The 72089-nt window shown below is 35.5% G+C and overlaps 5 protein-coding genes and 1 pseudogene across 5 annotated transcripts in view; 5 read left to right on the top strand and 1 right to left on the bottom strand.

Moving 5' to 3' along the window:
* LOC110645652 (histone H2A variant 1) overlaps positions 1 to 772 on the bottom strand; it is a 2946-nt gene extending 2174 nt beyond the window's left edge. The window contains exons 1-2 of the mRNA XM_021798877.2: positions 670 to 772; positions 232 to 358 (exon numbers count right to left, since the gene is read on the bottom strand). Coding sequence (XP_021654569.1) covers positions 232 to 351 — 120 coding nt within the window. The 5' untranslated portion in view covers positions 352 to 358; positions 670 to 772. The remainder of the gene's footprint in view (positions 1 to 231; positions 359 to 669) is intronic.
* A 24612-nt stretch (positions 773 to 25384) lies between these two features.
* Positions 25385 to 28044, top strand: LOC110645642 (uncharacterized). Its single transcript, XM_021798863.2, has 3 exons — positions 25385 to 26540; positions 26656 to 26848; positions 27280 to 28044. The coding sequence occupies exons 1-3, from the start codon at positions 26124 to 26126 to the stop codon at positions 27846 to 27848; spliced, it is 1179 nt and encodes a 392-aa protein (XP_021654555.1). The 5' UTR covers positions 25385 to 26123; the 3' UTR covers positions 27849 to 28044.
* Positions 28045 to 47602: 19558 nt separating this feature from the next.
* On the top strand, positions 47603 to 48895 carry LOC110645641 (protein ELC-like). Its single transcript, XM_021798862.2, has one exon. The coding sequence runs from the start codon at positions 47647 to 47649 to the stop codon at positions 48655 to 48657; it is 1011 nt and encodes a 336-aa protein (XP_021654554.2). The 5' UTR covers positions 47603 to 47646; the 3' UTR covers positions 48658 to 48895.
* A 332-nt stretch (positions 48896 to 49227) lies between these two features.
* Positions 49228 to 60717, top strand: LOC131174561 (uncharacterized; annotated as a pseudogene).
* A 238-nt stretch (positions 60718 to 60955) lies between these two features.
* LOC131177969 (DJ-1 protein homolog F-like) lies at positions 60956 to 61397 on the top strand. Its single transcript, XM_058143155.1, has 2 exons — positions 60956 to 61135; positions 61221 to 61397. Exons 1-2 carry the CDS (start codon positions 60956 to 60958, stop codon positions 61395 to 61397), a joined length of 357 nt encoding a protein of 118 aa, XP_057999138.1.
* Positions 61242 to 62409, top strand: LOC131174558 (DJ-1 protein homolog E-like). The gene is made up of 3 exons (XM_058138260.1): positions 61242 to 61683; positions 61761 to 62123; positions 62210 to 62409. Exons 1-3 carry the CDS (start codon positions 61558 to 61560, stop codon positions 62270 to 62272), a joined length of 552 nt encoding a protein of 183 aa, XP_057994243.1. The 5' UTR covers positions 61242 to 61557; the 3' UTR covers positions 62273 to 62409.
* The last annotated feature ends 9680 nt before the right edge of the window (positions 62410 to 72089 follow it).

The following is a 72089-nucleotide window of genomic DNA, read 5'->3' as shown; positions in this document are numbered from 1 at the left end:
AACTTCCCAAGCATACACTAAAAAATTGATACACCTTGGTTACAAAGCGAAATTTATCAATTACCAAAATAGTAGATTCATCAAAGATCAACCAACACAATCTATATCACCAGGGTACAAGAAAATTGAAACTATACGATGGGTATTCCTCTACAACTGTACAACAATCTTCAAACGAAAAGGGTACAAGAAAATTTTCCAAAGCAATAGAAAATTGCTGGTCAAATTTACCTGAATACCGGCGCGAGAAGACCGGGAAATTGGCCTCTTCTTATCCTTATCTTTGTCCTTGTCCTTGTTAGCTGCGGTGGTTTTAGCTGCCAAAAGCCCTTTCCCTCCTTTTCCAGCCATCTTTCACCTATTATTATTATTTTTTTTTTCAAATTTGAAACGTTAAAAGCAATATCAATCTGGGAAGAACAAGAAAATTTTCAAGAATTAAAATTCTTTAAAAAACCAAGAGCAAAATGTAGTTGGAAATTATATACAAAATGAGGCCAGCCAAAAACGAAAGCCCCATTTATATTTCAAAATCAAAAACAAAACTTTTCTTCTAGTTTTCACAGATAAAAGATTCAACCGCAAGAAAAATCTTAGATCTGATTGGAATTATAGAAAATTTCACAGGCACAGAAAAAATCATAGTGAGAGAGAGAGAGAGAGAGAGACCTGATAAATGGGAAGAAAGGATAGTGGAGATTGAAAGTGAGAGGTGAATTTTTGGATTTTATATTTTATTGCGAATTTATGGAGGCAGGAATTTGAATCTTGGAAAGCAAAAAGAGCGGTTTAATTTGGGTGGGAAATTTGCAAATTTTGGATTTCGAAATTCTTTTCTTTTTGCTTATCCGTCCCTTGTCTTCTTATTATTTCCGTTCATATCCATAGACTTGAATTAATTTCCCAACTGGACCTTTGTGGATAATTGGACCCACTAGGGTGAATCTACCAAAACCATCGAATATTGCATCGTATAATTTAGAAAAATTAAAAAAAATTAAAATTAAGAGGACATTTGGTTAAGGATACGTAATTAAGTATTATATTTATTAAAATGAAGATAATGCTGATCATTTTAAAATTTTTTAAAATAATATAATTTTTTATTTAATGAAATAATAATTTTAGAATAGGAAAATAAATTATGAATAAAAATACCTTTGTGACTTTTAACTGTTTTTTTAATTTATAAATTAAATTAAACATTAATTTTAGTAGGCTTACCTAATTTATAAATTAAATTAAATACTCTATAAATCAAACTAATTTAATAATATATTTATAAATTTTTAATTAATTGATTTAATTCATTTAAAATATTAAAAAATTAAATTAATCAAACTTATCAAAATTTTAAAGAAAAATTATTATTTAATTTCTATATTTTAATAAAATTAATTATTTAGTCTCTGTATTTTAAAAAATATACTATTTAATCCTTATAAAAACTTTCATTAAATTATTCAGTCTCTACGTCAAATTTTTTGTTAGTTAATATTGATCAATCTACTATTTAATCCATTTATTTTAGTAAAACTAATTAGTTACTTTCTATATTTTAGAAAAACATATTAGTTAGTCCCTATAATTTGACTCTATTATTTATGTAGTTTCATAATTTTTTTTATACTTCAATTATTTTAATTCTATTACTTTTATTTATTTCTTATCTTTTATTATTTTTCTCTCCATGTTTCTTTCCTCTACACCCACACTCTTCTCTTTCTTATTCTCTCTTTGTTTTCATCTGTCAAATAAAAATGGTGTAAGTTGTCTATACAAAAAAGTTAATTAGTTTCTTGAAATTTTCAAATAATTAAGAAAAATTATTTTTAAGTAGAGAAAATATAAAAATAGTGTCCAAAGAATTGATATTTAAAAAAAATATAAATTAAGATTTAGTATTTATATAGTAAAATTTTTATTTTTATCTATTAATATATTTTTTAAAATATATAAACTAATTAATTAGTTTTTTTAAAATAAATAAATTAAATAATAGTATAAATAGTTTAAGTAATGAAAAATTTGATGAAGAGATTAAATAATTTAATGAAAATTTTTATATATACTAAATAGTATATTTTTAGTTTCATTTAACATACAATAATTAAATAATAATTTTTTAAATTTTAAAATCCATATAACGTTTGGCCTATATCCTACTATGTTTTATGGTCGTTAAGGGCTAAAAGTCTAGTGGATCAAAAAGTCAAAACCAAGAGTTAAATATCAAACTCCCCTCTTCTGATTGAAATTTGTTGTTGAAAATTTTGTATGGTTGATAATTGGCTTTTTCATGAGATTTGATTGTTGGACGTTGATTTGAAAATTGAAGCTATTTGTTGTTTTTTTTTATATAATTTGAAGATTAAAGTGGTGATTTTTTTTATAAAAAAAAAAAAGTAATTTTGTTGTGCTAATCATGTTGTTCTAATGAATATGAGAAGGCAACCAATAATTTATGAAAACTGAATATAGTTGAAAAAAAAAAAAACAAAAACTTTAATGAAGATGAGAAGGCAACCAATAATTTATGAAAACTGAATATAGTGGCTCAGGCGTTGATCAGGTAGCAGTCCCGTCCTATATAAAACATGATGTGGGCTTGGTCCAAGACATTGTTCTCTTTGGATTGGATTGTGTTGGACAAGGATTTCTTCAATACGCACAGTGAAGTCAGGCCTGAATTTGAGTGATAATAATTATATACATCAGCAACACTAAAAAATAATAATTTTCTTTTATTTTAAAAAATGTGAGATTATGTATTTAGAGAGAGTGTAAATATACATAAGGTGCAAGGAATAATATTTTTTTATTCAATAAAGCAAAGTTTGGCCAATTGACTTTTCTTTCTTTTTTTTTTTTTAATTTTTCTTTCATTTGAATCATAATAAAGAGATAAGATTAAGATGAGGGGATTATGTTTTCCTTTATCTTATCCCTTTTTTTGTCAAAAGTTTGCAATCTAAAAGTGTTAAAATTTGGAAGAACTGTTTAATTTAATTATTAAATATTATCGATGATTGATTATTATAGTTGATAATTACTAATTAATTATAATTAAATTATGTTAAGTGTTTAATAAAATTATATTTAATTATTATTATTAATAAGTATATATTATAAATTTTAAATTTATTAAAATAAATATATAAATATTAAATTATTATATTATATTATTTATTTTATTATTAAAATAGGTAAATAAATAGCAAATATTATAAAAATATTTTATAATTAAAATATATCAAATTTAATTTTAAATTAATTTAAAATTCTCTTTAATTAATATATTCAACAATATTTTAATAATAAATCAAGTAAGTCATTTTAACTTAATTATAAATTTTTTGCAAAAAATTAAAAAATAAAAATATAATTATATATTATTTTTTTATTTAAATTATTACATGGAACTTATGACTGTTTTACACAATGCATAAACACTGATTTTTAATTTAATTTAATTAAATTAATGCTTCTCAATAAACTGATTATACTGATGTGAAAATTATATTAATAAAAGGGAAAAAGCATTGTGCGCCTTTTATTGATAAAGCTACAAATAAAAAACCTTTTCTCACATGCTTTTCGTATTATAATTATTTTTATTAAATAATAAAAAATAATACAACGATTTATAAAGAATTTTATTTGTAAAACTAATAAAAATAATAATTAATTTTATTATTTAAATATTTATCGATTATAATTATATTTAACAGCTAAATTAAACACCGTCAAATGTACTACTGCTAGCTCCTTTTTCAACACTGTCATAGGATGGGCACACATCACTTGTTGAAAGACACATCAAATTTTCTCATCAAGCCAACAGAAATTCAAAACCAGGGGCCTAAAATTTGATGCACAGTGGGTTGATGATGTATAAGCAAGTGCCTGACTGTGACTTATCACCTAACGTCACAAACAAAAATAATGAAACAACTCGGCTTAAAAAGGGGATTAAAAAGAGTAAATAGTAGTAAAGCACCATAAATATCATGTTTAATATAAATTTTCATTAAAAGGGTGACCTTAGCATATTATTTTTTACCCTTCCCCTGTTAGTTTCACCCTTCAATAGAATATGGTAGAAATAGACATGCAGCACAAAGATAATAATTGGCAATTTGACAGTGAAAGGAAGAGATGCATACCATAGAAATGCACTAAAGACTAAAGTCTAGAGTGGATCCCATGGTAGATTTGACATGTTATCTACCACCACAAATTTGCATCAATTGAATTGAAAGAGGACCCATATTAGGTCTCATATTCATATGCAAACCTGATTTTCACCCCCTATTTTTGATCTTTTCTTTCTTGTTTTTTTTTTTGGGATGGATGCATGGTCTTTGTCAGGCAATGATCCAAATGAATTCATGGGCTAAGGTAACTTCATGCTCAACAACTGAGAAAGGAGCCCAACTTTATTTTCCTTAGTAAACTCATACGACAAATCAATCAATAGATTCGTCCTTTCTTCTGTTAGGGCCACCATGAATCCCCCACGCATGCCCCTGCTGTTCTTTCCTTCTTTAACTACTCGGCCCAATGGGTATCGAAATCAGTGGCTATCGATGCTTACATCATCTTTCCTTTTCGCTGCCCTTGGAAAATTTTCACCGTTGGGTTTGCACATTCAAATCGAAATCAGTACTTGAATTGAAATTAAACAGAATAAAAAAATAAAATTATGAATTTTCAATTTTATTTGATTCATTGTGAAATTAAAATTATATTCCTTTTCAAAAGTGTTCTCACATATATAGATTATAAAATTGAAATTAAATTTATTTTATATTTTATAAAAATTAATTTAAAATTATTATATATATATTTTATTTTTAATTTTAATTAATTATAAAGAAATATTAAAAATATTTTTGCTTTTTAATTTTAATCAATTATAAAATTTCAATTTTATTTAATTAAAACAAAATAATATTTTTTTTTGCATTTTATAATTTAAATAATTAAAATTAATTTTCATTGTAATTTTTTTAATTTTAATTATTTATATAAAATATAAAAATAATATTTTATACTTTTAATTATTACTATTTTTTTTAAACGTGCATTACGCTTTTTTTGTATTTATTGTCTCTATTCATAATTTAATATTTTTTACATATTATTATTTATTAATTTTTTACATTATATAATATTATTATAATATATTAATTATTATTATTATGATAACATAATAATTTTTCATTTTTAGTAATATTTATGTTGTATATGAACCTATGTTTTCATATTAAATTAATAAAAATAAAAGTATATCAATAGAAATAAAAAATTATAAAGATAAAATTTATAATAAAAAATTTGTAATTTTTATAATTATAAGTACTTTGTAAATATATAAATTAATTAATTTTTATCATTTTATAATTTTTATAAAATATATATAATTAACATTAAAAACCTAAATTCAATTTAACATAATTTTGTATAATATTGATTTTTTTATTTTTTTATTTTTAATTTATTTTTTAATTTTATTTAATAAAATTAATTGTGCACATCTATATCAATAAGTATTTATATTATTAATTTTTATTTGATATATAATATTTTACATAATTTTATATTTTTTTTATGATACGAAGAAAAACTTTAAAATTAAAATTGAAAAATATATTAATACTAATAAATTATTTATAAATAATAAATTAACAACTAAAATATTCTTTTTGTATAAAAAAAATTAATGTTAATAGAATAAAAAATACTTAAGTTAATATATTATTATTTTTAATTGAAATAATTATAATAAAAATCGTATACACAACTAATTTATAACTTATTTTTAAATTAAAATTTTTATAATTATTTTTTTTTAGAAAATATCAAATTTTAATAAAAAAGTCATTAAATTCATATAAATAAAAATTTTATTAAATAATATGGTGCTTGTATTAATATAAAAAATATTTATTTTTTAATCAAATCATTAATTTATGTTTATATTTAAATATAATTTTATTAAATTGAAATAAAAATTCTACATTCAAAAGTATGATATCTAATTTTTTTTATATATATTCACTATTTATTAAGTTAGGATAACATTATAATATTAAAAAATTAAAAATATTATTACTTTTTTTATATGTACAAATATTAATATTTTTAAATTTTTTATAACATATCATCTAAAAAAAATAGTATAATCAACTTATTAATCATATTAAGTTTCTAACTAAAATTTTTAAATAATATATATTTATCTATTTAAATATTTTTTCTTATATATATATATATATATATATATATATATATTTTATGCTTTGCACATAGCTATATATTATTTAAATTTTTTTAGATTCATAGAATTTTAATATATATTACATATTAATTAAATATTTATTTTTAAATCAATGAATAAGAATTTTTTAATTCGTTATATATATATATATAACGAATTAGTAGTATTTAATTAAAATTTATAAATTTAAATTTAATTATGACTAATTTATATATTAATGTAATAATTAAAATTTTTTAAAATATATATAATTAAGAGAAATATAAAATTATTTTATATGAAATATTTTTTAATGAACTTATAAGAAATTTAATTAAATAAAAATTTAAAAAATATTAATAAAAGAATTCATATATTTGGTTAATAAAAATTAATATATTTTTTGTTCTTTTATGTGAATTCAAATATAATTATATTAAAATAATTTTACATAAATAATTATAAGATATAAATAAAAATTTATTAGGATTCATTAAGAAAGTTAGATAAATAAAATATCTTACTATTTTTGTAAATAATAAATTAGGTTATCAATTCGGATTAATGGGTCATGATCGTGTCGTGTTAATACGCGATACGAATACGATTAAGGTCAACATAAACACGACACGATTAACAAATCATATCAAAAATTTAACACAATAACACGGCCCTTCTATTATACGGGTTACATGATACGACACGATTAATATTAAATTATATTAGGTATATTCAACACGGCACGACCTATTTTACACAAAATAATCCATTTAACACTGTTTGACACGACTTAACTCATTTAACACGCTATATAAGTCGGTTCATAGGTCACAGTGGGTTAAATGGGTTAGTGGATCATGGATCAACACGTGATACGAATATTAAATCGTGCCATAAACGTGTCAAGTCGGGTTAGCGGGTTAACTCGTGACACGACATAATTATAACCGTGTCATAAATGGGCAGACACGATTCAACACGAACACGAATAAGTCTAACCCAAATCCTATATTTTTGTGTCGTATTCACGGATCGTGTCCAAAATTACCACCTCTATAATAAATCATGAAAGTATTTTTATAAAAATTTATTTAAAATTATATTATAATAAAAATTTAATTAAGTAGACTTTAAATATAAGTAGGACTAAAATTTTTATATTTATATAAAATTTAAAATTATATAGATAATTAAATTTTTAGTCATAAAAATTTTAAATTTATATAAACTCTAAAATTAAATTAAATATTAAAAAATATAAACTAACGTTATTTCTTTACACATTTATATATTATATAAATAGATATATAGATAATTATTTTCCATTTTAAACTTTACTTTTAATTAATTATATGACAATTTAAAATATTATTTTATATTTTATTCTATTATTTTAATTTAAAATTTTAATTAATTATATGAAAATATAAAAATAATATTTTTTATTATTATATTTTTAATTTATATTTTAATTAATTATATAAAAATACAAAATATTATTTTAAAATCTTATTTTAATTAACAACATGACAATAAGTTAATTCATAAAAACTTGAAATTTCTTAGTGAGGATATCCATATTGAAACAGTACCTGAAAAAAAAATGCATATTTTAAAATGGGAATGGAATTTATTCTTTTTGGGGATACAATTAAAAAGACAAACAGTATATGGGAAATGAACATTCATGAAAATTTGCCCTCAGAGCTGTTCTATGTTATCATGCATGCACGGGAAAGTGAAAGCCGATGTGAAGGAATGCACCGACATGTCAAGGAGAGTCTACAGTTTTTGATTGACGTGTGAAATCTGCAGGCTGCAGCCCAATTATGGAACATTTTACAAATTAGGTTGTCGACAGACCAAATTCACAATCGTATCTCTCAATTTTTGATTCTGGCTATATATTCTACTCTTCTTGGATTTCTTCTCCCTGGACCACCCCCAGCTTCATCTCTTCTGAAGCTGACAAGCCTCTGGTGAATGTGCTTTTGCCTTTTGGCTTCAGCTGTGAACATTTATTTTACTTTATTGGTTAAACGAACGAAACTGGGTAAAGGAAAGCAATTCGTTCAGAACAAAATCCATTGAACCGATTACAAAATACGATTGCTTGCTCTTTTTACAAAGTAAATAAAGAATATTACTTCTCTTGTCATGCATTACAAGTACATTTTAATAATAATAAATTTAAATAGAATTAATTACTTAATTCAATGACAGTGAAATAACTATATATGTGAAAAGGACTTTGACATCCTCTTTAAAAATTATAAAATGAAATTTGACTTAATTAATAAGCAAGTTATATTATATAATATTTTCTTCAGTGTTTTCAATTAAAGTTTTTATTGAAATGAAACGTTAGAAATTAGATTAATTATTTTTTTTAAAGTTAAAGACGTAAGCATTACATATAATATAATTTAAGTATTTAAAAAATAAATTTATCTGAATTATAATTAGTTTTGCATTATTTATATTTCAAGCCTAAGGTGTGAGATCCTATTGATAGTAAAATTAATTCATGGTTTAAAAATTTTAAAAATGAAAATTTTAATTAAATTGAATTTTATTTGATGAGTTCAAATATTTAGTGTCGACACCATATTTTGGCCGATCCCCGAAATCAATAAACTTTGAAACCGATCCCCAGCACGAGTCTCCCTTTGCCAGCCAATCACATTTCCGATCTATCCTCAAAAGGAATCGAATCAATACTAAGTCCCCATATCATTTAAAGCCTCACCGATCTCTCAAACCAATTGTCAAGTCTCCTGACCAATCAATTACATTTTCAATCTCTTGTCTAGCGAAACCAAACCAACGTCAGGTCTTCATGCCACCAGTCTTATTGCCGATCTCCCTTTTAAAAGTTTGGGGATAATTGTCTGATAAAGTTAAGGTTCTAATCCGGTTTAAGGATGATTCCAATATTAAGTGTTCAAATCAAGTTTTTAATTTTAATCAAGTCCCATTTGGCGTTTGCCGATCTCTTGCTTACAATGTTTTCCGACCTCTTACACTTAGATTAATAATCACTTTTAGCTGTTGTTCTAATATGTTCAGACAATCAAGTGCTTATGCAACTTAGATACTTTCCGATCTCATCCAAGCATTGAACAAAAAAAAAGGAATTTCATTTCATTTCAAATATATACAAGTCATTCGACTGGAGGATCACCTCCAGCCTGTTCTACTTTTTGTTCACCCCCTCTATCACCTTCGGCCTCCTCCTCGCTATCCTCTTCGTCCTGGGGAGCCAGATCCACCATCCAGGAGAAGTCCTCCTCGGGATACCGCTTCCTGAGCTCGGCCAAGAGATCCCCATGAGCGTTCACATAAGTACCGCCCTCCCTGGTTGTCACGACCCAACCTATGGGCCGGATCGGCACTAGGACCTGGGCCAGCCTAAAGCCCCCGAGGCCCGTAGTAAGCCTAACTGTTCATTTACCCAATTCTAAGGCCCATTTGAGCCCAATTTCAAGAAAACAAACGGACAGAGTCCGGCCATAAAATGGACTTTCCAACGGGTAGTTTTTGACTCACCCGACCTGTAAACACAATATATAGTCATTTGGAGAGCTCAGCTCACCCTCCACATACTCATCAACATAAAAATAAATGGGAGCTCAGCTCCTTCATCCAATCCATCAAACATGCATAGCATATTAAGTTTACAGGTCCCAAAATAATAATTTAGTTTACAGACCCAAATCAAATAAACATTTCTAACACATGCGGAAATTCTAGGAGTAAATAAAATTACAAAACTATTGATAAACAACCTGCAAAGGAGAAAAGAATGTAAACAACAATAAAATCCTCTCAGCCTTGAAAAAAATATTGAACAGGAGTGAGCGTTCGACTCAGAGAGTAAAATATCAATTTTAACCATAATCTCTATAACTATCTAGTACTAATGCAACCTGTGGAGTGAAATGCAACAGCAACAATATTTTCACATCATAATATCAAGAAGGTAATTTGGAGCACTCACACACCCTGTAGTATCAATCATAACATATGGGAGCTGATCCCCTATACAGCTCTCTTAAATCCAACCTGGTGCCAGCGAATTACTCAAGCTCGGACTTCCACTTAATAACCAAATCGAGGGTCCCAGCGAATTACTCAAGCCGTGACTACCCCTCGAAGGATCGGGTCCCAGCGAATTACTCAAGCCGTGACTACCCCGTCCTGTCCATAGTCCACACCACATCACACACACGCCAACGCACGCACACTGCTCCAAATTACCACAACAACATCCATGGCACATCAACAGTTATGAATGCAACATAAATCGTGCCTAGAGTTTAACTACATAAATATATGCATATAAGTGATGCATGGGCATGCTTGAACATATAATAATAGTGAAATTACAATTAAAATTAATATTTTACTCACAGACTTGACGATGGTCACTGAGGCGGCTGGGCGGAGGAAGAAGGCATCGCTCACGACAATTTTATTACAATCATTGAATAAATTTGACTCAATACAAACAAAGAAAAGACCAATACGTCCTAAGTCGTGCGAAAATCGGAAGAGTCTCCCTATACCTAGGACCTACCCAACTGCAAAAGGGCTTAAAACACACTTCTATACTCACAATCCATATATCCACAACTCAATCACATCACACAGCCCCTCTGGGCCCATCAAATCAATCATCCATCACAATATGTAAAATTTCAATTTAGTCCTTATAATTGACCATTTTTGCAAAAGCGCCCAAATAAGCTCTAAAAATTCTAAAACTTTGCCCAGATGTACTTAGCAATATTACTAAGCTATTGCAAAAAGAATCATAATTTTCTAAGCTACCACGAATATTTTACGGATTTTTAATCATATTTAAGCACTAGAAAATTACGTAAAAACAAGGTTCGGGTTTACCTTTGCGATTCCGACTTGGAACGCGCTTGGGACGTCGACAATGGGGCTAGCCAAAACCTCGGTCCAATTCGAGACTTTTCCAGAACAGATGCATCAGTCGAATTTCACGCACCGGTCCAATCGCCGAATTTCCGCGAATTGAGGATACTTACACGAAGCCCAATAATAATATATAAAATCAGGGGTGTTACATTCTTCCCCCCTTACAGAAAATTCGTCCTCGAATTTTTACACAAGGCAGAATAAAGCACATGATTATACATTGAACAGATAGGGGTACTTGCTACGCATGTCCCATTCTGACTCCCAGGTGCACTCTTTCACTGACTGACTCCTCCACAAAACCTTAACCATAGGGATCTGTTTTGATCTCAGCTGTCTCACTTGGTAGTCCACTATGGCTACAGGCTGCTCCTCAAATGTCAAATTCTCTTTTAGCTCTATCACATCCGGCTGCAGTACATAAGAAGGATCGGGAATGTATTTCCTGAGCATGGAGATGTGAAATACAGGATGAACGTGAGAAAGGTTGGGTGGTAGCTCCAACCGGTAGGCAACTACTCCAACTCTATCAGTAACCTCAAAAGGTCCAATATACCGAGGATCCAACTTGCCCTTCTTTCCAAATCTCATGACTCCCTTCATTGGAGAAACCTTCAGGACTACATAGTCGCCCACTGCAAACTCCACATCCCTCCGTCAGGGTGCATAACTCTTACGCCACTTGAAAGTTTTGATCGTTCCTCGATTAAAGGAACTATCTCTCAAGTGTACTGCACTAGGTCTACATCATGCACCTTCTCTTCCCCCATTTTCATCCAACACAGAGGAGACCTACACTTTCTTCCATATAGTGCCTCATAGGGTGGCATCCCTATGCTGGAGTGATAACTGTTGTTGTAGACAAACTCCACCAAAGCTAGCTGCTCATCCCATTGACCTCCAAAATCCAAAACACTCATGCGAAGCATGTCTTCCAGTGTTTGGATTGTCCTTTCGGATTGTCCGCATGCGAGGGTGGAAAGCCGCATCGAAGTTCAGCGTGTGCCAAGTGCCTCTGCAACTTTCTCCAAAACCGAGAAGTGAATCGGGGCCCTCTGTCGGATATTATGGGCGGAACTCCATGCAATCGACTATTTCTCGAATGTAGAGTCGGGCGTCTTGTGCCACGAATATGTAGTCTTCACAGGCAAGAAGTGAGCTGATTTGGTTAGGCGGTCTATAATTACCCATATCGAATCATATCCTCGCGTGGTACGAGGCGACCCAGTCACAAAATCCATAGAAATCATTTCCCACTTCCATTCTGGGATAGGGAGCTCTTGCAACTTCCCTGACGGTCTCTGGTGTTCAAACTTCACCTTCTGACAAGTCAAGCACTTGGACACAAAGTCTGCTATGCCTCTCTTCATGCCATTCCACCAATAGCTATCTCTCACATCATGGTACATCTTGGTGGAACCTGGGTGGACACTGTACAGTGTATAGTGTGCCTCTCGCATGATTTCATTTCTGAGGTTGTCCACATTGGGCACACATATCCTAGAACCTTGCACTAGGGCGCCATCATTGGCAAATCCAAACTCACCACCTTTACCTTGCTATACTCTTTCTATGATCTTCATTAATTATTGGTCTCTGCGTTGGGAAACTCTAACTCTATCTCGCAAGTCTGGCCTCACTGAAAAATGAGCCAACAAAACCCCCTCATCTAAAAGATCTAGGATTAAACCTTGATCCATCAACTCATGTACTTCCTGAATCAACGGTCTCTTCTCTGCTGAAATGTGCGCCAAACTGCCAGAAGATTTTCTGCTTAAAGCATCTGCTACTACATTGGCCTTCCCAGGGTGGTACTGGATGGTGCAATCATAGTCTTCCAGAAGCTCCATCCATCTCCTATGTCTCAAGTTTAAATCCCTCTGTTGGAAGATGTACTTCAAACTCTTATAGTCGGTGTATATCTCGCACACTTCACCATACAGGTAGTGTCTCTAGATTTTTAGTGCAAAGACTACAGCCGCCATTTCCAAATCATGGGTGGAATAGTTACGCTCATGCCTCTTGGTGCCTTGAAGCATAAGCCACTACTTTTCCATTCCTCATCAAAACACACCTTAGGCCAACTCTGAGGCGTCCACGATTACAGTGTATCCTTCACCGCTCATAGGTAGTGTTAACACAAAGGGATGGTTAGACACTCCTTATCCTCATTATTATAACCGACTCTATCGAGCTCTCTTCTGTCCTTTGCATCTTATCCACTTCCCTTTTCCTATTTTTGGTATTGTTGGTATCTTTTCAACTCTTTGTATTTATTCCTTAATTTTAGTCCTATCTCATCCTTACACCTTTTCCTTCGAAGATGTCTATCCCATCATCAACTTTAACTTTCTATTTATTTCTTAGTCTTATCTTGATTACTAGTTCCGTTACTTCGGGAATTCTAACCTTACGATTTTCTCCTACCAAAGACATTCTTCACCTTTTGTAACACTTATAATTAACCATAGAAAATTCGTTTTTGTAACCCCTTTCCCAACTTAACTATCAGAACATTATCATTCCCTACCAGCCTTAGTAGGAAATTGCTCATCCTGGATGGATAGGAGCTTCAGAAACTATAAGTTCCATCTGAACTAACACGGCTGTGGGAAATGTGTGTCATGCCTTAATTCTAAATAAGATACTTCACGTGTTTATTCTCCTTAATATAATCACATATACTGCCCATAACTTTCCAAACTTCAACCTCAAATTACCCATTAGCAATAATTTCATCTATTGAAACTCATCCACAATTAGTATTTCCTCCAGCTCATAGTTTAAAACAGTTGCAAGCCTTAGTAGCTAACTCAATTTAACTCATGTCATTACTCTGTTCGTCCTTTCATACTTAATACTAGGTATGCACTTACTGTCATTCTCATATCAGGAAATTATGTATGAATTTGTGCCTACCAAACTCTCAATAACTAGGTCTCCTTGACCTTGACTCGCCATTCCTTATATAACCTTCTAAAACCAAAAGCACAAGCTAAACTTGAAAAGAAAGAAAAATATCCTCTTATATTCAACTTCGACAATTTTACATATAATTACGTTTAACCTTTGTTTCTTGGTATTTATCTTCAAATTTCATCATCTCTTAGCAAAATTGTTCTCTACATATAAGATATCATCTGCATGAACACTTTACTGCGTACAATTGTCCTTCCTGACATAATATTTTATAATTTATTAACTTTACTTATACTCGACCAATGATTCATATCTATCATCGTTTATATTGTGCCATTAACTTTTGTTGATTCCTGAAAGATTTCTCTCACTAATAAATTCTTCCAACACCAATTCCACCCTTATCTATGGTCATTAATTTGATCCTTGAACTTTCTAGTGATTTATAACCACGGACTTGTCACTTTTCGCTCTACTCCTACTGTTGTTCTGTCGTTATTGCTTCACTGCAAAGTGATTCGGTTGATCACACTAAAAATGTTTGCCTAACATTCATAACGAACCTCTAACTACCTTCTCACTATCTCAAAAGTCTAACCTAAAGCTTATGTGTCATTATCTATAATTCTTTCCACTCATCATACCTATTTGATCCCTTAGATTGACCTTTATTCAACTTACTACTTACTAACCGTTTTCTCTACCTAATTAGGTAGTCCGCAATACCATCGCACACCTTCTAGCATTTACTCATTATTATGTTATTCCATACCTCCATCACTATTCTCACTAATGTGGTCCCATTTTGGGTTTTCCATCCTTGTCATTCACCTTGCCAAGAATAACACTTAGCCTACCCTATATCTTAACTTTGTTCCTTTTATTATGCGCTCTTGAGTTGTCCTTCCGTTTATCTCCTTTGTCTTACCCAAAATAGAACTTAACTATTCTATCCTGGTTCCATTCTTCTTCCTAACATGACAATTGCACTGCAAACTATATCTTTCGGAGTTTCTACCACGTTATCACATGTCTATGCTACTCGATTTGGTCCTTTGACCACTCTAGCTAGTACTTCCACTAGCATTTAGATTATATTGCATCTGCAACCAATTGTCCAAACTTTCATTCTGCACTTTCTCTATCCATTGGCCTTCTATAATTTATCTTTGCTAATTTATTACTCTTGACACTATTATAATTAGATTATACTATTGTTTTGACGATATGAAGTTAGAAAGGAACTCAGAAATTACTGATCATACTTTTTTGTATGATTTATATTCTTAGCTTACATAATACCCTTACTACCTCGAGAACCGATTCTCATAGTAATTTTATTTATTTGTTATTATTATTATTATTTTCCATGTTTACTCAACTAGCCAAAACTTAAGATTCCGGGTACCCAAACCCGTCATCCAATTCAAAGGATTTACATCCATCATGATCTGATTATATATGATTCCTATAATGGAACTTGTATCATCTGCAGGATACTGACCAACTACTCTCTACCACACTCTACAAATCCCATCCTGCACTATTTGGTTGGTCACCATTATTAGTAATAACTTTCGATCCCTTCTGAAAAGATAGGACTACACCCTAACTTGCTGCATCAAAGGTACTACATTTACCACCTTGCCCAAACCATGTCAAATTAATGACTCTCCTATCATATCATATCTCTGTGAATCATCAATTAAAATTATCGACCTTCCCTAGGTAGTAGGGTTGCACTTTACACCTTGCTAATACACACAAGGTATTCTATTCTCACTAAGTTCTAAGCAAAACGCGTCTATCGCTCGCAAAAACCATCCAAAATTCCATACCAAGACTAGATGGTCTCACTCTATAGGTATCAACTTTACTTTGCAACTAGTCCAAACCTGCAGTGCGATGGCAACTCTTACTGTAACTCTAGCTCATGCTAGGGTAACTGAGTCACTAACTCTAGTTACCACCCAACTGTGACCTTTCGATATTCTAGCTCTAGACTCTTAACCAGGAGTTCCCAACTCCTCTGCAGATATAGAACTCTGTTCTGGCATAATTGTACCAAAACAGAAGCCACCCGCAAACACCCTCATTATGGAGCACCACGGGGATGCACGCGACTCTATACAATAATCTCATGTCGGCATCGTAATCTGCGACTACAGGCGGACATCGAGAACATTGTATAGTTACTACGATACGTCCGGACCGACTAGGCCTCTTAATTTCTTATCTCTCTCGAATCTTCTATTATCATAAACTTATTCTGACGGGGTCATCCACTGATGACTGCCTGCAGTGGTATCCTCATCCTTATCTAGGGCAACTGTACTTTCAAGACTCACGTTTATGTACTCGTGCCTTGCACGAAATGGGCACACCATTTAAACCCATACAGACAGAAACATAGCATTTCTTGGAGTACGTATCCTCATGATGGACCTCACATGTCTACTAACTCTATTTCACATTTACGTACTCCACGAAAATCAAGACACTAACTGAGGTAATCTTATACTTCCCGAGGTATAACGTAGAATCTAGAAACAAAGAATTACAGGAAAAGACGAAACAGAATCCTATACTCCGCATGTGACTCCTAGTAGACTCTTCCCAACACTTAGATAATTTTTCCCTATGAATCTGGAGCCTAAGCTCTGATACCACATCTGTCACGACCCAACCTATGGGCCGGACCGGCACTAGGACCTGGGCCAGCCTAAAGCCCCCGAGGCCCGTAGTAAGCCTAACTGTTCATTTACCCAATTCTAAGGCCCATTTGGGCCCAATTTCAAGAAAACAAACGGACAGAGTCCGGCCATAAAATGGACTTTCCAACGGGGAGTTTTTGACTCACCCGACCTGTAAACACAATATATAGTCATTTGGGGAGCTCAGCTCACCCTCCACATACTCATCAACATAAAAATAAATGGGAGCTCAGCTCCTTCATCCAATCCATCAAACATGCATAGCATATTAAGTTTACAGGTCCCAAAATAATAATTTAGTTTACAGACCCAAATCAAATAAACATTTCTAACACATGCGGAAATTCTAGGAGTAAATAAAATTACAAAACTATTGATAAACAACCTGCAAAGGAGAAAAGCAGGTTAACCACAATAAAATCCTCCTGTAGCCTGAAAAAAAATATTGAACAGGAGTGAGCGTTCGACTCAGAGAGTAAAATATCAATTTTAACCATAATCTCTATAACTATCTAGTACTAATGCAACCTGTGGAGTGAAATGCAACAGCAACAATATTTTCACATCATAATATCAAGAAGGTAATTTGGAGCACTCACACCCTGTAGTATCAATCATAACATATGGGAGCTGATCCTATCTGACTCTCTTAAATCCAACTGGTGCCGGTAATTACTCAAGCTCGGACTTCCACTTAATAACCAAATCGAGGGTCCCAGCGAATTACTCAAGCCGTGACTACCCTCGAAGGATCGGGTCCCAGCGAATTACTCAAGCCGTGACTACCCCGTCCTGTCCATAGTCCACACCACATCACACACACGCCAACGCACGCACACTGCTCCAAATTACCACAACAACATCCATGGCACATCAACAGTTATGAATGCAACATAAATCGTGCCTAGAGTTTAACTACATAAATATATGCATATAAGTGATGCATGGGCATGCTTGAACATATAATAATAGTGAAATTACAATTAAAATTAATATTTTACTCACAGACTTGACGATGGTCACTGAGGCGGCTGGGCGGAGGAAGAAGGCTGTCCCGGCTCACCTGACAATTTTATTACAATCATTGAATAAATTTGACTCAATACAAACAAAGAAAAAGACCAATACGTCCTAAGTCGTGCCGAAAATCCGGAAGAGTCTCCCCTATACCTAGGACCTACCCAACCTGCAAAAGGGCTTAAAACACACTTCTATACTCACAATCCATATATCCACAACTCAATCACATCACACAGCCCCTCCTGGGCCCATCAAATCAATCATCCATCACAATATGTAAAATTTCAATTTAGTCCTTATAATTGACCATTTTTGCAAAAACTGCCCAAATAAGCTCTAAAAATTCTAAAACTTTGCCCCGCGGTCCTTAGCAATATTACTAAGCTATTGCAAAAAGAATCATAATTTTCTAAGCTACCACGAATATTTTACGGATTTTTAATCCTATTTAAGCACTAGAAAATTACGTAAAAACAAGGTTCGGGTTTACCTTTGCCGATTCCGACTTCGGGAACGCGCTTGGGACGTCTGACAATGGGGGCTAGCCAAAACCTCGGTCCAATTCGGAGACTTTTTCTGAACAGATGCCGGGCCGAATTTCATGCACTGTCAAGCCGAATTTCCGCGAATTGAGGACACCTACACGAAGCCCAATAATAATATATAAAATCAGGGGTGTTACACTGGTCACTGCCTCTTCTTCTTTGGCTTTGAGCTCCTCAGTGAGGCGAGCGACTTCAGCAGCTTGGAGCCCCCGAACCTCTTTAAGAACATGAGCCTGCTCGGCCAACTTATCCTCGTAGAATTTCATCCGCCCCTCAATTTCAGATATGTAGTTTTGAGCAGACGAAAGTTGATATTGGAGGGAAGCAGCTTCCTGACCCACCTTCTCGACCTCCTGCCTCAAGCAGTGAGCCTTCTCCAGGACAATGTGTTGGTTCACCAAACTCTCCACGCTCAGGCTCATAGTTTGGGTCAGGATATCATCGAGGTTGTTCAGGGTTAGCCTATCCCGATCCTCCCGAAGGCAGAAGGAGGACCCCAAGACCTTAGTAAAGTTCGGATTCTCTTGAACCGTGCGGTTCTTCTCCAGCGAGTGAATCAGGATTTGAGCGCCGCGGGAAAGGGTCCTCACAAGTGGTTGGGAAGGACCCCCTTCCGCGCTTGAAGCAACCGGAGGAGGTGGTGGCGGCTCTTTTTGACGAGGAGGGGACCGGACCACTTCTATGTCAAGGATCGGCGGTCTCGAGGGTTGAGACGAGCCTCCTTGCATTTTCCCGGGATCATGCCTGGGCGTCTGAAGGGCCTCAGCCCGCTTCATCTCTCGCACTTTCCGGGAGACCTCTCTTTTCCGCTTTCGGCTCTCCTTGGAAGCCTCGCCGCTCGCCATACCTGCACAAAGAAAAGGTCAGTAAGATCGCTAAGGCCCAAAGATCAGAGATATAGAAAGTATCAAGGCCGAGGTTAGGGAGCTAAAGCCCGCGTTCTTCGCCAGTAATCAACTCCATTGTCCAATGATGCAGTTCGGCCGTCACTGCATCTAAACAAGAGAACTTCTGTCGGGCCGCCTGATCTTTTAATTCCATCACCATTAGACCTTCTTCCCTATTCAGGGTGATGCGCTTTGGAATTAACGGACCCTGATGCAGCCAGCTGTGTGGGAAACCCTCAAAGCCGTTCGAAATTTTGCTCCTCAGAATAAAGAAGCGATTCTTCCAATTCTTCAGGGAGGAGGGCAGATCGGTAAAAAGCCCACAATGTGGCTTCGCCTGGAAGAACCAATACTCGTCGTCCTTTCGACGAGTTAGCCTATGCAGTTCGGCGAACACCTTAGCTGTAGGACCGAGTCCTTTGGCTCGGCAAAGGCCTCTGAAGGCTACTAGGATCCGCCATGAGTTTGGGTGAACTTGGGCTATGCACACTTGGTGAAATTTTAGAACTTTCTTGAAGAAGTCGTCAAGAGGGAACCGCAGCCCGGCTTTTAATTACTCTTCATATACCATGATCATATCATTCTCTTCGAAGAAATGATCGGCTCAAAGATCGCCGTGACACTTAATGAGTTCGTATGAATCGGACTGAATGTTATACTCTTGGCTGAACGACTGCAGATCGGTTTCTTGAAGAATTGATGGCAGGTCGTCCATGGGGAGGTTTTCTCTCCCTGAAGAATGTGTTTGCCTCGAGGGTGCTGCTTGACTGCGGGCTGGAATAGAGGTCCTAGGAGGTTCAGATCGCCTGCTTGTTCCGACTACTTCTACCTCATCTGACGACCACGAGATCTAAACGGAAGGGGGGCTTGCCGCTCTCTGACCCTCGACGCCGCTCATTTTCAAAGAAAAGAGAAAATTTAAACTGAAAGAAAGATCAAAATCCTTACTAGAGTGTGATCGGTGTCGGAAGAACTTGAAAAAATGAGAGGATTTTGGAATCGCTCGCGAAAGGCTGAAAATGACATAAGGGGACAACTGGCGGACTCATCCCCTATTTATACTAGTCTGAGCATTTAATGCTCACAGTGTCCCAAGCGGCGCATCGGTTAGCGGGATTTGCCAGCTTTTTCTGACACGTCTCACGAATGTTCTAGAAATTTCATAAGAAGGAGAGATCGGCTAGTTAGAGATCGGTGAATTAAGGCGGATGTTTGGAAGTGCGGATCGGTTAAGGGCTGTTCAGTTAGGAATCGGATCGGATAAACACATCAGAGATCGGAAAATAATCAATGCAATAATAATAAAATAATAGTTGTCAAAATAAAATTTTATTTCCGAAAAGTCAGATTACATCATTTGGGCAATCTCTAGAGATCAGATTACATTAAAAGTCGGATTACATCATTTGGGCGATCTCTAGAGATCGAATTACATTAAAGGTCTGATTACATCATAGGGGCGATCTTTAGAGATCGGTGGAACATCCTATCTAATAACGGCCTATGTCAAAACCTAGTCTCATGGTTGAATCAAAAGATTTGTCCGACCATAGACAACGGATAGACTTACAGCTCAGATGGGGTGATTATGACTCTCATGAGGACGGAGAGTCATCTCCACTGTCATCGACCAGAACCGAGCTGTAGTCGGGAAGCCCAATGTGGTGAGAAGCCAAATGAACTTCAAGGGGCAGTCACCGATGTTAAGAGGAATATTAGCAGTCTTCTCGCCTGAAATCAGTTCGCCGATTATATCGGTCGAACGATTCGAGATCGACACGATTGAGGTCCTCGATCCAGGTCAGAAAATTAGTCCGGTTCTCTCATTGTCATCAAATGAGGTTATCATAATTCTCTGATTACCGGGATCATAAATTTTCAGTCGAGGAATAAAGAGGACAATCGAAAAAAGATCAAAAGTAACTATCATGGCCGGGATTATTGCCGGAGCGATTAGAACGGGAAATGTGAGAAGGAAATAGGAGAAAATCAAATGCGGAGGGGTTTCCCGTTGAAGGTATATATATAGGGAAGGTCTGAGCATTTATTGCGAGCAGAAAATGAAGCGGATGCCTCGGAAATCGAAGGAATAAATGCTTTGACTGAATCGGACAGGATAAAGGAGAAGACCGAAGTAGGAGAGGTTGGAAGAGGGGAGCCCGGCATGAGAGATCGGAAAAGGATCGTGTTAGAAAGATCGAAAGGGAGGGGAGGTCGGAAAACAAAGGGAATAAGACAACTTCCACTAACTGTCGTAATAATAAGAGCCGAGGTAGTTAAAGCGTTGCAGACGAAAGCTCCACCGCACGCCTCAGAATCGCCCACATTACTGACAGGTGCCAGAGTATGTCATGACAGTGCTGTACATCCCAATCTCCACCGTTGATCTTGCTTGTAAAGACAAGTCCAAAGCCCTTGGATCAAAGAACAAGACGACAAGACCGGCGCTCTTTATTCTCAGCCTTCGGATCGCCCTTGACAAGAAAATTCTGAGCCGTCAGATTAGAAAGGAGAAAGGACAAATATGCAGAAAATGATCTCGGTTGTTCATTTTGATTCTCTTTAATTCCCAACCATCAGATCATGTCCTTTAAAATCCAAACCTTCCATTCCCTCAAAGGGAATCCTGACCCTTCATTGGGAGCACATGTTCCCTATAAATACTTGCATGAAAACTGTTGAGGGGAGGATGAAAAAAAGGATGGTGATTATAGTGGAGAGGCTCTGAAAATTGATTCAGTTTTTGCTACTCTGCTTTTTTTAAGCTAGAAAGACTTTAGAAACCAGTTTTCTAAAGTATTTTCTTTGAAGAAATATTGGACATTGAAACTCTTGATTTTCAGTTTGTTCATTGCTTTGCGATACCCTTTCTTAAGTTTCAATTCTGTTTTCACCACCTTTGTATCAACTTTTATTTTCTGAAGCTCAATCTCATTCATTATCATTCTAGTTTGATTACATGCTAACTAGGCATTCGTCATTTCAAGGCAAGCATTAGTCTCCAGACTATTAGCCCGAAACTCTGCAACATTCATGACTCCATAGTTAGTTCAATAGGTTCAACTTCCTGCAGGTGAGTGTCTGAACCGTTGTCTTATCCAGTGTTTGTTTTTATTTTCTTTTTACGCTCGTAATTTTCGTTAAAGTTTATTGTTAGAAGGTCCCACGTGGGTGGTTATTCTCGAGTTTATCTTTGATATCAGTTCATGTTATTTATTTGTTCTTGGACTTTTAGTATTATCTTCTAATGTAAGTGTTCTGTTTATGGGTAACGTACAGGTAGTTTGATAAAACGTTGGTAACAGAGTCTTAACATAAGAGTTTTTTTAAATAAACGTTCGAATAATAAATCAGAGTGTCATGGAGGCGAACCACTAGACTAGCTCGAGGATATGACTGGGTAAGGTGGGGGAAGGTCGAAATAAAATTGAGTTTCGGAATAGCAAATGAAATAGAGCAAATGTTGCCTGTCGAAAGGTATTGGTAAGGCGATCACATAGGAGGTTGGTAAAATTCAGTCTGGTATCCGCTATCTAGTCTCGAGATACCAATGAGTTAAAAGAAGCCTTATTCAGGTCCTCGACATCTTTAAATGTCGGAACCTTTAGTCTTAGACTCTTATGATGTGTAGATGTAATCAGATTTCAAGAGGTCGGAAAAGTCCTTATCCGACTCCCATTCAAGTAAAAGAGATCGGAGGAGAGTTATTATCCGATTCTCAATCCAAAGAACTTCAATAAATATCTAAAAGAGATCGAAGGAGAGTTCTTATTCGATTCTCAATCCAAAGAACTTCAATAAATATCTAAAAGAGATCGGAGGAGAGTTCTTATTCGATTCTCAATCCAAAGAACTTCAATAAATATTTAAAAGAGATCGGAGAATAGTTCTTATTCGATTCTTAATCCAAAAATTCTAATAAATATCTAAAAGAGATCGGAGGAGAGTTCTTATCCGATTCTCAAATTGAGTTTTAACACATACGCAAAACAACCCCGTAAATGAAAAACCGCTATGCGACATCAATTCACTAAGGTCGTCTGATTTACTTGTGTATCTGGGTAATCCGAATTAGTGAAAAATCAAATATTCTCTTTTATCAGAAGGATTAACATCTCCGTTCGAACCTCCTAACTATTGATTTTAATTTATAAAGGACTTAAAATTAAATCTGCTCACCCTCATTGAGAGATGAGGTGGAGTGCCTAACACCTTCTCCACCCGTTTACGGACTCCGAACCTAGAATCTCTGTTTTTGAAGTGATTTTATTTTAACTTATTTTCACAAATGGTTTTTTTTAATTTCTCTCAAAATTAAAGTGGCGACTCCTCATTCTTTTCCACTTCGATGAGTGTTCGTCCAGGCGACCACAAAGTACCTTGCGACATTTAGGATGTTTAAAATTAATAAATTTATTTTTTTGAATTAAAAAATAACTCACTTTCAAATAGTCAGAAGTGATATGGTTTGATTATTAGCTAATTCATTGATAAAGTTTCTTTTTTATTAAAAATCTAATAAAGAAAAAGAAAATAAGAATATTTATTTCATTATTTAATTATTTACTGAATAATATAATTTAAAATTTAAAATTTTATTAATTTTAAAATAGATAAATTAAAATATAATAAATCAATATAATTTTAATGTCACTTTTTTTTAATTTTTTTTATTACACGTGTGAGGTGAGAAGTGATAATTAAAATATCGTAATATCAATAATATTTTATTAATATATTATTGTTTCCACAAATGAAAAATTTTTTGCACCGCCTTTTCAGAGCAAGGAAAATCAGTTCCGCATCCGATCTCTTACACTCTGGTTGATAAATTTTTTAGGGGGGCAAAGGAAAATAAAGAGTGAAAAATAAAAAAAAAATATATATATATTTTTTTTCTTGTTTGGATAGAAAGAGAGAAAAATAAAGAAAAAAAAATAATAAATTTATAATTTTATTTAATATATTAAAAAAAATTTTAGAAAAGAGTAATTTTATAATTTTAGTTTATAATTTCACACTTTTATTATTTTCTCTTCAAATTGTAGAGAAAATAACAAGAAAAAAATAAAAATTATTTTCTCCTCTCTTTATTTTTTCTTTATTTTTAAATAAAAAAAAATCAATTTCAATTTATTTTTCCTTATTTATTTTCTTTCCCTCCCTTTCCCTACTATCCAAACAGTGTGTTAGAGTCCTGGACTAGAAGTGGCATCATTCGTCAACAACGTATCATCCAAATCATTCGTCCGTCTCGACGGGGAAGTATTAGTGTTTGACCACCGGATGGTGCGGGTGGTGGCAGCCCAAGCACGGGCGCCTTCCCTCTTGGGTCAAAATGGACAAGCACCGATCAACGGCTGCCACATTGATCACCGACACGTGCCCTCATCACTTCACCCCAAAGGTATAACGTCCTTCTCTAACTAGCGACGTGTGCCTCCGCTAAACGACATCTCCCTGAGAGGCCCTGCTTGGCTCCTCCCTCAAACCCCACCCCACCCCACCCCACCCCACGCCAAGCTTTCTCTCTCCTGCTCCAATCAAGTAAATGTAACAGTCATATACAGTGGACCCCACCTCCATTCAACTTACAAGTTACAACCTTCACTTTTCTCTAAATTACCATCATATTCGTTTGTCGGTTCCCTTATAGCTTCCTATACACTTCGATGTTTAATCTTGATCCATTGTGCTTTGGAGGGGCATTTTAGTCAACCCATCGGTCTTATCCACCGCTTATACTCCAGACATGGCATTTTCCATTTTCCATAATCCACACAAAACAACGAGCATTTAGCTTGGAAGTTGGTTTCTCAAAGTTACCCAACGCCAATATGATGAGCGATTCCCAAAGCCTTCCTGGGCGCACCACGTCATTTCAAGAAAACTACAAGGATATATTGGGAAAATAACGTGGGGCCCATATCGTCACTATATCATAACGTGGCATCGAGTGACAACCACAGGAAACACCAAACGGGTTCCTTCCTCGATAAGTAACCACACCGTACATATTACCCACCAGTGCCACGTCGGATTAACACGTGGCTATTCGCTCCCAGTCAGCAAGCTGTCGCCTTCGGTCCTCTTTTTTTATGCCCACGCCTCATCTTCTTCTTTTTATCGTCCTCACTCCTCTCATGCCCAAAAGCCAAATTGCCATCTCTCACTGGTTTTCACTTTTCTTACCCGTTACCGGCCACAACGTCGCCGGAAAATTGAAGCAAGCAGCCAGAAAAATGGAGCTCCCGGTGACAGATTGTGGTTTAAATTACGGAAATGAAAGCGTGACGTTATCGTGCCGTCGCGTATATCGGAACTTTAACCGTTTGTAGAAACCCTAAGCAAAAGCGACGTTACTTAGCAGAGTTTAGAAGTTATTCCAAGCTTTGTCTTGTATATCGGAGGCAAAATAGTATATAATATCGGAGGTATAGGGTAGCTGTTTCAGCTTAGAGTCTCGAATTTTGTTAAACGAACTTTATCCTTGGTGAAATTCTGGATTTCCGTGTCGATTCGATCTGGTGCATCATTGGTGGTCATTTCGATCGATGTGTAGAGTTTAAACTTGTAACTAAACTTTTGGATTTTCTTTTACGTAATTACATTTCTTCCTCCTCAATTTGTGTGCTGAAGGCGAAGAGTTGAGAAAATTAATTAGTAGAAGGGCTGTTGAGGTGGTAGTTTAGCTACTAATGATCGTGATCAAGTTTTTTTTTTTTTTTTTTGAAAATGAAGGAGAAAATTTGATAATACCCTGTTGATATTGTTGGTGGGGCGAAGGCTGAAGCGTTTGTCGTGTTGTTGAATCTTGATCAAGCTGATCATGCCTTTTCAAATGAAGATCCAGCCAATCGATTCATACCCATCTGAAGAGCTAACTAGGTTGGAGCCGGTAAAGCCAGTGGTGAAATCGCGTCTCAAGCGACTCTTTGAGCTTCAATTCCTGAGAAATTCCGCCGCTGAAAAAGTCGGCGTTGTTGATGAGTCGCATTTCCACAAGGATGGCGCTAATGGCTCCACTGAGTTTGAGCCGAGCTCATTGTGCTTGGCGAAGATGGTACAAAACTTCATAGAGGAGAGCAACGATAAGCAATCATCCGCCGCGGTGAGGTGTGGCCGCAATCGCTGCAACTGCTTCAACGGGAATTGTAATGACAGCTTGGAAGACGAATTCGATGGCTTTGTTGATTTTGGCGACTCTAATTTTGTTTCATCTGGCGAAGGAATTGAAATTCTAAAGGTAGATAAATTTTGTGTCGTCAGAAAGTATTGTCAACTTGTTATTGTTTCTTCTTTTTTTCTTTTTTCCCTTTTCGATGGGGCGTTTTTGGTAATATTTTTCCGTTGATGGACAGAGTTTGGTCCCCTGTGCAAGTGTTACTGAGAGAAATTTGCTAGCAGACACTGCGAGGATCGTTGACAAGAACAAGATCTGCAAGCGCAAAGACGATTTTTGCAGGAGGATCGTTACTGATGGATTGTTGGCTATTGGATACGACGCTTCAATCTGCAAATCTCGTTGGGAAAAATCCCCCACCCATCCTGCCGGTACTTTCTCTCACTCACTTAAGCCGCGTCTATCTCTCTCTCTCTCAAATTACAAAAGTATCTGTTCTGTTTGGTCGCCGGAAGTAAGCAAGAACTATGAATTCAATCAAAGACCCAAAAAAGAAATTTTGAACATAGGAATTGGGGGAAAAAAAGCCACCTCCCTCTTATTCAAGTGGCAACTGTCTATTCAGTGTAGGAATAATTTTTATTTATTTATTTATTTATCCTGGATAACATGGCAATAAGAGAGAACTCTTTGGAAACCTTCCCTTGGATAATTACTTTATAGTAGTTATAATTTTGACAAATATCATTTTCCCTTGTTTGTTTCCTTTGAGAATTTGAGGGAATTGCATATCAATCTGTAGCCTAACACAAACTATACATTAACAAATCCTGAGAATTGGTAGATTTTGTTGCGAATGCAGGTGAATATGAATACATAGACGTGATCGTCTCAGGCGAGAGACTGCTAATTGACATTGATTTCAGATCAGAATTTGAAATTGCTCGATCAACCAAGGCCTACAAATCTCTCCTCCAATCTCTACCCCACATCTTTGTGGGCAAAGCCGATCGCCTCCAGAAGATCGTATCTGTCGTATCAAATGCAGCGAGGCAGAGCCTCAAGAAGAAGGGCATGCATATTCCACCGTGGAGAAAAGCCGAGTATGTCAAAGCTAAGTGGCTTTCTCCTTATACGCGAGCCATACCGACTGTTTCCTCACACCAACCTGAACCCAGGCCTCAAAAGGAGCAAACTTTGGTTCCAAAAGGGATGAACAATTTTTCACCGGGGAGCGGCGAAGAGAAGGACTCCGTGGAGGATACTGAGTTGGGTGAGCCTGTCTTTTCCTTGTCATCTGAAAGTTCCGTGGAAGAAAAGAACGAGACGGTTGTGAGAGAATGGAAACCACCTGAGATTAAGCCCAAGAGTTTTCAGAAGGGGGTCAAGATCGTGACCGGTTTGGCTTCTGTTATTGAAGACGAGCCATGAAATTTTGGTCTTTTGCTTTTCTTCTTTACATCTTCTCTTCTTCTTCTTCTTCTTCTTCTTCTCCTCCTCTTCTAAATTTTGGAGATCGGATATCATATGTGATATAAACCAATCAAAATCCCCTTCTGCTTTTTGTGTAAGGGTCTGATTTACTAATATCAATAAAACTCTTGCTGTAACAATAGTATACAGATAACGTAATTTGTTCTTTTTTTTATTATATTTTTAACTCTCTGTCACCGTTTACATTTTATGGATCGAAGAACAGCTTTTGAATGGATGAGCTCAATTGATTCTGTATTTTGTTCTAGTCCATCCCTGTTTTTCCTTTTTCTTCTATATCCACAACCCCACCACCAAACTAAAAAGAGAGAGAAAAGAAAAATCAAGTATTACCGTCTGGTTACATAGGATGATCTAGGGTCGGGGAATGAAGAAAGTAAACGCGGAAATGGTAATTCGTTTTGTAGGACTTAATTTTTTTCATTCTCTTTTTTATTGAATCCTGGTCGTATTTCATATACGTTTGGTGATTTTCTAACCTTTCTCAGGTTGGAGAAGAACGGAATTTGATGATGAAGAGAGGACAGATTTACTCGTGCAGTCCCGAGCTTCGTGAGGGTGAGGTCTGGAACTCGGGGATAAAATGATTTTCGGTTATAGGCTATGACTCCTCCATACACGTCCTTATTTTCTCTGATCCCCCTTAGGTTGATAATAATGTCAACGAATTCTTTGTTGCTCTTCTAATGGTCTCTAATGGATCTTATTTATTTGCAATTGTTTTGGGGACCCTCGTAATCAATGCCAAGATCTGGGCTTTGAGTCACCTTGGCGATGATGACAGCCATTTTTTGATATGAATTAGAATTTGGTTATTTGGTTCATCATCTAGATTCTGTTGGGGCCTGGGGATTTGCCAATGAACACCCTCTTCTGCTCTCAGTGCTATGAATGTTCATGTTCTAGATGATGCCAAAGAATCGTTTTAAAAATTTTTGTTTCGGTTAACACAAGCTTAATATTTTCATGGATTTATTATTATAATGCTTGATGTCCCTATTACGATTATGCAGATTCCAGACGCGTATTAGGACTTTGGATCACCGATCTCCATCATAGGTATGCACACTTGTTCCTATTATTTTCATAAAATAAAACCACAAATATTTCAAAGATAATTTTTGTCGCTTGAAATTAATCAACACGCTTCGGATCGCTGCATTTCTTTTCCAACCAGCCGCTGCTGCCCGCATTGCAAGTAAATCAACTTCAATTGCATTTGTTGCGGGAAGCTTTCATTTTCACACACTGCATAATTTTCTCATATCAATCTCCACCGCTTTCACCCTCTTCCAAATTAAAATTTTGGAAGTTTTTATATATATTTTTTAATAGTAATTTAAATAATAATATCACACAAACTCGAATCTCTGTACTCTTAGCGCTTTTTAAGCTAGAGCGTTAAATAGATACAAGGGCCGAAAAATAGATCAGATGCGTTGATGGGTGAATTTTTCTTATTCTTAACCACTGGCGCAGACTCGGCTTTTGCAATACTTACTGCGAAAATGCTTCAAAATTGTCGTTTCTGTGCCTGGAGGATCCACACAGTATCTGGGAAATTGCACCAACAGGAGCTGTCTGTAATTAATTTCCTTTCTTGTATGAAAGTGAAATCTTTAATTTGTCCTATTTCTTCAAATTTCAACCGAGTTTTGTAAATTTTTGTGGTCCAACGCGTGGCAGTAGAATATTGAAGGCCAGTTGATGTTGATGAAAAAGTGAGTCGGAAACTTTGTTAGGGAAAAAAGGAAATAAAAATAATAATAATAATAATGTATAAATTATTTTTTTATTTAGATATTAAGAAAAAAATGTGGTGAAAAAATAAAATTGTAAATAATAAAATATTTATTTTATTTTTTTATTTAAAATTAAAATAAATAATTATATAAATAAAAAATAATTTATTTATTTTCTATTCACTTTATTTCTAGAATTAAGAAAAAATAAATAATAATATTTTTTTTACCCTTTTCATTTTTTTTATTTTTAAATAAAATATATTTTTATTTTCTTTCATAATTTTTCTTTTCCTCTTATTTTTCTCCTTGATGATCAAGCATAGCCTAAGGCTCTATCGCCATTAATTGATTTGTTTTTATAGATAGCAACATCTGAACTACTCGTTTTGAGTAATCGGGTCCTCTTCTCTGTTAATCCATCGTCATCGTTATCATCAACTCTTGTCGAGGCAGAGATATATATATATATATATATATATATATATATATATATATATATATATATATATATATATATATATATATATATGAAATAGACAAAAACACTTTGCTAAGTTTTGTAAGGTAACATTTTTAACTTAAATTATGGCCATTAGATTCGTTTTGTCTTTTTCCTTGATGCCTGTTTCCTATTTAAGAATTGTATTGTTACTTGTCTACTTGCCCTGTGCATGGTCCATTTCTCGGTCTCTCATTACCATTCAATTTACATTTTCAATCATTTTTCATGTACATGCACTTATCTCGAGTAAAATATATTAAAAAATTTTAAATCCTCTTGACCTTATTCGCAATTATTTTTATGATAATATTTAATATTTTAATTAAAATAAAAAATAATAATATTATTTTTATATTTAATTATTAATTTAATAATTAATTTTATTAAATATTTTTATTTTAAATTAATTAATAGTTACTGAAATAGTTACTTTTAAATTTATATATATTACATTGAACTCAAACTTTTTTTTAGGGTTTTACATTAAAAATATTATTTTTGAAAAATATCTTTTATGCATAATTTTTTATTATTTATTTGTAATATTAAAATAATGATATATATTTATTTTTTATATATATAAAATATGTTTTTATTTTAATAAAATTATTAAAATTTAAAAAATAAAAAATAACTTATTCTTTTAAAGAATGAAAGCCATTTTTTTTAAAAATAATTTAATTTTTTCTTTGATTATGAATATATATTTTGTTAATTAATTTTTTAAGTATTTTAAATACTAAAAAAATATAAAAAATATTTTTTTAAAAAATATTTTCTATAAAATAAATATAGCATAAATTTTAAAACTTTTACATAATAGTGGACTGCTCCATGGCCTTTTGTAAGAGAAACTGAAATAGTTATTGTACTCTTTCCAGTAAGTCAATCATTTTGTATCATGCCATTGCCATACATCCACATCCTGCTTAATTACCACAGTAAAACCAATAATCCCCCATAAAATCCAATCAATCCAAATTAATTCCATCGAATTATTAATAAAATTCTTATGGTAATCATTTAATTATCAATTTACTCAGTGCATAATATATATATATATATATATATATATATATATATATATATATATATATATATATATATATATATATATATATATATATATATATATATTTTACATTTAAAAAAAATGGAAAGAGAGGAAAGGAATATTTATAAATGTAACACCCCAAAATTTTATTATTTATGAGTATTTTGGTATTTTAATTTTATTTGAATTTTAGGAATTTTTGAGATTTTTGGATTTTAAAAAATCGGGTTCGATTTTGAAAATATAAACTTTGATGATTTTTAAAAATTAATTTAAAGACCACGTGGCAAAACTAAAAATATATTTGGAGTCTACGTATTTTTCTCGAGTTTTACGAATTTTTCAGAATTTTTGGACCTCGTTTTGGTCCGGCGAGTAAAAATTCAAAATTTTGTATTTGAATCGAACCGGTCGAATCGAACCGGACGGATCGGACCGGTCGAATCGGACCGCCCTTTTCCTTCTTCCTTTTTCTTTCCCGCGCGCGTCCCTCTCCCCGTCTCTCTCTCTCTTTTCTCTATCCTCCTCTCCCCTGCCGCCACGGCCGCCTCCCTGCGTCCTCCTCGCCGTGCCTCCAGTTGTCCCAGCCGGTAGCCAGCAACGGGAAACGCCGCGGAAGTCCCCTGCCGCCGCCGCCTTCCTCGGCCAAATCCGGCCGATCCGGTCACCGATTGGACCGGTCTTGTGTCCAAAACCATCTACTCGAGAGCTTTCCATAGACACCAAGAACGCCGAAATCCATAGAGCGGATTGTCCGATTTTTGCTCGGAAGATTTTAGCCCATTTCGACTTTTGGGCTAAATTTCTCGCAAACCGTGAATCCACGAGGAAACCGAGGCCACCACGCTCCATTCGTCGAGAGCTTCGCAACAACATAAATTTGAATTTTTCGACACCGTTTTCGGTGGGTCCCACGAACTTCACGGTGTATTTTCGAGCATTAAATGAGCTTAGAAAATTCTGAAAAATTTATGTACTAACCCCGTGTTATGGGCTTCGTGTAGGTATCCTCGATTCGCGGAAATTCGGCGATTGGCCAAGGTGCAAATTTCGGGCGAACGGACCGCTGGAAAAGTCTCCGAATTGGACCGAGTTTTGGCTACCCCCCATTGTCAGACGTCCGTAGCGTTCGAAGTCTGAATCGGCAAAGGTAAACCCGAACCTTGCTTTTTCGTAATTTTCTAGTGCTTAAATAGGATTAAAAATCCATAAAATATTCGTGGTTGCTTGGAAAATTACGATTGTTTTTGCAATAGCTTAGTCATATTGCGAAGGACATGAGGCAAAGTTTTATAATTTTTAGAGCTTGTTTGGGCGGTTTTGCAAAATGATCAATAATAAGGACTAAATTGAAATTTTGCGTATTGTGATGGATGACTGATTTGATGGGCCCAGGAGGGGCTGTGTGATATGATTGAACTGTGGATATATGGATTGTGAGTATAGAAGTGTGTTTTGAACCCTTTTTCAGGTTGGGTAGGTCCTAAGTATAGGGGAGACTCTGCCGGATTTTCGGCACGACTTAGGACGTAATTGATCTTTTCTTTGCTTGTATTGAGTCAGATTGTATTAAATAAATGTAATATAATTGTCAGGTGAGCCGGGACAGCCTTCTTCCTCCGCCCAGCCGCCTCAGTGACCACCGTCAAGTCTGTGAGTAGAATATTAATTTTAATTGTAATTTCGATATTATTATATGTTCAGCATGCCCATGCATCACTTATATGCATATATTTATGTAGTTAAACTCTAGGCACGATTTTTGATGCATTGATAAATGTTAAAGTGCCATGTATGTTGTTGTGGTAATTTGGAGCAGTGTGCGTGCGTTGGCGTGCGTGTGATGTGGTGTGGACTATGGATAGGACGGGTAGACACGGCTTGAGTTCTTATTGGGACCCAGGTCCTTGGGGTAGACACGGCTTGAGTTCTTGGCGGGACCCCGATTTGGTATTTAAGTGGAAGTCCGATTTGAGTTCTTCACGGCACCGAGTTGGATTTAAGAGAGTCAGTATAGGGATCAGCTCCCATATATTATGATTGATGTAACAGGTTGCGTGAGTGCTACAAATTACCTTTGTGATGTTATGATGTGAAAATGATGTGGATGTTGCATTTCACTCTACAGGGTGCATTATATTTAGATAGTTATAGAGATTATGGTTAAAATTGATATTTTACTCTCTGAGTCGAACGCTCACTCCTGTTCAAAAATTTTTACAGGCCACAGGAGGATATTTATTCTTGGTTAACCTGCTTTTATACTTCGCAGGTTGTTTATCGATATTTGTGTAATTTTATTTACTCCTAGAATTTCCGCATGTGTTAGCAGTAATTATTTGAATTTGGTCTGTAATATTATTATCATGTTGGACCTGTAAACTTAATATTTTTAAGTCTGTTTGATGGATTGGATGAGGGAGCTGAGCTCCCATTTATTATTATGTTGATGAGTATGTGGAGGGTGGTGAGCTCCCAATGGATTGTTTATTGTGTTTACAGTCGGGTGAGTCGAAAACTCCCGTTGGAAAGTCCATTTTATGGCGGACTGTCCGGTTGTTTTCTTGAATTTGGGCCCAATGGGCCTTAGAGTTGGGTTAATGAATAGTTAAGGCTTACTACGGGCCTCGGGGGCTTTAGGCTGGCCCAGGTCCTAGTGCTGGTCCGGCCCATAGGTTGGGTCGTGACAAATGTGGTATCAGAGCTTAGGCTCCAGATTCTTAGGGAATGTTTGTCTAAAGTGTTGGGAAGAGTCTACTAGGAGTCACATGCGGAAATATAGGGTCCACATTCGTCTTGCATTGTCATCTTTGCTTCTAGTTTCTGCTCCATATGTTATGTATAAATATGAGTCTATAGAGTGTAATGGCGATTTGAATTTTTGTGGGCTAATGTCTTGAATTTCAGAAAATGCGTAGAAGCGGGAGAGCTGCCATCGCACGTAACTGGATGTGCCCGACGAGGTGTCGGCACAGGATGAGGCGCCTGCCCCGAGGAGGCGGGGTAGGAGGCCTAGAGCTGCTCAAGTAGAGGAGCAGCCACCCCCGATCTGAGATCGATCCTTTATGGCACAGGTCCCATGGACCCCATGGCGACTACTCTGTCTGCAGAGAACCATCGACATGATGGCTCAAGATATAGTCCATCCTCCACAAGCAGCGATCCACCGCACCAAGAGAGGAATCTTACAAGCAGATCATAAATTTCAAGAAGTTGGTGCACAGTACCTATGATGTGTCGACGATGCATATCGGTTTTGGATTCTGCGCACAGGCAGAATCTGATTGGTGATAGAAGATTGATAGAGTGTATGTAGCACGTCATGGGACCCATGCCTAGACAATGGATGAATGACTACGTGTTACCCCGGATGGAGGGTTTGACATGGGCTCAGTTTGTGGAACTGTTCACCATTCTGTCGGTTTGTGCGAAAGCTTGAGATCGAAAGCAGGGCCTTTGAGGCCCTAAGGCGAATGGCAGTGCAGAGATGAATATGCTCTGAAATTTACGAATTGAGCAGATATGCCCCTACAGCAGTAGCTACAGAAACTATGAAGGTGAAGAGGTTCCTAAAGGGGCTTGACAGGAGATATGCAAACCTGGTCATGATGTCTGATCAGTCTTTTGATGTGGTGGTTGATCGAGCTAGGCAGTTGAGATCGATTATCTTTGTAGATGACAAATGGAAGAGCAAAGAAAACAGAGCGAGGGTTCTTGGTGTTCCCCACATGGGGATTACGGATAGTGGTGGCCAAACTACTTACAGAGGAAGAAGCAGAAATAAGAGGAGTGTTTTTAGACACAAATCCCGAGGGTTCACTGTGCGGATCCAAGCGGGTAATGATTTGGCACGCAGCGATTCGCTCTGTTCAGATCCTCTTTGGAACCGTGTGCACAGTGTGGAAGAGGACATTCGGGACCTTGTTTGATGGGATCGAGTATGCTTCAGTGTGTGGCCAACCGGGTCACTTTTCTAGAGACTGCCCAGTTTTCAGTGAGCAACAGATGTGGTCACAATGATCTGTTTCAAATGTTCCTCGCAAGTTGTATCATGGTGCTTCCAACATGGCAGCGATCGATTCGATGGCCAAGGCCGAGGACAAGGGGACGTGGATTTGGAGGTAGATCGAGAGGTAGAAGTCGATGTCGTGGTTACGCCACTCGGGGTAGGGTCAAGCTCGAGTTTTCACCACGACCCACCGGGATGCTCAAGCTTCAAATGCGGTTGTGGCGGTATTCTTAGTACATTCTTATGAGGCTCGTGTTTTGATAGATCCGGTGCTACGCACTCATTTGTCTCCCTGTGTTTGCCATGAGGTTGGGTAGAAACCCTACAACTTTAGAGTGCCCTTTGTCGTTAGCTACCCCACTTAGTGACAACATAGATGTAGACATGGTTTTTCTGGGTAGCCCTGTGGTAGTGGATGGACAGAGCCTCCCAGCAGACTTAGGTCCTCGACCAGTAATGGATGTCGATGTAATCCGGGGGATGGATTGGTTGGCAACTCATTATGCCACCTTAGACTGCAGAAACAAAAGGTATACTTCCACATACCGTGTGGAAGAGTTTAGCTTTGATGGTGACGGAGCGTGGCTCCATATAATTTGGTGTCGCAATTAGTGCGGAAAAATGTTGAGGCGTGGATGCCAAGGGTATTTGGCATTGGTGAGAGATACATCTGTAGAAGGTGTCGGCATGGAAAATGTTCTGTTGTCGGAGAATTTATGGATGTCTTCCCAGGAGCTTCGGGGTTGCCACCGAGAAGGGAATAGAGTTACGCATTGATGTTATTAGGGTACAAACCCCATATCCATGCCACCTTACAGGATGGCACCCAGAATTGAAAGAGCTGAAGGAGCAATTACTGGAGCTTTTGGACAAGGGTTTCATACGTCCGAGCACTTCACCCTGGGGTGCTCCTGTTCTATTTGTAAGAAAGAAGGATGGGTCATTGAGGTTGTGTATCGACTACGCACGGTGAACAAGGTGGTGTGAAGAACAAGTATCCACTTCCTCGGATCGATGATCTGTTTGATCGGCTCAGGAGCTAGATTCTTTTCAAGATAGACTGCGTCGAGCTACCATCAATTGAGAATCAGGAATGAGGACGTGTCCAAAACGGCTTTCAGAATCAGATATGGTCATAATGAGTTCTTGGTGATGTCTTTTGGACTCACTAATGCACCAGCAGCCTTCATGGACTTGATGAACAGGGTGTTCAAGCCATTTTGGACCGTTTGTCATCGTATTCATAGATGACATTCGTATACTCTCGGACCGAGGAAGAACACGTGTGGCACTTGAGGATGGTGTTGCGGACCTTGAGGAGCACGGTATACGCCAAATTTTAGAAATTTGAATTTTGGCTAGAAAGCATCTCATTCTTGGTACTCGTTGTTTCTAGTGACGGTATTCAAGTGGATCCCAAGAAAATTGAAGCTGTAATTGATTGGCTTAGGCCTACAACAGTCACCGAGGTGCGAAGTTTTCTGGGTTTAGCTGGCTAATATAGGCGTTTTGTGCAAGATTTCTCCAGCATAGCGTCTCCCTAACTAAGTTGACCAGAAGAATGTTCCATTCATTTGGACAGATGACCGTGAGGCGAGTTTCAGGAAGCTTAAGGAGTGTCTAACCACCGCCTGTGTTGACACTACAGTGAGTGGTGAAGGATACACCGTATTGTGACGCCTCGAGTTGGCCTAGGGTGTGTTTTGATGCGAATGGAAAGGTAGTGGCTTATGCTTCAAGGCACTAAAGAGGCATGAGCGAACTACCCCACCCATGATTTGAAAATGGCGTGTAGTCTTTGCACTAAAAACTGGAGACACTACTGTATGGTGAAGTGTGCGAGATATACACCAACCACAAGAGTTTAAAGTACATCTTCCAACAGAGGACTTGAACTTGAGACAGAGAAGATGGATGGAGCTTACGAAGACTATGATTGCACCATCCGGTACCACCACTGAAAGGCCAATGTTGTGGCGGATGCCTTGAGCGAGAAAATCTTACAGCGATTTGGCGCACATTTGATGAGAAGAGACCATTGATTCAGAGGTACATGGTGATGGATCAAGGTTTAATCCTAGATCTTTCGGATGAGGGGTATCGTTGGCTCACTTTTGGTGAGGCCGGACTTGAGGGACGAGTTAGAGTTTCCCGGCCACGAGACCAACAAGCGATGAAGATTATAGAAAGAGTACAGCAAGGTGAAGGTGGTGAGTTTGGATTTGCCAATGATGGCGCCCTAGTGCAAGGTTCTAGGATATGTGTGCCCGATGTGGACAACCTCAGGAATGAAATCATGCGAGAGGCACACTACACACTGTACAGTGTCCATCCAGGTTCCACCAAGATGTACCATGATGTGAAAGATAGCTATTGGTGGAATGGCATGAAGAGGGACATCGCAGACTTTGTGTCCAAGTGCTTGACTTGTCAGAAGGTGAAGTTTGAACACCAGACCGTCGTGGAAGTGCAAGAGCTCCCTATCCCAGTATGGAAGTGGGATATGATCACTATGGATTTTGTGACTGGGTTGCCTCGTACCACGCGAGGATATGATTCGATATGGGTAATTGTAGACCGCTTGACCAAATCAGCTCACTTCTTACCTGTAAAGACTACATACTCTGTGGCACAGTATGCCCGGCTCTACATTCGAGAAATAGTCAGATTGCATGGAGTTCCGGCTTCCATAATATCGACGAGGGCCCCGATTCACTTCTCGATTTTGGAGAAAGTTGCAGAGGCACTTGGCACACAATTGAACTTGATCTGACTTTCCACCCTCGAGACAGACGGACAAATCGAAAGGACAATCCAAACAACGGAAGACATGCTTCGCATGAGTGTCTTGGATTTTGGAGGTCAATAGGATGAGCAAACTAGCTTTGGTGGAGTTTGCCTATAACAACAGTTATCACTCCAGCATAGGGATGGCACCCTATGAGGCATTATATGGAAGAAAGTGTAGGTCTCCTCTGTGTTGGACAGAAATGGGGGAAGCAAGGGTGCATGATGTAGACCTAGTGCAGTACACTTCAGAGGTAGTTCCTTTAATCGAGAGCGATTGAGGCGGCTTTCGATGAAGCGAAGAGTTCACGCACCCGGACGGAGGATGTGGAGTTTGCGATGGCGACTATGTATTCTGAAGGTATCTCCAATGAAGGAGTCATGAGATTCGGAAAGAAGGGCAAGTTGGCACCTCGGTATATTGGACCTTTTGAGGTTACGGATAGAGTTGGGCGATTGCCTACGGTTGGAGCTACCACCCAACCTTTCTCACGTTCATCCGTGTTTCACATCTCCATGCTCAGGAAATACATTCCCGATCCTTCTCATGTACTGCAGCCGGATGTGATAGAGCTAAAGGAGAATTTGACATTTGAGGAGCAACCTGTAGCCATAGCTACCAAGTAAGACAGCTAAGATCCAAACAGATCCATATGGTTAAGGTTTTGTGGAGGAGTCAGTCGGTGGAAGAGTGCACCTGGGAGTCAGAACGGGACATGCGTAGCAAGTACCCTTACTTGTTCAATGTATAATCATGTACTTTATTCTGCCTTGTGTAAAAATTCGAGGACGAATTTTCTGTAAGGGGGGAAGAATGTAACACCCCAAAATTTTATTATTTATGAGTATTTTTGGTATTTTAATTTTATTTGAATTTTAGGAATTTTTTTGAGATTTTTCGGATTTTAAAAAAATCGGGTTCGATTTTCCGAAAATATAAACTTTGATGATTTTTAAAAATTAATTTAAAGACCACGTGGCAAAACTAAAAATATATTTGGAGTCTACGTATTTTTCTGAGTTTTACTAATTTTTCAAAATTTTGGACCTCGTTTTGGTCCCGAGATAAAAATTCAAAATTTTGTATTTAATCGAACTGCCCGAATCGAGCAGGCCGGATCGGGCCAAGTCGAATCGGGCCGCTTTTCCTTCTTCCTTTTTCTTTCCCGCGCGCGTCCTCTCCCCTTCTCTCTCTCTTTTCTCTCTCCTCCTCCTCCTGCGCCGGCCACCGCCTCCCTGCGTCCTCCTCGCCGGCGCCGCCTCAGGCCGTCCCCAGCAATGGAAAGCGCGCGCGGAAGTCCCTGCCGGCGGCCGCGCCGCAGCTTCCTCGGCCAACCCGGATCCGTCACCGATTGGACCGGGTCTTGTGTCCAAAACCATCTACTCGGCGAGAGCTTTCCATAGACACCAAGAACGCCAAAATCCATCAAGCGGATTGTCCGATTTTTGCTCGGGAAGATTTTAGCCCATTTCGACTTTTGGGCTAAATTTCTCGAAAACCGTGAATCCCACGAGGAAACCGAGGCCACTAGCACGCTCCATTCGTCGAGAGCTTCGCAACGACATAAATTTCGAATTTTTCCGACACCGTTTTTCGGTGGGTCCCACGGAACTTCGCAGTGTATTTTCGAGCATTAAATGAGCTTAGAAAATTCTGAAAAATTTATGTACTAACCCCCGTGTTATGGGCTTCGTGTAGGTATCCTCGATTCGCGGAAATTCGACAGTTGACCGGGTCTGCAAATTTCGGGCCAGACAGACCCGTTACCAGAAAAGTCTCCGAATTGGACCGAGTTTTTGGCTAGCCCCCCATTGTCAGACGTCCCGAGCGCGTTCCCGAAGTCGGAATCGGCAAAGGTAAACCCGAACCTTGCTTTTTCGTAATTTTCTAGTGCTTAAATAGGATTAAAAATCCATAAAATATTCGTGGTTGCTTGGAAAATTACGATTCTTTTTGCAATAGCTTAGTAATATTGCTAAGGACCGCGGGGCAAAGTTTTATAATTTTTAGAGCTTGTTTGGGCAGTTTTTGCAAAAATGATCAATAATAAGGACTAAATTGAAATTTTGCGTATTGTGATGGATGGTGATTGGATGGGCCCAGGAGGGGCTGTGTGATATGATTGAACTGTGGATATATGGATTGTGAGTATAGAAGTGTGTTTTGAACCCTTTTTCAGGTTGGGTAGGTCCTAAGTATAGGGGAGACTCTGCCGGATTTTCGGCACGACTTAGGACGTAATTGATCTTTTCTTTGCTTGTATTGAGTCAGATTGTATTAAATAAATGTAATATAATTGTCAGGTGAGCCGGGACAGCCTTCTTCCTCCGCCCAGCCGCCTCAGTGACCACCGTCAAGTCTGTGAGTAGAATATTAATTTTAATTATAATTTCGATATTATTATATGTTCAGCATGCCCATGCATCACTTATATGCATATATTTATGTAGTTAAACTCTAGGCACGATTTTTGATGCATTGATAAATGTTAAAGTGCCATGTATGTTGTTGTGGTAATTTGGAGCAGTGTGCGTGCGTTGGCGTGCGTGTGATGTGGTGTGGACTATGGATAGGACGGGTAGACACGGCTTGAGTTCTTGCTGGACCCTTCGCCTTGGGGTAGACGCTTGAGTTCTTCGGGACCCGATTTGGTATTTAAGTGGAAGTCCGAAATGAGTTCTTCACGCACGAGTTGGATTTAAGAGAGTCAGATAGGGATCACTCCCATATATTATGATTGATGTTACAGGGTGCGTGAGTGCTCCAAATTACCTTTGTGATGTTATGATGTGAAAATGATGTGGATGTTGCATTTCACTCTACAGGGTGCATTAGATTTAGATAGTTATAGAGATTATGGTTAAAATTGATATTTTACTCTCTGAGTCGAACGCTCACTCCTGTTCAAAAATTTTTACAGGCCACAGGAGGATATTTATTCTGGGTTAACCTGCTTTTATACTTCGCAGGTTGTTTATCGATATTTGTGTAATTTTATTTACTCCTAGAATTTCCGCATGTGTTAGCAGTAATTATTTGAATTTGGTCTGTAATATTATTATCATGTTGGACCTGTAAACTTAATATTTTTAAGTCTGTTTGATGGATTGGATGAGGGAGCTGAGCTCCCATTTATTATTATGTTGATGAGTATGTGGAGGGTGAGCTGAGCTCCCCAATGGATTGTTTATTGTGTTTACAGGTCGGGTGAGTCGAAAACTCCCCGTTGGAAAGTCCATTTTATGGCCGGACTCTGTCCGTTTGTTTTCTTGAATTTGGGCCCAATGGGCCTTAGAGTTGGGTTAATGAATAGTTAAGGCTTACTACGGGCCTCGGGGGCTTTAGGCTGGCCCAGGTCCTAGTGCCGGTCCGGCCCATAGGTTGAGTCGTGACAATAAATAGACAGGGTGAGTAGAATTTGCATTAAATCGAAAAAAAATCAAACAAATTGATTTAGTTGAAATTTTGGGTTTATTTTTTTTTAGTAATTTAGTTTAGTTTAAATTTTTATTTTATGAAATTTCATATTCCCAATTTGATTCAATTTTCTAAAAAAATTTTTTAAATTAAATTGAATAGAATAGTTTATTTTAGATCTCAAATTACTAAAAGTTAAGATTAAAAAAAATAACAAAAAATTTTGAGTCGCTTAATTCAATTTGAATATACAATTCGATTTATTTTTTATTATAATTTTAAAACTATAATGGGAGAAAAAAAACAAATACAATAAAAATTTGAAAAAGAGTTTTGGCTTTCCATCAAATTAAACATTGGAAAGGCTCAATTGGGATACGATAAGATTATCAATTATGTGCTTTACAGTTTATAGTAGTAAAATTAAGAGAAGTTATCATTGTAAAATCCTATGAAAACAAAATAAATAAATAAAAAAAAAAAGGAAAGGAAAGGGAAAGAAAAGAATCGAAGGCCCTGACATTGCAGGAGAGGGGACCGCACCGCCCTAGCAAAACTAACGTTAACCGTGCGTATTCAGTCAGAGGCAGAGGAGCGAGAGGTGGTGGAAGAAGCAGAAGAAAGATAATCAATTTTCTTTTCTTTTATTTATTTATTTTCCTTCGAAACAAACAAAATTGTGTCGGTGCTAGGGACACTCGCGCTAGTCTCATTCCTTATCTGATGATCAAAGCATGGCTTCTGCAACTGCTGATGCATTTTGTGTTGCATGTACGTAAGAGATCATAGATCACGCCATTCTCTCCTCCTTCTTCACCTTTGTTTTTTAGTAGAAAAATAGGGGAAAGTGATAACTTGAATAGGAATTGTAAAAGTTACCAAACCGATTCGACCTATCCTAAATTGATTATTTTTCTCGACTTTGTTCGATCTCGATTTGTGTGGCATGGAGATGAGAAAATCTTTGTCCTCCTCTTGAATCCTAGTAATCTACATTAAAAAATAATTTATTTTTATATTATATATTAATAAATTAAAATGAAAAAAAAAAAACCATTCCTCCTCTTTCTTAGCAAAAAATTTTTACATGGCTCTAAATTCTCAGAAGGAATTATTAAGTGTATTCAGTGCACATATATTTTCTTTCACAATCATGTGGGATCTATTTTCTATATAATAGGAATGACTCACTTTCTGTGAAAGAGGGAGCACTATTTTTTAGTGCTCCTAGTGTACCTAATAATTAGCCAACTCTCACGGGGCGGAGCCGATGTCACCTTCAAATAGCTTTCAATTTATTTTATTGTTATTTCTAAAATTGAATTTAAATTTATTAAGTGAGTAATATATTTTAACAGTTAAATCAAATTAAATTATATTTTTTGCATTATATATATAAACAATTGAACTCCGCCTAAGTAGTTTGTGCTTAGCCGGTTCCAAGCCCGGATAAAGGAGGAGGGTTGCGGTAGGTGACAACCAGCGTAAAAATTTCGTCACACCCTATGATATGGATTCAAATGATATAAACGTTGGGGCGTCCTCTACTAACGACGCGCTACATCGGAGCCCGGGTGTAGTGATAAATATGCAAGGGTGTAGGGCGTTCACCGAAAGCGACGCCATGCCGGGTGTGGTGTTAAGTGAGCAAGGGTTCCCACATCATGGACGGGTGTGGGTAAATAAGTTAGTCCATAAGACTGATAATAGAACAAATAGTGGAACAGAACACAAGATAGACATAGAAAATAATAGAAGATATCATAGAATGAGACCAATTAGGAAGGAGCAGGATAGGAGGAGGATCAGGGTTGGTACTTGGAATGTTGGATCACTTACAGGAAAATTAATGGAGCTTGTGGATACCTTGGAAAGGAGAAGGGTGAATATTGCATTCATTCAGGAGACTAAATGGGTAGGAGAGAAAAGTAAGGAAGTGGGTAATTCAGGGTATAAATTGTGGTTTACCGGAAAGGAGAGAAACAAGAACGGAGTGGGTATAATCATGGACAGGACATTGAAAGATGCAAGAGTAAATGTGAAAAGAGTAGGAGATAGAATTATACTAGTAAAGCTAGTACTAGACGGAGAAACAATAAATATAGTTAGTGCTTATGCCCCACAAATAGGACTAGACAGTGAGAGTAAACAAAGGTTTTGGGAAGATATGGATGATTTAATGCAAAGCATACCGAATGAAGAGAATATTTTCATTGGTGGAGATTTGAATGGACATGTAGGAAGTGATAGGCAAGGTTATGAGAATGTGCCTGGAGGTTTTGGTTTTGGCAAATGAAATGAGGAGGGAAAAAGCATCCTGATTTTGCTATGGCATACGACCTAATACTAGCAAATACCTACTTTATAAAAGAGAGTCACATTTAGTGACTTTCAAAAGTGGGGCAACATAGAAGCCAAATCGACTTCCTCTTAACCAGAAGACAAATGAGCTATATGCAAGGATTGAAAGGTCATTCCAGGAGAGGCTTTAACAAGTCAACATAGGTTGGTGGTCTTGGATGTCAAGTTTAGGAACAATTCAAGTAAGGTCAGAAGAAATAGTGTAGCTCGAACAAAGTGGTGGGAGTTCAAAGGAGTAAAGCAAGTGAAGTTCAAAAATGAGCTTCTTGAGTCTGAAGTATGGAAGCTAGATATGGAGGCCAATGATATGTGGATACAGATGGCATCAAAGATTAGAGAAGTAGCTAGAAAAGTACTTGGGGAGTCTAAAGGACATGGACCACCCTCAAAAGAGAGATGGTGGTGGAATGAGGAAGTACAAAAGGCAGTGAAGAGAAAAAGAGAATGGTATAAGAAATTACCTAAATGTGATAATAATGAGGCATATGAACAGTACAAGATAGCAAAGAAAGAGGCAAAAAAGGCAGTTAGCCAAGCAAGAGCACAGGCCTTTGAAAAGTTATATGAGAAACTTGGAACTAAAGAAGGGGAGAAAGATATTTATAGATTAGCAAGGAGTAGAGAAACGAAATGTCAAGATCTCAATCAAGTTAGGTGCATTAAGGATAAAGAAGGAAAAGTGTTGGTGAAAGATGAGGACATTAAAGAAAGATGGAGAAATTATTTTAATGATCTCTTTAATAATAGTCAAAATGGAAATAGCGTGAATATAGATTATAGAACAATAGAAAAGAATGTAAATTATACTAGAAGGATTAGATCTTTAGAAGTAAAGGAAGCACTTAAGAGAATGAAAGTAGGTAAAGCCTGTGGACCCAATGAAATACCAATTGAAGTGTGGAAGTATTTGGGAGATATGGGAGTGGCATGGTTAACTAAATTATTTAATAAGATTTTAAACTCAAAGAAAATGCCTGATGAATAAGGGAGAGTATTTTAGTACCTATTTTAAAAAATAAGGGAGACATACAGAGTTGCTCAAACTATAGGAAATTAAACTTATGAGCCATACTATGAAGTTGTGGGAGAGAGTTGTGGAGCATCGACTACGTCATGATACTTCTATCTCTCTCAATCAATTTGGTTTCATGCCCGGTCGTTCAACTATGGAAGCGATCTTTCTCATTAGAAGCTTGATGGAGAAATATAGAGATGGGAAGAAAGATCTACACATGGTTTTTATTGATTTGGAGAAGGCTTATGATAGTGTTCCAAGAGAGGTCTTATGGAATGCGTTAGAACAAAAGAGGGTATCTATTAGGTACATACAAGTATTGAAAGATATGTATGAAGGAGCAACTACTATTGTGCGCATTGGGAGGGGACACAAGAGATTTTCCGATCTCAATTGGATTACACCAAGGATCACCATAAGCCCTTACCTTTTACATTAGTTTTAGATGAACTGAAACATATACAAGAGAGTATTCCTTGGTGCATGATGTTTGCGGATGATATTGTTCGATAGATAAGACATGAGAAGGAGTCAATAGGAAGCTAGAACTTTGGAGAAGTACTCTAGAGTCAAAGGGTTTTAAGTTAAGTAGAACGAAGACAGAATACATGCATTGCAAGTTCAGTGAAGGCCAAACTGGTGATAGGGAAGGAGTTAGTTTGAATGGAGTGGCACTGTCCCAAAGTAATCACTTTAAATATCTAGGCTCAGTCCTTCAAGTAGATGGGGGATGTGAGGAGGATGTTAGTCATAGGATTAAAGCCGGGATGGTTGAAGTGGAGGCGTGCCACGGAGTTTTATGTGATCGTAAGATTCCCAATAAATTAAAAGGAAAATTTTACCGCATGACCATACGACCGCTATGCTATATGGTAGTGAGTGTTGGGCCTTATTGAAAGAGTCGTATGCATCTAAGATAAGAGTTGCGAGAGATGAGAATGTTAAGGTGGATGAGTGGTCATACTAGACTAGATAAAGTCCGTAATGAAAGTATTAGAGAAAAGGTAGGAGTGGTGCCAATTGAAGATAAGTTGAGAGAAGGGAGATTGAGGTGGTTTGGTCATGTGAAGCGTAGACATACGGAGGCTCCAGTTAGACAAGTAGAACACATTAGGCTAGAGGATAGAAAGAAAAAAAGGGGTAGACCTAAATTGACTTGGAGGAGAGTAGTACAGCATGACTTAGAAGCATTACACATTTCTGAGGATTTAACCCAAAATCGTTCAAAGTGGAAAAAGCGAATCCATATAGCCGACCCCAAATTTTTGGGATAAAGGTTTAGTTGAGTTGAGTTGAGTATATATATAAACAATTGACAATTAATGATTAAATTTATAATTGAATTAAACTTATTTTAAATGATAAAAAGTCTTTATTAATCATTTTAATTGATAAATACAAATTTAAATTATTCGAATGAATAATAAATAAATAGTGTCTTACAATTGATAATATAATATAAAAGACAATCTAATAATTTTAATAATTCTCTGCTTTCGATAATGGAAAAAATGTGAAACACCTTTTCTTTGGTTTATATTATAGTTGCTTTTTTGTCCTGCCACATCCTTTTGTTGATGCAATTCAAATTTTCAATCCAAACTATTATTATGAGTAACACTTTTTGGTAACGAAATTTTTTTTATCATGAATTTAATATATAAATATATAAAATTTACATATTTAATTGATGAATTTTATTGTTACATAATAAATTTTTGGTTACTTAATTTCAAATGTAACCGAATTAATTATATGAAATGAAATCTCATGGATTATTTCACATACTCATTAGTGGGTTTGCCGGAGGATCTTCAACTTCATTAGCGAGCTCATTTTTCTTGCCTTGAAGCTCGTCACTGAGCATATATATGCCGCTTTTGTACATGGTCCCTGGGTTTAATGTGTTATAGCAACCTGTTCCCTAATTGCTTATTTATCAAAATTCAGGTACTGTTTTATCAAAAAATAACAACAACAAACCATGTAGGTTCTGAGACATCGCAGAGTTTAGGGAAAATGGCTGCGTAAAGGCCATCGTCGGTTGGCCACAAGGTAAAATGCTGAGGAAAAAGATATGGCAAAACCTGCATAACACGGCAACGTCCAAGAAAAAAGGGAAATAATAATCATAACAAAGAGAAAGAATAAGGAATGGTGAATTTTGCTTTTGTTAGGCAAAGAGTTGGTTTTGAATGTAATTCTCAAAAGGAAAACCAAAACCCTTGACCTTACACCTACTTTCCAACTATCTTTTTTTATTCTTTTTTCGGTTTGTTGAAAGATTAACTGTAGGCCATAGCAGAAGAGATTACTTAAAAGATGGATGATTAAAGCTATGTATAAATGGTGCAAGAAACCTGCAGCAAGTTGGGGTTTGGTCTTCTCAGTTTTCAGTTTTGCTTGATTCTGAGAAAAGCCAACCCTGATAAATGCAGGATTAAAATATTAGGTTTGCCGGGATCTTCTAGCCCAATGACAATTAGGCTCAAGTGTGTGTGGGCATGGTGAGATTCCAATAGCTAGGCCCATTTGCTTGTACTAGGTGGTTCAAGTTAACAGATTGAACCTGCAATCTTGAGCTCAAAGTTTAAACCATGGAATATGTCTATATTAAAAAACACTGGTTGCTGAGTCAGATGGACCAGGCCTAATATAATATGTAGGAGAACAGGCAACTAGCCAATAGGAAGCTTCCTCAAGGTCAAAAGAAAACTTTCGAGCAGGATTGACTTGATCAATTTTCTAGTCTTTTTATATAGAAGTAAATGGATTTATGTTATGTTATTACATAAATCCATAGACTGAGTCTTTGCCAAACTAAAGGCTCTCTCATTTCTCTCAATGGCACCAGCATCTTCAATCAAATTCATTGATACTGCACTTTCTTGTACCAGCCCTTATGCACTATCCTACCCTGACCCTAAACAAAAATGGCTAATCAGAAAACACCTTCTTTCACTAATCCAGGACTATCCAATTTTCACACCTTCCACCGATACATTCACCCACAACGATGGCACCAGCGTGAACCTTCTGAACGCCACCGGCAATCTCCGGGTCTCCAGGTATACCCCCCCTATACCTCTCACCATTTGGGTTCATGAAAACTACCCTTACATGCCTCCTTTGGTCTTTGTATTGGTAAATTCGATGACTCCAATTCATCGAGACCACCCTTTTGTTGACCTTTCTGGTTCTACCTCTTCTCCTTATCTCCAAACTTGGCTATTCCCTCGATGCAACCTCACCAACCTTGTTCGTAAGCTTGTCAAGATTTTCACTCATGACCATCCTTTCATTTATAATTCCCCTGTTGCAGGTTTCTCTCACCCCTCCCTTGTCTCAAGGATGGAGGCTCTTGATCGTCTTTCGGGCATGCTTCATTATGATATGATGGCCTTTTTGGCCAAAAATGAAGAGGAAGTGGAGAACTTGTCTAAGTTGCAGGAAGAATTGATCAAGCGAGATACTATAATTAGAAACATGATCAGTAGTCTTGAACAAGAAAGGTCCAGCCTTAAGGACAATGTAACGAAGCTGACGGATGAAGCTGATGTGGTAATGAACTGGTTGAGAGTCAATGATGCGAACTCAGTTGCAGTGGGAGGAGATGAAATGGAAGAGGCATTTGAAGCTGCAGATGAAGAATCAAAATTGAAGATTGAATGTTTGAGTGGAGATCGGGCCATAGAGGATTTGATATATGCATTGGACAAGGCAGTCGAGGAAGGGACAGTGCCTTTTGATGCATACATTAAGCAAGTGAGAGCGTTGGCAAGAGAGCAGTTCTACAGTAGAGCTATGCTTGTAGAACTAGCAAAAGGTCGTCACCTATTCAGTTGGTCCGCCTGATATGCAAACAACTGCTGATCATCAATGGTGTCCATTGGCCAGCACAACCCTTGAAACGATCATCAAGAATTCCAAAACTTTTTATTTTATTTTAATTCTCATGCCTCACCTTGTTCCCGAGGTCATCAGGATAAGATATGAAATGTAGAAAATCAACCGTATAAAATCAAATAAGATATATGAATTCTTGTTTGATAAGGTTGTTTGATCTGTGCCTTATTGAATACTGGAAATTATAAAGCCCTATTTATATGTAAAAAAAAAAAATATATCAATATGATTATATGGAAATTTATTAATATTAATTAACAAATATCTAAATTAATTATATGTTGTCTATTCATATAACATATATGAATATAATTATATTTATAGTCATAATTTATAATTTTATTCTATATATTTTTTCTTAAAAACTTAAAATTTTGTGATTTTTATATATAAAGTATGCTTTTTTTTTTCTCATATTTTTATTATTTTTTCTTTAATTTTAAAAAATAATAATAAAGTTAAAATAAGGATTATCTTCAACCTTCTTCTTATTTTCTTTCTTTTGTTTGCTCAAATTATTTTCCTTTCCCTTTATTTTCCACACGTCCAAACAAAGGCCTAGAGTCACGTATACTTTGTTTACAATAATTCACCCTAAAACTCCAATTTTCTCCCATGTGAATTGAAAAAGACGAAGACTTTTTTCCAAGGCGGTTAGGATCCTCTGCTTTTAGTTGCGAAAACCAACTGTGGTTGCTGAGCCATAATCATTTTTGGCAATCTTTCAATTATGAAGATTTCTCATTGGATTTTGGTATTTTCGCTTCTTCTCTGCCTTTTCGCATCCGGGGCTCTATCAGTTGACAATTTTCAGCAGGCTTAAGTGATATCAAACTGTTGTAAAGCTTTTACCTTTTTTTTTGGGTTGATATATGGGTTTGAAACTATTCCAATAGATTTGTAGTTTAGTTTTCGTGCTTATCGTTCTGTAAAGCTACATTTTTTTTGTGTATACTTTTAATATCCTTGGTAAGACGTCATATGGCTTTGGTAATTACTGATGCCAATTCAGCTTGATTTGCAAAGTTTGTGTCCGTTTTTGGAGTTTAATCGATCGATTATGTTATGTTTTCAAGCTACGATCATGTATTGAACCATGAAGTGGAGCGAACCTAGCTTAATCACTTATTTTGTTTACTTGGGAAGCACCTTTTAAGTTAAAAGAAGGTGCAAGATAAACGTGAGGATTCAAAGTCTAGAAAAGTAAGCGTAAAGATAAAACTGATTATTTGTGGGCAAAATTTTTGCGAAATGGGGAATTGCATTTAAGCCTGGGCTTTTTTTGAACTCTGGAAACTGATTGTCTTGGAGACTTAGAGTGTGAAAGTTTTGTTATCAGGTGTGCATCGCCAATGGAAAGCACAACTGCAAATGTATTCACAAATGCTTCACCTTGCAACTCTTGCTGGGTGCGGATTTTCCTTATTCAGGCATATTGATTTTAATCTTGCTTACTTTGAGATATTTGATTGTTCATTTTCTCACAAATCATTCCTTGTACGCTTGTCATTGACTCATTGAGCTTTGTCACCTTGACTGTGTCATTGGTGGTTACCTGGTCATTGTAATTGTTTCTTCATCACATATTTTAGATGTTCTGAAGAAGTTAATGATATACTTTATCTCATTTAACGCTTGTCTTCCTTTGTGCATATACAGGTTGCCTATTATTGAACCTGATCCTGGTCATACGAAGCTTCGTCTTTCAAGCGATGGCTTGGAGGCCATCAGACGAATAAGGACACCAATTGCAGCAGTTGCTGTATGCACGAGATACCTCTTATTAAGCTTCTAAGAATTGCAACTTATTTTTCACCCAATTTGATTGAAATATCTATGAAGTTCTAGCTCATTATAATTAGCTTGAGAAGTACCTAAGAGCATTTTCAATTTTGTTTTGCACTGGCTTGGTTGGTCATGTGAATATGGTTGGTTTAATGATGAAGTTATATGTTATATAGAGGATGATGAATGGTCCTATATTTGTTTGATTCTTGCATAACCATCCACATATGTGTTAGATAAATTTTAAAATTTTGTTTTAGCCCCAAAATCATAATTTTGTCCATGAGTGAAATGTTAATATGCGTCCTAAGTTGAACACTGAATCTGGATCCAGAAAGAAGTGAGTTATGGAAATCTTTCATCACCAACTATGAAAAAGGGAAAAAAAAATTGTGGAAATCAGTTGTCATGAGCTAGGGTTGCTGAGTTTTATATTGTCAACCTAACCAATTGGAATATAATTCCATATTGTGCAGTCTTATATTATCCCTCATTAGATGGGATTCATTATTCCTGTGGACAGTGAAATTCTGAGATCTGAAAATTTTGGATGTTGGGACATTTATGCTTCAGGAAATTCTAAGTTCACCAGTTTTCAGAAACTCTCATCCCTTACAAAGTCCTTTTATGAAGCAATGAAACATAACCGATATCTTGATTCTTTACACACAACAAATATGCATAAATTGTCCATATGTCATGTCTAGCATTGGTAAATGCTTGCCAATTTCTTGATGCTTTACACACAACAGATATGCATAAATTGTCCATATGTCATGTCTAGCATTGGTCAATGCTTGTAGCTAACATGCACACCTACAATTTTATTTTTATGCATGTAAATAATAATTATGATCTGTATAAACATGTGAAGAGCAGTTGTTCACTTCTATTTTACCCTTTTTGACTGTTACATTGATGGTTGCATAATCAGGTAATTGGTACATACTGCTCTGGAAAATCATTTTTGCTAAATCAGCTTCTTTCCCTTTCTTATTATGAAGGTACTGTCTTCACTGCATTTGGGTAATCTGTAATACACACACTTCATTGCTAAAGAATTTTGAGTTCAATTTTCCCTCTTCAGGTTTTGGGGTTGGCCATATGAGTGACACAAAGACAAAAGGTAATCCAAATTTGAGTTGGAAGAGTGCTATTCTTTGCTTGGAATCATCTGTAATGTTTCTTTCTTTCAGGGATTTGGGTTTGGGGAACTCCAGTAAAATTGGATATCAATGGAGTTAAAACTTCCGTGTTTTACATTGATACGGAGGGATTTGAAAGTGTTGGAAAGTCAAATGTATATGATGACCGGTAAATCCCAAGTCATGTGATCTTTACTTGCCTTTGGAAATCACAGATTTATGTAGATTTTCTTTCTCATATTTGCTTCTCTAGGATATTTGCTCTGGCAACTGTTTTGAGTTCTGTGCTTATTTATAATCTGCCTGAGATGGTTAGTTATTTATCTCTACTTCTAGCTTTCAATATACATTTCCTGGATCTGAAGGTGCTGTTCTGCGAAAGTCTGACTTGTTAGACATACAAATTATGCTACACTAGAGCTTTCTAGGGCTTTTTAGTGTTGTATATTTAGTGGACTTTATGATTAACTGCCATCATAGATGAAAAGAATAGCCACGTGAATAAAATATATCACTAGAATTTAAAGAAGTTATGATTCTTTGAAGGCCTAATTGCCAAAAAATCTGAACTTTGGATCTTTCTTTTTTTAGCATGCTGAGTTAGAGCAAATAGCTTGGCAGTCAGCATGTATCATTTGATCCAGCCCAAATCCCACAATGGGGGTGGCCTTGTGCATTTGGGACATCATTATGAGGAAATATTCTCTTTGTACTAGAATACCAATTATAGTTTTCAACTAATGGTACAGCGGCTGGAATCATCTTCATCTTCAGTTAAAAAGCATTTTTAACACCCCATACCAACATCCACCTTTGTGTGTGTGTGTGTGTGTGTGCATCCTATTCTTCTCCAAAAAGATGATGTTGAATGGTGTTAACTTGATATTAACATTGTCCACACACCTTAAATTATTTTGTGAGAAAATACTGAGATCTTAATGTCACGTAGAGAAGGAGAAAATATAGAAATAAGGAAAGGAATATGTAATTGGGCTAGTAGAGCAAATTAGAATTGTGGAGGGAAAGTTTGTTAGGTCTATTGAGTAGTTGTTAATTGTTTGGGAGGGAAACTATGAGCAGTGATAGCTGTAGTTGGTAAAGAGCAGTTATTAGGGAATTGGAGGAGAATCTGTTATAAAAGGGAGATGAAACACCTGTATTAGACATTCTGAATTCTGATCAGTAATGTTCTCTATCTTCTCTCTAAAATTCCCTTCTCTCCCTTTCTCTCCCTCTCTCTATCTTCTGTTCTATTATTTCTTCTATTTTCTTCTCTGGGATATCTACTGTTAGGGCTACTACCTAACATTGGTATCAGAGCTTTGCATCCAAGAAATCAGTGGGTAATTTTTCCTTAGGGGTTGCAGCCATGACTAGATCTATTGTGATAGGCCCAGAGATGGTGCGGATTGCAGAATTGGAGGAACAAATGAGGAATTTGCAGGAAGCTACTCAAAGGAATGCCGAGGACCTAAATGATTTCAAGAAGGCGATGAAGGAGAAATTAAACAAGACTTCTTTAACAAATAATGCCATTCTGGAGGACTTGCGACAAATGATGATCACTCATGTGGTGGAAAGGAATAAGGAGAGCAGTAGTTCAAATGAGGGGGGAATATTGGAAATCCTGATGTTAGGGTTTTTTGGTGAAAAGGGGAAAGAAATCATCAATTCTGATTCCAATGGAGTGACAAGTGAGAATTCCTTATCAATGCCTAAGGAAACTCTGAATCCTTAAGGAAGTTCTAGTTCTGTCATGGAATCAGGCATTCAAAGCATTACACTTGGAGTGTTTAGTCCTACCCTAGAAGCAATTAATACTGATGCTTGGATTAAGGATGAAGATGAACAAAATTTTGAAGAGAAAATTTCAAGATCTCTTAAGCATTTCAATAGTCAATCAGATGGTAATAATGATCAAGATCCTACCCTCAGCCTGAATTCTTCCATAAGAGATGGGTGCCTCGAAGAGGAATCATTTGGGATTCAAGATGACACACATATCAATAGTGCTGATAAAAATATTGAAATCTTAAAAGGAGAAGACATGGAAGTTTATGAAGAAGAGAAGTATTGGAATCTTGGAGGAAGCATATTTGAGTTGAGATCATGTAATCATATGATACTCAAGGAGAATGAGTTTGAGATCTGGAGAAGACAGAGGAAAAAAATAAATTGCTTGTCGAGGGATGATTGCATTGGAAATTTGTGCTGCAATGACAAAGTAAACTACAAAAGTGTTATGAGATTTGATAAAAAGAATTCTGCAGAGAGCATTTTTCCTTTTATTGAAAATGTTAAGGAAACGTATGAGATGGCTTCATTTATGGCTGGAAATCAAGTGGTATGGTGATCTTAAAGGAACAAAAATTGGAAATTTGGAGAAAAGAAAGAAGGAAAGTTAGCTCTTTGTCAATTAATAGTTCATACTTTCATGTGTCTTTTCTCAAATGGAAGTTCAGACCTAGTCTTTTCTCACTACCTATGATTTCATTCATTGGCAACCAGGGGCAGTTGACATTTGCTGCAATTCTCCAATATGATCATATTAGAAGAGGAAAAAGAAGAAGAAAGGAAGGAAGAAAGAAAGAAAGAAAGAAATTCTAGTTCAAAGTGCTAACTAAGGATGCCACTTGGGAAGATACCACATTTATCCAAAACTCAATTTCCTGACTTCCAGCATTCTTGGGGTCAAGAATGCTCTAATGGAGAGGGTATTGTAACGTAGAGAATGAGAAAATATAGAAATAAGGAAAGGAATATGTAATTAGGCTAGTAGAGCAAATTAGAATTGTGGAGGGAAAGTTTGTTAGGTCTATTGAGTAGTTGTTAATTGTTTGGGAGGGAAACTATGAGCAGTGACAGCTGTAGTTGTTAAAGAGCAGTTATTAGGGAATTGGAGGAGAATCTGTTATAAAAGGGAGATAAAACACCTGTATTAGACATTCTGAATTCTGATCAATAATATTCTCTATCTTCTCTCTAAAATTCTCTTCTCTCCCTTTATCTCTCTCTCTCTCTCTCTCTCTCTCTCTCTCTCTCTCTCTCTCTCTCTCTCTCTCTCCTGTTTTATTATTTCTTCTATTTTCTTCTCTGGGATATCTAATGTTAGGGCTACTACCTAACACTTCATTGTAAAGTAATTAGTCATTTGAACTTACTGAGGAAAACTATTCACATATGAGAATGCTAACTTGTTGTTTCATTAAGAATCAGACTAATATAAAGAAAACAAGACACTATACAATGTTTTGTAGGTTATGTGACATTCATATCTGAAATATTTATGATTTGCTCTCCTAATGTGAGGTTATAGTTTGTGTATTAGGTTATTGGCCATTTTTCATCGACTATGCACATTTTGGTTGATGCTTCTGGCAATGTTAACATGTTTGGTCCATTGTGAATTTAGATCCGAGAAGCTGATATATCCCGCCTGTCATTTGCAGTCGAGCTTGCTGAAGAATTTTATGGAAGGTTTGCATTTCTTCTAAATTGAGCTTCATATATATTATCTGCTTACAAATAAACTGTTTCACCCTATTTATGTTACTCACACTAGCTGTTTTATGGATTGGCTGACAACTACATGGAAAATAGAGTGAAGGTAATTTGTAAGTCATTTCAAATATATTCCTCTTTTATGTTTTCTTTGAATTGGATATTTGAAGCAGATGGGCATTTGAATGCCTGAATTTTTTTTATTTCATTTTTTTTTTGTAGGGCCAAGATTTTGCTTTTGAACCTGTGAAACTACTTTGGCTTGTCCAGCGCGATTTTCTACGTAAGTTCATCAATACCTTCTTGGAAAATTATTTGTTGAATAGCTGCTTGCTTCTATCAATTGCAGTTATCTAGGTTTTATGTGCTGGAATGCTGCGACAGCTAGTGGGGTGCTTGCACCAAATTTTCTTCAAATCTACTACAGTGTTGATCCGTCTCATATTTTATTATATTTTTTCACTTTCTGCGTTTGTGTCATCAAACTTTTTCTTATGACTGTTCACTATTTCCTAACTCTCGTGAAATGCTTCAGAATAGATGATCATAGGTTTCTGATTTGATAGAGATATTTTAGGTGGGTTGCATTTCTCATTATGGCATGTTTTGATGTCATGTACACTTGAAAGGAAACTGATGGTTTTTGGGTTAGACAGAAGGGAAATCAGTGCAAGAAATGCTTAATGAAGCCCTTCAGCGTGTCCCTAACAATGATGGTTAGTGTTTTTCTCTTTCTCCAAGCCATAACGTTTTAGAAAAGATGAAGTGTTATCCCTAGTGTAATAATTGTGCTTTTAAACAGAGGTTTGATGGTGGTTGCTTTTTTCTGAATGCAGGGGACAAAAATATTGATCAGGTACTCATCGATATGATTTTGATTCCAATACTGTAGGAATTGTTGAAATTTTATAATTCTGGGAGTGATTTCTTTTTTTGTAACTTTTTATCATGTTAACCAGATTCAAGAATCACTTGCTATTATGGGTGATAATAGCACATCTTTTAGCTTGCCACAGGTAAGGGCTTACCATGTACTTTTGCTGTATTATGTAATAGTCTTTCAGTCCTTCCGCTTTCCCTGTTGCTTTCCATTTCTAATTTTCTATAGTTGCAGTCAATACCTAGATAGGTCCAGGGACGCTATATATCTAAATTACCCATTTTCATTGTGGCATATCAAATTACCCATTTTCTTTCTTTTAGAATATATTGCACTAGGTTGTAGACCTAATTTTTCTAACATGCAATATAATAATAAAATATTAGAAAAACAAGTTGATTATTGGAGTACTAATTCTGAAGAGTATGATTTCTCGTCGATAGATGATTCTTATTACTCTAGGGTAGAAAAAGGTGATTTGTATTTCATTTTTTTGCTAGTGCCCCTTCCTCTCAAGAGTTGGTGCCTCCTGAATGTTCCCTATTAAAACATAGTTGTGTGGAACTTTTTCCTTACTTTTCTCATTCTATTTTAGTTATAGTCTATGAGAACTGTGTTTGGAAATTGTTGTTCTCTTAATCTCAAACATTTGATGCAATGGCAGATTGCCTAAATTTTCCAACATGCTGTACAATATAGAAAAACAGGGAACTATTGGAGTATTAATGCCGAGAGTATGGCATACTGTAGATAATTCTTATGACTGCATGATTTTGTCAATGCCCCTTCCTCCCTCTCAAAAGTTGGCCCCTCCCTCCCTCCGATAGATGCGTGGAGCCTTTGCTTACTTTTTCTACTTTATTTTAGTTAGAGTCTATGGGATCTATTTTATTTGAAAATTTTCTTGAATTTCGAAACTTGTTTTGCAATATATTATGCAATACTAGAATGCAAAATATTGCACAACACTAAGTTTCCTGATTAATTGATTCATATATCAGCAAGCTTTTAATTACCCCAGATGGCCAGATCATTAACTTTGCTTTACTTAGATATAGGATGGTTGCTACCATATAATTAGGTTGGCCTTCTGCCATGGTCAACATGGGCTGCAATTTATTACGTTGATTGAGGATATTCTTTTTGTATTTTGTGGCACCATATATTTTGCACTATCAAACGGTGACATTCCATTGCATGACAGAGGAATCCTTAGCTCAAATCCTGGCAGCATTAATATTTTTTATCAAAAAGGAAAAATCAAAAAGAAAAGGACAAAAAAATGAGATGGAGGGGTGAAGAGAGAGAGAGAGAGAGAGAGAGAGAGATGAGAAATGTCTTATTCGTATATTAATATCCTGTAGATTCAGATTATTTGTTTGCATTTCAAATGCTTTAATTACCTTTCATAATGTAATTGCACTGTGAATTTGGTCAGCCTCATCTCCAGCGAACAAAGCTTTGCGACATGAAAGATGATGCGCTTGACCCAGTATATGTTAAAAGAAGGTAGCAATTGAAGGAGCTTGTTTCTAGCATTGTTCGTCCTAAGATTGTGCAGGGAAAACTTCTAAATGGACAAGATTTTGTAGCTTTCCTGGAGCAGGTAGCTTTGTTTATAGCATCCTTCGTTGTCATATCAGTTGGAATTACATGCAAGTTAAAAGTTGTGTTGGAGATGTGAAAATTGATTTTACCTTAAACTTTATGTCAATTTCGCACACCTTCCCATTTTTAGCATTAAAATTGTAAAATTACTTTCTTTTTAATTGAAAAAAAAAGGCTACTATGACTTTTTCATGTTGGGTTAAAACTTATTGTGGATATAGCAATTTTTGTCTCATCATGCACTCTTTTGTTAACACAATGATAGAAGTGTAAACATGTCACTTATCCCAAAGGGGGTAAAAAAATAAAAGGTTAGATAATGAATTAACATGAATGAATTTCAACTAAATGTGACACATGCTGCCTATTTTCTTAGCAGTGCCCATCTATGTGACATGTGCTTAATGGTTGCAATTGGATGATGTCCTTGATGCAATGGCATCAATTACCAATCATATTGGAACACCTTCCTTCATAGCAGAGATTACCTTGTTTCGCTGTATGTTAAGTTTAGGGAATGGAAGAGGGAAAAGGGGGAAAAAGTAAGAAGAAAAAAGTATAGGTGAATTTTTAGGTTTAGTGATGCTGATCATTTATCTTCCCTAAGCTTTCATCTTAAAATTTTTGGATACTTGAAGCCTTGCATGAAGGGGAGATTCCATCAACGGGATCTCTGGTGGAGGTTTTCAACAAGGGTATTCTTGAGCAATGTTTGAAGCTATACAGCGAAACGATGGTAAAATTAAGTTTTCCACTCCCTGAGCAGTCTCTGCAAGATGCTCATGAAAGGTCTAGAGGAGAAGCAATGAAATCTTTTGATGAACAGCATTTTGGGCGTAACCATGCAAAGAGATCCTTCATGCAACTGGAAGAGGAAATAGACAAGGTATGATATGATGATGATGATTCTTTTCTCATTAAACGAAATCATTAATCTATAGATCTGTTTTTTGGAACTGATAGGTAGAGAAGTATAATTACATGTTCTGCAAAAAGATTTTGTTGATTGGCTTGAAGATTTTTTATGTGACTTTATTGAAAAAACTCGAAACAAACTTTGCAAATACGGATTCACCCCCCGAGAGAGAGAGAGCTGCACTGCATTATATTTTGATCCTGTGCAGATATTTACTGTGGAAATTCTATCTAGCCTTATAAGAATGTCATACTGGCGAATGATTATCAATCAGCAAAACTCTGCGAGGCATTGTATGTTAGATGTGAGGACAAAATGGACCAACTTCAAGTTCTCAGACTTCCTTCCATGGCAAAGTTCAATGCTGACCTTCTTCAATGCAACCAAAGTTTTGAGCAGGAGTGTGTTGGACCCTCAAAAGCAAATTATGAGCAACACATGATGAAGGTTAGGCATACTGTCATTAATTTTGCTATTCTTTCAATTATGCAGTTTCTTCTTTTCCAAGTTTTTCTTTCTTTTCCAAATTTGTTTTAGTGATTGAACTCTAAGTTACTTTGATGCTCAAGTTGGATCACATTTTGAAAGGAAGTGGAAATCAAATGTGTCATCATTACTTCCTCATTGTTTTAGATAGTATTATACCAAAATGATCAAAATGGAGAAAATTGGTGCAATTTAAAATGCCAACTGAATCTGAAATTAAGTTGATCTTTGATGTCCCTGGAAGCAGCCTTCTACATGGTACCTGATAGACTTGTTTCACCATGAAATGTGAAAGACTTCTGTTAATTGTTGAACCATGGTTTTATGATACTTCCTTGATGTTTGCTTGCTTACTCATTTTCATGAGCTAAATTGGGCATTTGAGAATGTATTGTGTGAACTTGCAGATGCTGGGGAAGTCAAAGTCTCTATTTATAAAAGAATACAACCAAAGGCTCTTCAATTGGTTGGTGGCTTTCTCCCTTGTCCTGGTGGTAGTGGGCCGGTTTATTATAAAGTTCATTTTGATGGAAATGGGCACATGGATACTTTTTATCTTCTTGGAGACATACACAAGGATGTTTTGGTCTGCAGAATCTCTCTATTACAATCCGGTTTGGCATTTTATTGTAGCAACTTGGGAAACACTTGTTTACATCCCTATCCTTGATCTGGACAGGTAATACAGCATCTTCTCTTTTGGATGTAAAAGAAAAAGGAGGCCTGTTATATCTTAAGATGGTGTTTTGCTGCATGTGAAATTGAATTTTGCCTTTTTATTTTCTTCAATGTGAACAGCCTTGCATTTTGTTCAAGACCATGGAAACCAAAAGAATTTCTTTAGTTGATAGTCAGAAGTTGTGAGAATTCTACATTCCTTCCTAACTGGCGAAGCATGTTAAATATAAGTTATATTGTTCAAATGTATCAGTGGATCCATTTTGTTTTGTTTTGTTTTGTTTTGTCAGTCTGATCTTGGCATATGTCTATTATTACTTGAAGTGTCTATTGTTCAAATGTATAAGCGGTATAAATAAACACATATGCTAAAAGGACTCCCCTCAAGTCTGCATGTTTTAGTATTGTTCATTTTTTTTCTTATTTTTTTATTTCATGTTTTTCCTTTTGGAATACAGATGGGCAGTGCCAATCGGTTTTGTAGTGTCAATTTTGGTAATTTATTGGCGTTGTTATGGCAAAAGGAAACAAGTGTCGCGATGGCTATTGCCTCTGTACAACAATCCTAAAGACGGTCCTAATAGGCCAAGATCAGACAGAATGATTTCTTTACTGTATGCCTTCAATATTCGGCATGCTTTTGTTTGACCATCATTGGTGAGCTTTCCATTTTTTCATTTATGAAGCTTTGCCATTCTATTTTTGTTTCCCTTGCACAGACGTATGAAACCAAAATGGAGAAGAGGTGAAGGATGCATGTGATGATTTGCCCATCAGCGCTGATATCATTTGTAACTCTAGCATTTCCTGATTGTTCATGTCAATGTAATCCGTTGATTGTTTATTATTACACAAGTTTATGTTTTCTACAACCGTGTTGATAAATATAGTATTATTAAGTCACAGTTGTTCATTCAACTCTGAAAATTAGCATTCAACTGTATTGGCATTTTTTTTCTTTTGGAAAATTGCTGGAATGATAATGACAAAGCCCAATCATATTGGTTTTCCACTTTTCTTAATTACCTTATTAATTTGTAATGACAATCATAGATGCATCCATCACTTGATAATGTGAATCTTTTGGGTAATGAAACTAGAGCTGATGGCATTAGAAGGCTAAAGTAGATGAAGTTATTGAGTGCAATTTAAAACGTGAAGATAATCCCCACCTATACTTCTAAAGTAAATGAGAAATTAAATAGCTTTCTCGGACTGCACGCTCACAGCAGTGAGGAGTTAGAGACCATGGGTCCCATTGCTCAAAAATCAGCTCTGATACTATGTGGGGACTACATGGAAGATTATGAAGTGATTCTGCCATTCTTTATGCTTCAATCCTTGGGTGTGCGGGTTGATTGCGTCTCTCCCGGCAAGCTATACGACGATAAATACTTCACCGCCATCTATGATTACTTGGGCTTCGAGGTAATGTTCATACTCCATTGCCAATACCATCAGTTCCTTTTCCAGTCTAGCAACAGTGAAATTTAATCTTATTTTGCCTTGGCAGCTTTACACAGAATTGCAATGCCATTTCTTCACACTCAACTCAAACTACGATGAAGTGGCAGTAGAATCCTATGATGCCCTCATAATACCTGGAGGCAGGTTCACTGAGCTCCTCTGCACCGATGACAAGCTGGTCAGTACGGTAAAAAGATTTGCAGAAACAGGGAAGCCTCTTTAATCACTAGCTGCCACAGTCAACTCATGTTGGTGGCAGCGGACCACTCCGAGGCAAGCAATGCACTGCCTTTACCAGGTTCAAACCCATCGTTGAGCTTGCAGGAGGCATCTGGTGGGAGCAGCCTGGTGCAGAGTCGGCTCTTGACATTACTGCTTGTCTTATGGACGGCAATCTTGTTGGCTCAATTGGGTGGCCAGGACACGGTGAATATACGAGAGTTCTACTCGAGTCCATAGGAGCCAAAATTTCAAGATCCCACAGAAATTCAGTACTGGTTGTGTTAGCGGTAAGCTAGATAAATTTTGTACTCTAATGAATAGCCTGCCTGCAAGTGCAATCCATAATTTGGCTTCTGCTTTATAGGATTATGCAGAAGATTACGAGGTAAATGTGCCATTCAGGGCTCTACAAGGTTTGGGCTGCAGGGTGGATGCAGTTTGCCCAAGCAAGAAGAAAGGGGAGAGCTCTCTTACTGCCATCCTCGATGACGAGGGAGCCCAAATATGCACCGAAAAGCGTGGCCATAACTTCGTCGTTAATGCCAATTGGAGTGACATTTCTGCTGATGACTACGACTTCTTGGTGCTGCCAGGAGGCAGGTCCCCAGAGTTGCTGGTCATAAACGAGAAAGTGGTTTCTCTTATCAAGGAATTCGCTGACAAGGGCAAGATCATTGCAGCAATTGGACAAGGGAAGTGGGTTGTGGCTGCTGCTGGTGCTTTAAAGGTACTTAATTAATCATCAAATTATATATATGTTTCTGGATTAACGAGTGATTAATTAATAATAAACACTCGTGTATGATTAATTAGGGGAAGAGAAGCGCGAGCAGCCATGGAATGAAGGCAATTGTGAAGTGGCTGGTGGGAAAGTAGTGGAGTCTGGAGGGTGCGTGCCTCACGGTAAGCTAGTGACTGCAAGTGGATGGCCCTGCTCTTCCAGCTTTCTTAACAGAGATAACAAGAGGCCTTGGTTTATCTGTGGTGTTTTGAAATGGGGAAGGCTAGCTTCGTTTTCCTTGTGTTTATGTGATGTTGAACAATGAGTGTAACATTTGAAACCATTTCATAAACAAATAAAGTCATACAATAAAGTTTGGGATTTTGTAATTTATCAATTGTCTGGAAATTTGCTGTTTAACTGCTGACGCTTGAAACTTGAAAGGAAAAGTTTGCTGTCTCATGTCATGAGATATCTAATTAACCTCCCTTCAGATTCTCGATATTGAAGGATGTGGGAATGTATTGTCAGATTATAAGATGACAGTGGTACATAGTGGTAGTACCTGAGAAACCTCCAACATCTGGCAGACGCAAATGAGGCTCATAGTGGGCTTGTTCAACTTGTTGCCTCTCTGCGCAGGCTCTGGACCAAAATAACTGTTCTAATTTGATTTCTTTACCCACTCCATTTGATGGATTAGAGTGACATGTTAAATGTTAAATGAAATTAAAATTGAAAGATTTTATTTTAATAAATTGGAGTTAATTTCCCAGCGAAAGTTAAGAAGCTGCCCCCGTTCATCTGTGCTTTCGGATTCAGGCTCCTAACCCTGTCTTAGCGAGGGTTGCTATAGATGGGCCTCAGTTGTGAGCTAGGCAAGTTACAGTTGTAGCTCTGTTTTCCTTTAAGGGCATGGGCCTCTTTTATCCATGGACTTCAAAGCCTTGCTTTATTATTTGTGTTATGTGATAGTAGGCTTTTATTTATACTGGGCTTCAAGTCATGTTCTATTAATGAATTTTTTAATTTTTTTATAAAAAAAATTAAATGATTAAAATAAAATAATTGCTTAAAATGAAAGACGATTGTGCATTAACTCTCTTTTTATATTATCATCTATTTTAAGTAGGTTAAATCTTTTCTTAATTTGTCAAGTGAATAAGTTCGACATATATTATTAGCACTTATTAATTAATATCGATGCTGCTAACAGGGGAGCATTTGATCGGTTTGGTTCTGAATCAAATCGAATCGAACCGAACACCAAAAATTAAAATATTGAATTGGTTTAAAAAAGTGGACCAAATTAAATCAATCATTTAAGAATAACCAAATCGAAAAATAATGATTTGGTTATATTCTGTTGCATTAAACCAAAACTATTAGAATTTTACAAAAGAACCTATTTACATCTAATCAATAATAATTTATTAATAGCAATCCTAAACCTGTTTACAAAAAAACCTACTTATAAATATCAATAATACATAAAAATCGATTCAAAAGTACATAACATATAAATTCACAAGTCCATAAATTTGTAAATCCATATTACATAAAATGTACCATGAAATTTTAAATCCAAAATATATAAAAGTCCATAAAAAAGCAAACATCACTTCATAAAAATAGCAATCCTCAACTGAAAAATCACTTGTGTCATTTTCTATTGGGTTTAGTCAATTTTGTCAGTTTCAACTGATAAAAAACTGAACAAAGCCGAAAACTGAACATACTAAAAATCTCTAAGCGAACCGCACCGACAGAACAAAAAAACTGAGCCAATTGAACCGAAACGATTAGATTTGGTTCAAATTTTCAATTCAAACCTAAAACTGCTCAGGCTTTGCTATTACTACACTACTACTACTACTACTACTAATAATAATAATAATAATAATAATAATAATAATAATAATAATAAATTTTAAATTATTAATCTAATATTTAATTATGGTAGAACAAATGATACTCAATTTTATTATGATAATTAATTCACTATGGTAATTATACTAAAAACTTGCACTAATATTAAGATATGATCTGTTTGTGAAGGTTTAAAGCTAATCCATCAATTGGGTTTGCACAGAGTAATAGTGGAATGTGATAATTCTTTGGTCATATCTATCTATCCTTGAGAGTTGCATACATGTCCCTTGCTATTAAGAGTCTTCTTCAATTGAATTAAGTTATTAAATTTTCATATTTTTTGAAAGTTAATTGTTATGCAAACTGACTGACTTCCTATGCTTCATCCTTATTAAGGGATTGCACACTTTCAATTCTTCTTTAGAGAGTCTCCTTCATCTATTGTTTGATGATATAGTTGGGGTTTCACACCCTCATTTTTATCCTTTGTTTTGTTGCTTATATATTTTCTTTTCTACCATTAAAAAGACAGGTAATTATTGTATATAAAGGTTGTAAATTTGTATAGACAATTTGTTTTACAAGGTAACCCATTAATCATTTTTCATGCATGCAATGGAATCTGTTTTGCTTGAATGCCCCCCCATGGATGAATACATGTACATGCGTCATTCATGAATACCAAACCCTCAAAATTTCAGCTAGATCAACTTCCCTTTTCACACCATTTTTTCATATCTTTCCTCCATATCAGCTGTTTATTTCTTTGTGCCAATTCTAAAGTTGCTTGTAGGCTTTTGGTTGCAGGTTTCTTCTCACCCTTTGGATCATGTTCTACTTGTTATTTATATAATTTTTTTTATTAATTATTTAATTTTTTTATTAATCTAATCTTGTTAGGATAGTTTACATATCTAAAAATGAAAAGCTCTATGGAAATTGACAACAAGGGAAAAACGAAAGGTGAGATATATTAATTATTTTAAAGCATTCACATGATCTTGTTTTGAATGTGTTTTGCTTTAAATATTCATACAATGTCTCCTCCTAAGGCAAATTACCAAGGGGTGACATTGAAAAATTAAATTACTAAAAGGGGGTGAGATATAAATTATTTACCAAAAAGAGGTGAAAATTGATGAGTTGGCAGAGAGAGAGGGAGACTTAACTATGACTAGCATCTAGGAGTAAAAATGAAATTAAATTAATTTATGTGGACTGAAATGAAAAAAATGATGTTGAAAACAGAAAAAAAAAATAAAAAAATGCATGTGGCAACAAGGTGCTACCATAAGTAGCGACCGACTTAACATCTGACACATTTCACTTTATCGTCTGTGTGAAACTAATAAAGTAAAAAAAGAAAAATTACTCATCTGGTGCGAGTTGATAAAATGAAAATAGAAAAAAAAATAAAAAAAGTTACCTGGCAGCTCGGCGCGACTATGAGTAGCAATCAAGCGCCTAACACTCTCGTCTCGAGTGAAATTTTATGAGTGAAAACAAAAAAAATAAAAAATAAAAAACCTGCAACAATGGGCTACTAATGGTAGCGACTAACGTTACCGCGCATCAGCTAATAGATTCCCTCGTCTGGCTTGATTCCCTCGACTGACGTGTGATTCCCTCGACTGACATGAAATTTTAGAAAGCCTGCCATGTCTTGTCTTGTCTTGTTTGGTCTGAATAGCTTTTGGTAGACGCAAATGGTAGCAGCATCTGACTGCAAACTGGTCTATTTAAATTTGTTTTATACATCTCCCGTCTCCCATTTAATCTTCAAGCATTCGAAAAATTTTTACAACACTCCTCTGTGTTCAAAAAATTTAATCTTCGGTACATTTAATCTCACGTCTCCCACCATGTAGTGTGTGTGTATATATATATATATATATATATATATATATATATATATATATATATATATATTCAGTCAATTCACTTGACGCTAGATGGGAGGGAAGAGGAAATCTAGGTACCTCTTGATCGCTACTTATGGTAGCACCTTGCTGCCACATGTATTTTTTTTTCCTGTTTTCAACATCATTTTTTTCATTTCAGTCCATATAAATTAATTTAATTTTATTTTGACCTCTAAATGCTAGTCATAGTTTAGTCTCCCTCTCTCTCTTTGCCAATTCATCAATTTTTACCCCATTTTGGTAAATAGTTTATATCCCATCCCCTTTTGATAATTTAATTTTTTAATATCACCCCTTTGGTAATTTGCCCCTCCCCCTCTCTTGATCTTCTGTTTTTTGTTTAACTTTTTATTGATCACAATCACAAAGAGGAGAGATTATTAGATGCATATACATTATCTCTTACAATCATATGGGACCTATTCTCTACATTATAAAGAAGGTCCACTTTTCTATAAGAGATGGAGCATTACTTTTATGTGCATCGAGAGCATTTTATAATCTTCCCACAAAGAGCTTGTCTTTATATTTTCAAAAATCTTCTTACATGTTGATTTCTTGTTCTATATATTCAATAGTAGGTGTGAATGTTAAATTTCGATGATTTTTATCTTAGAAAAATAAAATAATAATATGAGACTTTTAATCTAAATAACATAAACAAGAGAAATTAATTTGATGATTAGAAAATTACATATTTATCAAAATCATGTAATTATAATAAAAATTTTCTAATCCATTGAGGAGCTTCCTTCTCTTTAAATTAGAATCTTTTAGATCATAAGGTCATTAAATTTAATTCAATAACTATTTATTTCGTGTGCAAAATTTTTGTAATATATTAACATATATTAAAAGAATGTTTTCTTTTTCATGCGTAAAGTTTTTAAAATATTTTAATGCATAAAATTAAAATATTTTAGAATAATTTAGTTTCTTTTCACAAATAAAATTTAAAAATATATATATTTTTTAATTTTTTAATTTATTTAGGAATTTCCTCCTCTTCAAGAGAGCACACTCTCTTGAATATTGATGAGATCATTAAATTTCATTGAATAACTATTTAGTTTCTCTTGCGTGTAAAATTTTTAAAACATATTAATGCATGAAAAGTTAAAACGAATAAATTTTATTTTTTACTCATAAAGTTTTTAAAATATTTTAAATATGTAAAAAATTAAGGTTTTCTAAAAGATACGTAGAAGTTGAAATACTCTAGAAGGATTCAACTGTATTTTTATTAAATTGGAAATTATTATATTTTTAATTTGATTATATATAAATTTATATGTTAGTAATTAATTTAACTATTAACTTAAAACTTTAACTATTATAATATAATATTAATTTAATTACTAACTTCAATTTAATAAAATAAAAATATAATATAATAACAAGTCTTTAAAATTTTGAATAAGTAAAGATGTTGTTTAAAAATAAAAATGATGAATTAATTATTGATGTTAGTTGTGAAATAGTTTTCGCAAGTGCACGGGTCACGGTAGTATAGTTTTAAAAATATCGTTCCCACAGGGAATTGTGCTTAAATTGGAATTGAAGGAATAAGCTAATTAGAATGGTAAAATTTAAAGATATTAAAAATGAAATTTAAAATTAAAATTGGTATTTGAGGAATTTAAGCTAAATCAAACAATTAATTAAATTAATTAAATTAGATTATCAAAATTTAAATTGAAATTACTAATTATGAAATTGAGAAGAATTAAATGTAAATTCAATAAAAATTAAAATGATTATAGAGATAGGGTTTTCAATATTGTTTGCATGTGGTTTATCCCCAATTTAGCCAAACATATGAGAATTGCAATTTTGAGGGAAATCAATTCTTAGTTCTTTGAAACCTTTTTCAACCATTTCAAAGTTGGTATTTATCAAATCAAACCATGTTTTCATGGTATTTCAAATCTGATAAAAACCCAATTAAAGCTTTAATTGATTTTGAAAGTCCCCTTAATCATCTTAGCTTATCTCTAACACCAAGAAAACTAAATTTATTGCAAGATTATCTATCCCAAACATTCACTTTTCAGTCCATTTGTCAAGGATTAAAACTTAACTTAATGAGAGCCCATTCATCAAGCAAGGCAACAAGCTCACAAGCAATAAATTAAAATGCAGCAAATCTCATTTAAATGATTAAATCAGTTTAAAAACCACAATACAAAATAATATTTACAAACCCATCTCTAGAATCCGAAAGATCTACTCACAAATCATGGTTTCAAGACAATCTCAAGTATAAAAATGAAGAAATAATGAAAATTTAAGCTAAAGAACAGAAAAACCCAGTAAAATGATGAAGAATCTACTGCTGGAGTGTTGCAGAAAATGTCCTCTGCTGCTGCTGCAAAATAATCTTACGTGCTCCTCCTCCTCTCTCTCTCTCTCTTGCAAAAATCTCCTTCTCTTTCTCCTTATGGAAAGAAAGAGAAAAGGAAGTTTTTATATGGTTCAGAGGTCTGCCCTAAAATGGGTTAAAAGACAGAAGATTCTAGAGAGAGTGATGTATTAAATCAGAGGGACTAAAGTGCTACGTCAACCATTTTCATTAAAACGACACAAGCTGACTCGGTTATGTTGCGCCTTGTGTCGCAAGTTGTGTAACTTTTTGCCCGAGAAAAACTTCATATCTGATAACCTGTGACATAAGCTGTGTCATAGGTTGTGTAACTTTCTGTTTCTTTAACTCAACTTCAAAATTTTACAATTTAACTCTAATTTCTTCCAAATGGCTGATCTGATCAAAATACTCTAAAATTCTTCAAATTTAACCTACAAAATAAATAAATTCTAAAAATTAAACAAAAAAGTGTAAAAAGGCAAAATTGATTAAATATATGCTAATATCTATAGTAATAGCTATAAACATGGATAAATTATGTGCAAAAATTATACCTTAATAATGATATAAAATGCATGCATCAAATTCCTCCATACTCAAACTCTTGCTTATCCCCAAGTAAAATTTCATTAAAACTCATTTGGAAGGGAATAGAATCAGTTTTTGAAAACACAAAAATCACTAATCCAAACCACCAACTTACCTCTAGCCACCAACATTCCAAATTCCCACCAGCAAAGCACAAAGAGTGAAGCAATTACTCTTAACAATTACAGAAAGCTAAAATTAACCAATCAACCCAAGCAACAAATACCAACCAGTTACAATAGTCAATTGCGCCTAAACAAACCTAAATGAAATAGATAGCCAATGTGTCTCAAATAGATGGTGAGTAATATATGGAAGATTGTATTGTCAAACTCATATGCAAGAATAAAAGATCTAACTCCACTAATGTAACAAACATTTTTCAAAGAATCATTAAGTCTTTTAAGGGTTGTAATGGGGTCAAATAAGGTAAAATTGTGGTTAAAAAAGAAAGGAAATAAGGAAAACAAAATATGAGAATAATTCTAATCATGAAACTCAAAGTGCATCCAATATTCTCTTTTTTTTATCTCTTTTTTCTAATAATAATTTTTTTTTATCAAGAGGAAAGAAATTCACAATGAATCTCAAGTGCTATCACAATGATTATATAAAGGGACTACTTTTATACTCTTTTGATTTTGTACTTGTCCCTTTTTTATGTCACACCCAAAATTACCTTTGAGATATTTTGGTGACCCCTTTTTTTTATTATTTTTTTATCAGCTTTTCACAATTATTCTAGCACTGTTCAAGATGTTTCAATCCTCCAAGTTTTTTATTTTTTTATGTGCACTTAATTGCTAAAATATTGTTCTCATAAATGGGTGGTAGTGTTTATGTTTTATGGCTAGGTAAATGATTTAAGTTCCAAAGAAATTAGGGAATTAAAGTTCAAGGGGGCTTGCAAGGGTTAAAATGAAATTAAGGTGGGTTAAGGCTAAATATGAGATTTAAAAATATGAAGAAATGCCTAAATCATATTCTTATCAAATGCAAGTTAAAAATTTCGCTTTGAAAGATCTAAGATTCTTGTTCTAAGAATGGTGAGACAATAATGACCATTTTCTTCCTTAAAGGCTTATTCAGACACTCAAAAACTCAAAATAACTAATCAGAATCTGCATACCTAGATGAATACATTAATTTTTAGCTATTAAATAAGAGAAAGAATAATGCTTAAGACTTTATACCCAGCTGGAAACTTTCATTCCACTAACCATCTAGAGGCAAGTTAGATTACTTGAATAAGCAACTTCTGAAATTAAAAGATTGGTTTAAAATCCAAATATATATATATATATATATATATATATATATATATATATATATATATATATATATATATATATATATATATATATATTATGAATAAATGAAATGCATGAATGTATGAATGTATAATAAATCTATATCCACTAAGTATGTATAACTAAGTATATGAGACTATATGCAGTGTATATATGTGATTATATACAAGTATGAATTAATGAATGAGTATGTCACTATATGCAAATGAAAAGGAAAAAATAATTTTTACAAAAAATTTATCCTCTCCCCCATACTCAGATTGGACATTGTCCTCAATGTTAAAAGAATGTAAGGAATGAGATAATTAGGCTATAAATTCAATGGGCTCACTCAAACACTGTGCAGAAAATATGTGGCTAATTTGTGCATAAAGAATGGATATGTAAGCCTAATGAACTTAAAAAAAAGTGGATAAGGGGTACCCCGTTTCATAAGTGGTGGCACAACTTGTGCTGAAAATAACACAAGCTGAGATAAGAATTGTTACCTTATTGAAGATGTAGCTAATTTAATTAAAAAAAAAAATTTTGAGCTGCTACCATACTTTGCAAAAAGAAAAATAGGGTCCAGGAAATCAATTAAGCACAAAATGAAATATGAAAGTAAGAATGTAATCAAGATATAGCCATTCAACAAGAAAAATTCCAAATGAGCATATTAAAAACAAGTAAAGCATTAAAGAGTCAAAATAAAAAGAAAAATGTACTGGCAAATAACTAAAAATACTAAATAAGCAACTATCTCAAATAAAAACACAAACAAAATATTAACTAAACAAGCTAACAAGCTATAAGAGGATAAAGCTAACTAAACAAGTAACTAAAAGAACTAACTAAATAAACACCTAAATAAAAACATGAAATACAAATGCTGCAAGTAAAACTGTCTAGCTAAGAATAACAACTCCTTTGCTCTTGCCATCTGGTGGAGGTGGTGGTGGTGGTTTTGGCTCAAGGAAAATCTTATGCATATAAAGTGTTGGGCTAATTCCCTTTATATCATCAATTGTAAATCTTAAAACTCTCATATATTCTCTCAAAACTTTCAATAATTTATCAATCTCAATATCAGTCAAATATGCATTACTTATAACAGGATATGTTCCATTGGGTCTAAGAAAAGCATACCTGAGGAGGTTGGAAGAAAGAGGTTTAAGATCTACCTTTGGGGCATCCTCTACCTTTAATGATGGTGGTTTAATCTCCAAAGTCTGCACTTCTTCAAGCTTAAAAATTGTAGCTTCAGGATGTGGTGGTGAGCTCTCCAAGTGTTGTGCAAAAACAGCTATATGAGGATTGTTATCATTAATGCTCCTACCATGGACTGAGCAATTTTTCAGAGGGTCTTGCAGATAGCTTTTTCTAAAATACTCTTGAACAATCTCATCAAGAATGTTTACCCGCAAATAAGACTCAACTTCTTCATGTTTCCTTTTCATAGTTGGATTGATGTTAAATATCATTTGATCATCTCCCACTTTAAGTATCAATTTCTCACCATTTACATCAATTAATGTACCAGCTGTTGCCAAAAATGGCCTTCCCAACAAGATAGGAATTTTTGTGTCTTCTTCCATATCTAGAATGACAAAATTCACCAGAATGTAGAATTTTCCAACCTTGATGGGCACATTTTCTAGAATACCTTCTGGATACTTAATTGAACAGTCAGCCAATGAAAAATACATGTTTGTGGGCTTCAACTCTCCCATATTCAACTTCTCATATATTGAAAGAGGCATTAGGTTGACGCTAGCTCCAAGGTCACATAAGGCATTTGCCACACAATTATCACCTATATGACAAGGAATGAAAAACACACCCGGATCTTTGAGTTTGGGAGGTAACTTTTTCTGAATTATAGCACTGCATTGCTCTCTCAAGTTGATGGTGTCATAATCCTCTAACCTTCTCT

Source organism: Hevea brasiliensis, chromosome 2 (genome assembly GCF_030052815.1).
Source record: "Hevea brasiliensis isolate MT/VB/25A 57/8 chromosome 2, ASM3005281v1, whole genome shotgun sequence".
Classification (NCBI taxonomy): Eukaryota; Viridiplantae; Streptophyta; class Magnoliopsida; order Malpighiales; family Euphorbiaceae; genus Hevea; species Hevea brasiliensis.
The sequence above is the reverse complement of the archived record's forward strand: the minus strand, read 5'-3'. Positions and strand labels throughout refer to the sequence as shown.

Excerpts from the sequence above, each read along its gene's own strand:
- LOC110645642 (XM_021798863.2), top strand. The coding sequence starts at position 26,124 with ATGCCTTTTCAAATGAAGATCCAGCCAATCGATTCATACCCATCTGAA. Across the intron at positions 26,541-26,655 it reads AAGGAATTGAAATTCTAAAG|AGTTTGGTCCCCTGTGCAAG; the intron begins GTAGATAAATTT and ends GTTGATGGACAG. Across the intron at positions 26,849-27,279 it reads ATCCCCCACCCATCCTGCCG|GTGAATATGAATACATAGAC; the intron begins GTACTTTCTCTC and ends TTGCGAATGCAG.
- LOC110645641 (XM_021798862.2), top strand. The coding sequence starts at position 47,647 with ATGGCACCAGCATCTTCAATCAAATTCATTGATACTGCACTTTCTTGT.
- LOC131177969 (XM_058143155.1), top strand. The coding sequence starts at position 60,956 with ATGGGTCCCATTGCTCAAAAATCAGCTCTGATACTATGTGGGGACTAC. Across the intron at positions 61,136-61,220 it reads ATGATTACTTGGGCTTCGAG|CTTTACACAGAATTGCAATG; the intron begins GTAATGTTCATA and ends TTGCCTTGGCAG.
- LOC131174558 (XM_058138260.1), top strand. The coding sequence starts at position 61,558 with ATGGACGGCAATCTTGTTGGCTCAATTGGGTGGCCAGGACACGGTGAA. Across the intron at positions 61,684-61,760 it reads CAGTACTGGTTGTGTTAGCG|GATTATGCAGAAGATTACGA; the intron begins GTAAGCTAGATA and ends TCTGCTTTATAG. Across the intron at positions 62,124-62,209 it reads CTGCTGCTGGTGCTTTAAAG|GGGAAGAGAAGCGCGAGCAG; the intron begins GTACTTAATTAA and ends ATGATTAATTAG.